The following is a 56,137-nucleotide window of genomic DNA, read 5'->3' as shown; positions in this document are numbered from 1 at the left end:
AGCATGTTTACTTATATTGTGCCCATTTTCGAAAATACTTTATTATTCCACATTTCTTAAATCAACTAAAATTTTTTGTTCGTTTTGCAATGCTTAGCGTGAGACGGAAAAGGCTGGCACTGTCATAAATCTGATGCTTCAGGCGACCGAGCAAAGACGGCTCACTTTTTTGTGAATTTGCCGGAGCTTATTCCGGTTTACTTCTTTAAAATTTTGGCTTTCCCCTACAAGCTGAAGACAGGTGCTTAATTATTTCGCTGAGGAGGTTTCTCCAGCTGCTAATTAATAAACTGTTGCTAAAACTGGCACTAATTTTTAACAACACTGGACGGAGTATGGTGGCCCATAGCTATCACTCGAAATTTGCCAAAGATTTTACAAAAAAACCTTCTAAAATGAACAGATATTTTAACGAAAACGTAAAGCAAAACTGAGATAAGTAATACTTAGATCAAACGTTTATTCACTGAAAATCAAAAATAAAATAAAAATAAAATGATAAAAAAGTAAACTTAAATTGAAAATCGAAAATAAAATAAAAATAACATTAAAAAATAAACTGAATGTGTGTCCATTACATACAGTTTTTAGGCTGCTTCGCAATTCGTAACCACGTACAGCCCATGCAAGGGAATCCAAGACAGTCTTGGATTCTGGATTCCACGTCGTGGATTCCGGATTTCCAGGTGGTGGATTTCAGTATTTGTCGGTGGAACTTGGATCTAGATTGCAATTGTCGGTGGGATTCCGGATTCCTTGATCTGTATTCCGGATTCCAAAGCCCAGGATATGGGATTCCACAAGAAAATTTTCCCAGATTCTAGATCCCAAAAACAAAACTTTCTTGGATTCCGGAATCCGGATTCCGTTACATCAGACGACCTCTAGCCTGTTCCTGGCGTTCACATCATGTGGAGTGTGGCCCGAGATCAGAGAGCGGGAAATAATAGCTAAAGAGGAGAAACTAAGGGAGAGGGAGAGCTCTCACTCCCTTCCCCATCCTCCCGCTGTTTTTCCTGCTCACATATCTTTTGGTTCCGTCTTAAATCTAAACGCCAGTAAAACAGTCTATGACTCCTTTGTGAAAACATTTGCGCGCACTGACGATCCCGCTGGGCCAGCTATGCAGGCTACCCCAGCAAGAACAACCAGTCTTTCACAACCGCCAAAAACAACAACAAAAAAACACTTCGACCCGAATTTGTCCCTTGAGATAAAAAAAAAAAAAGAACTAATTGCCATGAATGCCTTGAAAATATATAATCAAATGAAAATATTCAAGAGAGGGTAATGAAAGGAAATCAATCAAGTCATTCAAATTATTGGTAAAGCGGTCAAGTGATTCAGCTTGCAGTAAATTACTGTATAAGGAAAGCTGCAGGGACCTTAAGATACACCATTTCCGTCTCTACAGGCACCGGTAAGCGAACTTGTTTGTCACACAGTAGGCAATCATGATTATCAAGGAGTGCCGATAACACCGTTCTACGCAGTAGCCTCTCCGTTTCGCCCGTTAAGAAACAATCAGCCAGTTTTCTTTGCTGCGGGTACGGGTAAGCTACCCGTACCGTACCCGTACACGAAAAAAGTGTACTTTACATGATCAAATAGACGCCCATGGCGTTTAAGTAATTTTAGGGGTCCAGAAGAGGGCTTTCAAGAGATAGGAAGCGTTAAAAGAGAGAGGCGTTTATTTTCATTTTTGGAACTCCAAAACTAATGATGAGCGTTAATTTTGTAAACAGTGGAATATTCGCTACGTCACGGGAGCTCGAGCCGAGTACAAAGACGCGTTTGCTGCAGCCAAACTCGATGACACAAACAAGAAGAAGGTTTCTAATCTCTCCGTTAGAAAAACCAGTTTTGGACCGGACTTCTCGAAGCAGACGTTCAGCCAAACTTCGTTGCACAGCTAAGCGGTCACAAAAATTTGAAAAGCCTCGACAGCTACCATTCAGCATCTCTAAAGCGACAGCGAGAAATGTCTGCTATCCTGAATCGTGAGCCAGGTACACCAGCTCAGTCTGAAGAAAACCAAGTCAGTACCTCCACTACAACACAGCAAAATGTCTTCATAGTCCAACAAATCCAGCCCCAGGCAATTTTTGCCGGAGCGCATATTGGCAAGTTCGAAGGCTGCACATTTTAACATCAACGTTTTCTGTGGTGAGCTGTCGAAGATCGCAAGGCTGAATGATAACTGATCGCTCAGCGATCGAGGCACAAACCGGCATTACTTACATTGCACTTGCACTTTTGGTCGCTTTTCATAAATTGTTGCTACAATCACAAGCTTTTTCATTGAGCCCGTATGAAAAATTTTGTCTTCATTCATTGACTAAGTTTGTACAAAGCTGGACTTTGAACAGTTATTTTTGTCCTGTCTGGACTAGAGACCAGTGACAGAAGAAAGCCAGCTAAATGCATGAGCCCGCGCAGGGAAGCAAATAAAATTATTTATGTTTTATTCCTTTGCTTTCTTGTTTGGCCATATAATAAACATCTTATTAACCGAGCTAGGTCGGTCTGTATGGGAGAATCTTGACCTCAGTCGCTGGTACAGACCTCACTGCGTTCGGTCTGTACTAGAGACCTCGGTCATGATTCTCCGATACAGACCTCCCGCTCGGTTAATAAGAGCTAAATACAGGTAATTTATCCAGGGAAAAATGCGCGTCTTAACTAAGACGTGAACTGAATAGTGTCTTACATAAGACGCGAACAGCTCGTATAAGTGTTTCGCGTCTGGTTCAAGCCTTATTTCTTGGCACGCACACATTTCTGTGTGAATGCTGCCAATCCAAAAAGGTGAGTGTTAAAATAACGCCAGCCTACCACACAATCGCGTCTTATATGACACACGATTAGGAGGTAATCGGCTCCTACAGTGGAGATAATTTATAGCAGATTTTGTTTAATTATCTAAGCAAAGGTTGTACGAGCCGTTTGTTTCAATAAAATAAATCAATAATAATGATAATAATGGCGTTCGAGGTACGAGAACGCAACCCCTAATTTGTGTTGGGCGTTCTGTGCATTATTGGGTGTCCTGTACAATTAATAAGGGAGGTGTTTTCGAGATTGCATTCATCGTCGTCGTCGACACACATTTGAGGCGCTTGCTTAAGTTTTTTCAACTAAGGCCATAAAAAGAAAAAGAAAATCAGTCGGCGTCACTTACCATTCACCATTTTGTTTTTTTCTCACGAACTCGCGGTTGCGTAAATTAATTTTTATTTTTATTTTTATTTTCATTAATTTTAATGATACACTAGTGAGCAGTACACATACACTTCCAGTGAACATTTTCAACTTGAAAGGAGGAGAAACCATGCTCGCCCGGGACAACGAAAATTTTCCTACCCCGGGCGAGAATCGAACTCGCGACCCTCCGAATACTATAAAGATCGGACGTTCTAACCACTGCACCAGGGAGGATAAAGGATAACCTTTATCCGCCCTGCACTGCACCGGCGGGTCGTGCGGAATGCACAAAACGCAATTTGATCACCAGCGTTTCAACCTTCTACCCCTCATAGTCTGATCACGCGTGTTTTGACCATCTGTCACGTGAAACTTACGCAAAGCACAGCGTTGGAGCAAAAGCGTTTTGACCTCCGATCGTTGCCGCCCGCACTCCCTAACCTTTGCTTATTACTAGTAATAATAATAAACGCCTTTGCTAATAAGTAACGTCTAATTTCAGACAACGTGTGTCACTTTATAACGGAAGTGCGCGTCTTATGTAAGCGACGCATTTTATCCGAGACGTGTCGTATAAATGGCCTTCAGTGTTTCACTACTGTACAATGATCAATTAAGATACAGGTTATAAACAATTGTGGAACTACGTACTATTTGGTTGCTTAACACTTAAGACTAGCCTGGGCGCAACAAACGTTATTTGGGTGATCCAGGTGGGTTTTGGGTTGCGAGCACCAGAGCCCTTCTGAGCGCCCTCAATAACGCTTGTTGCATGTTTAGGCTACATAAAACTATCAGCGGGGTCTTAAATGTGACGACTAGTGTTATCGTGGTGACCTCTTTAAAACGGAAGTCTCCATAGTAGTTGCTTTGTCCCTTCAATGTCTGTATACATGGCTCAACTGTACGGATTAGGCTTCTACTGGTTTGGTTTTCATTTCAGCGCGTTTGGCGGAGTAATGAAAGCCTTTCCAGTGGTACCAGTTTACACCGTTGGCATAAGAGGAGTGATTCCCATTAAGATAGCGACCATTTAAGTTGGAGTAATGACATTTATTGTACCACCAGGCTCCCTCAAATGCAATGGCACAGCTCCTGCCAGAATCTTGGTCATTGTCTTGATCTTTGGTGGAGAATGACATATTATGATGCCATGCAAGAGAGTCACCAGCAGTTCCTAAAAAGATAAACAAGAGCCTCATTTCTTACCATAAATTCTTATTAATGGTCCAAAATAACCTTTCTTTAGACGTTTCGGCGGGAAAGTGAGAGAGTAGCAGCACTCCAAATAAGTAAAACGGGCATTTTTACCGTTACAAATAGGGCATTAAACCTCAACTATGTTACATTCTACTTATCACACTCTTTAATCTTTAGTTATTTTATCTGAACTTTGACTTGGCATACTTTTTCCTTGTAAATAAACGTAAACGGGTGATACTTTCTAGTCTACACATTTGCTCCGGATACTACCTGAATAAAATGCAAAATTAGGTGTCTCTCGATTTCTTCAGCAGAGTCCCAGCCAAGTTACTGACTGGAGAGTTTTTTACTACAGTTCCATTAGTTATCATCAATTCTATCATAATAGTTACACTTTAGACGGCTCACATATACAGCGTTTCACAGGACGAAATGACGAGTTTCCGTATTTTGTAAACTCGACGGAAACGGGACTTTTTGCTTTTTGCCCTGTCCGTTTTAAAAAGAGATTAATTCCATTTAGCAAAGTTTTATTCACACAAAAAGAAATGTCAGTAAGATTGGGTGATCGATTCAGAATAAATGGGGTTTGCACTAGCTAGCTTTTTCTCAGTCGTCGCCTTGGTAGCACCAGTTGACCAAGTGAACTCTTTTCAGCCACATGACCTCTAGTTGTATACCTCACCATCTCACTTAATTCTCTTACTGATGTTTCGATTATATTCGGTTGAGTTACCCAATGACATAATTGTAAGCAGTTTACCAGCTCACTGCGGATGGAGTAAGCTGGGACAGCTATTCAAAAAAGGTGCCTGCAAAAGGCGAGACTTTTTGAGAATTTTAAGTAGCAAAACGAGATCAGATTGAGTTCTCTTTGGGCGAAGATAAAGGCTACTGGCCAGCCGAACAACGAGCTAAGAAACTATATTATTTTAAAGAGCCAGGATCGACTACTCTTTCGCCTTGTAAGCCTTTGTAAGTTTGGTTAAGATGTTTGCACACTTTCTCCCTAGCATAATAAGAACAGGCTTCGTTATTTGCCGTCTTAATTCTCCGGACACTTGCCACTTGATATTAGCGTTGATCAGAGGCTTGGAATCGGGAGCTGCTAAAGGCTTGCAAGAGACCATGTATTGTCTGTTGAGCATGGTCAGCAGAAAAATACAAGTTACATCCGAATAACAAATGCTGTGATAACAGGGTTTTGTCCATTGAAAAACTTTGTCTTTCACTGTCGAAAGAGCATGAATAAAATCATTGTTTGGGGTGCAGAAGAAAATCATTGGCAAAAGATAACGTCCATTGTATGAATTTTTTCTTATTAAGTCCTTATTTGGCAGTCAAAAAACCCAGACCAATTCGATATTTCAGAGAATGTAAGGTATAGTTACAAAAAATGAGTCAAAACAAAATGAGTCAATTGCTAGGCAACTCCCAACCGAGAGTCAGCGGTGTACTAAAAAAGTCGTATTGCGTACACTTAAGTATAGGAACAAATTGTTACGCCAAAAATACAACTGAGTTCTTAAACGAGAGCAGGTCCTTCCCCTTAAAGCATTTTTTTGTCGGAAAACTGTTCCTGATCACCTCACAGCATTACTGATCCCGATCCCACAACTAAGGATCCCAGATCCCGGGCCTGTGATCCCTGATCCCACCCCATTTTTTGCCTTTTATCCCTGATCCCATATAACTCGTTACGACCCTGAAGTTTGCCTATATCTGTCAAACAAAGCGAGTTGGAATAATCACGCGTGCTTATAGCAAACTACCATGAACAAACTTTTCTTACAACACTCTCGAAGAATCGCGTTAAAACAATGCAATCGCTGAAACATAGTAGATCGGTGAAAACAAGAAACGTCTGAGTTAAAGATCGGGTACAGGAATACCGAACAACAGCTGCCAGTTTTCCAAATTAATTCTAAGTTTTTTAAATCCTTTCAAATAGCAACTAAACGAGTAGTCTACTATGTTGTGAGATAAGCCCCGTTGGTGGATAGCTAAGGATAATTTAGGGATAGTCGCTTTAGGGATAGTCTTTGACGTTACCCATTGTTTTTAACCGAGGGAAAAATTACGTTCCTCCATACTAATTAAGTGCCTAGTCAGTGTCTTCCTGCATACTAATTCGGTATAGGTTTACTAATGAGCCTCTCTCTACTACAATGGGCACAATACGCTTGCCTCGGCTTGCCCGTTAAGTAACTTGTGCCCGGTTTTCGGACCGTCTATTAAAAGGAAAATAGGTGGAATGAGAGAAGCGATCACCTAGCAACGCGAGAAACGGCTTCCTATATCTTATTTAGCGCTAAAACTCAGATACCAAAGAAACCAAGAGAGAATGGAACAAAGAGGGAAAACACCCATTCTCGCCCTTGGAATATGCGAATTTCACTAAATTATTCTTACACCAATTAAACGCTTCAAATTTATCGGAAGTTGGTTTCTGGAGAGGTCCGCAACCTTATATTCAGTGTTGTCAGATAGAATAGGGGGTTATTATGCTCTCTTGACTCTGTCCACACTAATGCGTTTTTGTTGTCAGCGAAAACACAGCGATCGATTCGCGTCCAAAGCTACCGTTTTGATGCGTTTTGATGCCACACATGCCACGTCCACACTAAAACGTTCAAAAACGGTAAAATTGCACGTTGTGGCGTAAGTTGAACCCTACGCGCATGCTACAAATACACTCCCCTGCGATATTTTACGACCCACGTGGTACATATGACGTCATCGTTTTCATTTTGATGCGTTTTCGACCATCCACGCTATGCGTTACTTTCAAAAGCGTTTTCCAATCGATGCGTTTTGGATGAAAACGCTCAGCGTATAGGTGTGGAAGGCAGGCCTTAACTCAGCGAAATAAATACATTTTCAAACGAAAACAAATTGGACGAGGCGTTAATCGTGGTGGACTTGGTGGTGACGTTTCAAAGAATTGATTTAAATGTGCGAACGTTCCAGGAAATAAATTTTCGTTTAATCCAGCCTCTAAATATAACTGAAGTGAAAATCACATATCTCGGCTAGCGCGCTAAGATTGCCTCTAGTTCAGCGACCGATTATTCTCTCTTGTTGGAACATTATTCGAGAAATAATACTCGCATCCAATTTCTTTTTATAGAATGGTTTGCCCGATAAATTGCAGCGTGTTTGTTGGCTTACAGATCGCGCCCATAAATCGTATAAACTTTAATTTAAAATTACTGCACTGGCCTTACGACGGCGTGGAACTTCATTATTATTTCTTTTTTAACTATGGTGTTGTGTCTTACCAGCGTATTGTCCAAGACTTTCCAGCTTGTACTTGCTCTGTTCATCACCAACACCAAATGAGTCGTATTCAGCGTAAGCTGTTTGGTTGTCGAAGTCTTCCAGATCAACCCGAAGCTTGTTGCTTCCTTTTGTCAGGCGGTGTATCTTGTCTAATCCGAGCCAAAACTCACCATTTAGATTTCCGAAACCGTGTTCGTAGTCGTCCCAGCCGCGATAGAAATCTACCGAGCCGTCCATTCTCTTTTGGAACACAGTCCACCCCCCATCGGCTGTTGTTTGGTCACAGTATACTTTAAAGGTTCCAGCATTGTCAGGGTCGATAGCATAAACACCGCTGTTTCGAACACCAGCTTCATACAGCTCAGCACAGTTTTTGTACACTGAAAAACATTGAATTTCGAAGCGTTTTCATCACCATGTGTTTGCCCCTTATAGAGCGTTTTCACATGACGTCACGGTGGCCATGTTGACGTTTCAAACAAATCCTGAGGGAGTTGAACTCTTTCTTAACAATTTCTTTTGTTTTCATAAATTTGAAAATATGCTGACCACGTGAGCGAAAACGCTCTATAAGTACGCCCTCCCCCCCCCCCCCCGAAAAAAAAATAATGGTAATAGGACTGAGTGGAGTACAATTCAGGGAGAAATCGTGCAAGTAATCTCAAGTCGGCGTGCGCGTAGCACCCCTGAATTTTACGACACGACGTTCTATTACCAATTAATTGTGTCAATAACAAAATGCGAGAATCTCAGCCTTGGAATATTTATTAATGTAAGAGAAGGATTCCACTGTCAAAGTCACTGGACCAGTTAGTTTCATCCATTTTTCTTTTTTGGTCACTATTTTTGTCATTGATTTTGATTGGTATGTCTCTGTAGTTAAATTTTATTGGCTTAAGAGCGGCTCCGCGTAAATATCAACTAGATGTGGAAATAGTCAAAAAATGACATGGCCTCAAACTCAGCCAGAATAAAGCCCTATGGGCCCTAGTTACAAAATGGTTGGTTTAAGTACTATCGAGTGAATATATATTTTTTTTAACGAATTTTTTTCTTCCTGAGTCCTTAAATGGGCAAAAATCATGCAAAATTAAAGTCATATTCAGTAACTCGTACATTTTAAAATAAAGTTGGCTACTAAAATATATTGACACCTCATATTTTTACTATCTTTCCTCTATAGTTTTAACTGATTAGTTCGCGATTTGGTCAAGAAGAGATTTTTTAAGAAATTTTCAAAGTTGTTGACTCAATTTAATCGCTTAATCAAACGTCAAAATTTAGCACTTTTTCACGAACTAAAAAAGCGGATTGGTACATGGCTTTGAACACCAAGGCTTGTTTAGTCTGAAAGAGCATTCTTTTTTCTTCAAATAAGCGAAATAAAATTTTTGGGTAAATGAAATCACGAGCGCTGACAAAACGAAGCAAATGTAAATGTTACACTAAAAACGGACGAAAAAACGTGACCTCTGACAGAAGCACAACCAAATGCGAATTACACTAGGCGCCACCGCGCCAAACCTTTAATTATTCGGTAACTTCTCGAAACAATATTGGTCCGAAATGTGTATAGATTTTTTAAAATAAAGCTGAGCTAAAGTATTAAGTGTCAAAAAGTCCACAAAGCGGTAAAAAATACAGCAAAAGTCACGAGTATTAGATCTGTTCCGTTTTCTGAATTTTATGCAGCGATTTATGCGATTTAACGAATTGACAATTTTTAATCCAACGATACCCACCGGAGACTGTGTTAGTTAAATAGTCCACAAAACTTCTCACAAGATTTCTCAGAAAGACCTCCAGAAGGAAATGAATGAAGAATTTGAACTTATAACTGTTACAATTTCACTTGCCGCGACGGCAAAACGAAAACAACTGCGAACTGCCACAGGAAACCAGGTTTCACTGTAGTCATGCAAAGCATGTCACGTCACTTAATTCTGCCCCGCGCATTTGGGAAGGAGGACAGAAATTCTTCCATGCTGTGCGCTAAAACATTTATGAAATAAAACTAGCTTTGGACTGTATCTTTTGTAACTGGTTACCGAAAAGAATAACTTTTCCCCACACTTCACTTTTATTTTATCTGTTGTTTATAATTATTGTGTTTCAAGTTCAGAACGTGCATCTATAGTTAGCAGTTGGTGTGTTCGAATTACCGAATGCTGTAGAAAGGATATCAAAGGGCACCAAAGCAGTGGCGGATCCAGGAGGATGGTCCGGGGGGGTCCGGACCACCCCCCCCCCCCCCCCCCCAATCAGACCTGATACTTGTTTGATACTAAAATCCTAATGACGATAGGATTGTATAGCACTGTTTAACTGGCTGGATTTTTTAATGAAACGCGTGTTGCATTTTGCCACCAAACTAAATTCCAGGGATATTCAAATATGTGATTGTCTTTTGGTACCCTCAGAAATCTGTGTATTTCCCGCGCCAACGAAAACTGGCTTTTACAGATTGAGAAACACCACATGATACCACATGAGGAAAGGTTATGCAATCTCTGCAATTTTAACAGAGTTGAAGATGAAACTCACTTTTTATTAGATTGTCCAAGTTTTTCTTCGATAAGAGATATGTTCTTCTCTAAACTAGAACCTAAAATACCGTTTCTACGACTACAATCACATGAGTCCTTATTATCACATCTGATGAATTCTACTGACTATTTTATTAACATCCAATTAATTTCATTTATATCAACTTGCTTTGAATTGAGAGAAAAACTTATCTCCGGAATAATTAATCCTACTGATGGTTAGAAATAAACAATGATTAATAAGTTTCAAATTATTTTAAATATTTAATTTACAAGGAATCAATGATTAATTTCAAGTAGCTTTTGCATTACTGTAATACTTTGTTATGGTCATGCAAATAGAGCGGTTTTCATTTGAGTGTCGAAAAGTAATTGGCTTTGCACTTTCTACGCGGTGTGGGGAAAGGTAATTTGCCCCAAAAAAGTTCAACAGTCCTTTCTGAACCAAAATTTGGACCTCCCCTCACCCCAATGAGAAATTCCTGGATCTCCTCCTGCAAAGATGTTACTCTGAGTTCGGAGCCATTCAAGGCTTATGCTGGCGCGTGCAAGTAAATCAATTTTTTCAAGTTATATTAGAGGCTCACTTGTAGCACGAAAAACAGTATAAATTTATTTATGTAATATGAAAATTGTGGCTGATCATGTGTATCCTAGAGGAACAAGAAACATAATTGTTGAGAGCCTTTCTAATCATTCGAGCTCATTCGGTTTCCTGTGGTTCGGTGGTTCCTTGTGTTGAAACATCCCGACTAAAAGCCAACAACAGCTTGGAATGAGTTCTTCGCAAGCCAATGAACTAGTGGCCACCTCCGGTTCTCAAAAAAAGATTTGGATAAGTTGAAAGGACAAAATCGAAGGAACTGATCGGCGAAAAGGGAAAAGAAAGCCAGTACAAACAAAATTACGAATATACATGATATCATTTTTTCCGATATTAGTCGGTTTGCAACACAAACCTTTGTCGGGGGCTGATACTGTGGGGTAGTTACCAAATTTAAAACCAAAGTACATAATTAGTATAGGTAATAGCATGATTTGTAGTGATATTTGGCATAAATACCACGAGTGATATTTCAAAATTGTTATACGAAATTTCACGAGTCGCTAGGCGAGTGAAATTTGAGGCAATTTTGAAATATCACAAGTGATATTTATGCCAAATATCACGTACAAATCATGTTTTATTTGTTTATACTACTACCCACAAAAGGTTTGTAATTTTCACATGTAGGTATTTCAAATTAAGCTGAAATACCACTGCTGTGAGCCAATGAAATTGCAGAAATTCTTCATGTAGTAGTATAATAAACATAATTGGTGATTACAAAGGTAGTCTAATAAACCTGAACTAATGCAAGTAAGGAACCAAAAATAAAGACCTGGCCCTGGTTGATCAAACGACCGATCATTTTTCCAAGTACCGTGTGGAACGAGATTTTTGCAGGAGTTTATTTTTACGGATTGGCGAATTTTTTTTTCGGGAACTAATTTTTGCGATAAGAACAGACTAATTTTTCTTGCTGGGGATTAATTTTTGCGATTTCAGAAAGTACCCAGTACCCAGCATTGATAATATTTTCGTTTTTATTGAGTGCGTGCAATAGAAATACATATTTTCAAACAATACTAAGTGTGCGTCAGAATTTGTTTCTCAAAAAAGAGACCAGTTGTAATTGAACAGACACGATTTCTTGGTACTGTATTCTTGTGTAGTGAATTTAAGTTAGAGAATACAGTATTTTACCCTGGTCCCAGAGGTTTTTCTTGATTTTTCTTCTCGAAAGAGATCAAGAGCAAGCCGCGAAGCGGCGACAACGAGTCGCGAAAGCGATGAGGAGAGAAGGAAAAACCCCTGGTTACCTTGGCCTCGAATCTCACTTTCATGCGATCGACAGGGTCAGGACCTGACCCTCGGGCGTTGATTGGATGATATTTTTTCAAACGCGCAAACCAATTTGATTGGCTCGTTTAATTGTAACTACCGAGGGGACGCTGGGGATTTTCACACCTCATTTTGCTTCTCTCTACCAGGGAAGAAAATTGTTTGTATGCTGCACTCGCAATAACATTTGCACGGGACCAAGACACGTAAAGGCACGCCATATTTCGAGATTTTGACATGGATATTGTCTGAAAGAATATTCGAAGAAATTTTGACCTCGGTACTTGATGAGCGCTTTCCTGAGTCTCACTGAGCAACAAAAGAAAGCTTTGTTCGCTGCGTTGAGTCGAAAGGATGTGTTCACCATTTTATCAACCGGACATGGAAAGTATATAATATTTCAGTCGTTACCTGATGTTTGCAGGTACCTTTCCTTAAGAGGCTACTCATACCCTCGCCATGTAATAATTTTGGTTGTCTGTCCTCTCAAGTCTCTTGTGGACTCGCATATATCCGCGAACTGCGAAACCGTGGCGTCTCAGCAACCAGTTTGAGTAATCCAGACGTTGACGACCAGAATCTCGTGTCTCGATGTATTTACCATTTTCTGTTACAATACCGTCATTCCATTAAATAAACTAGCTTGTTTAGGGCAGCAAAATATAAATCTCCGAATACGGAATGAAAGTTTCCTTGTAGGAAAAAAAAAACATACAACTTTGTACAAGTACGTAATCATTTTCGGTACAGCTTACATTTTCCCGCGACGCCCAATATTTATCTTTAAAGATCTAACCAACGTTATTTTTGGCATTGGGTCAACAAAAACCTCTGAAAGTACATTCCGAACCTTAAGGGTTTGTTGTGTTGCATGTCTCTTCCTAGCGCCGTTGTTCCACAAAAAAAGGAAATGGGGCCGCCAAACCAAAATGCGAGCCACATGGCCAGAATACATATTAATATTACTATTTTAGGGGGAATGCCCACGAATCGACGCCAACGGCGCGCCTCGCAGAAGTAAGCAATATAATAAGCGCGATTGATAGACTCTTCCAAACTTTACATCTTCGGCGCTGGCACTTCTGACAGATAATCCCGTTGAGTCATGTACACAGCCGACAGAACAGATGACAATGTTTGTGAAAAATCCTTGTTATAATACCCAAAAACGTTGATTTTAGATCAGCCACTTATTTTTACATAAATTCTGCAAATCCTGCAGCAGTAGTTTGGAACAATGTTGGTTTCTTCATAAAGTGGTTTTCTTATTCCTGGACTCTTGTCGCCCATCGTTAACACATGCTTTAGCTTGACCCCGATTAACAAATCACTCTTTACCACCCTAGTGGAGATGGTTTGTTCATAACATAATTTTCCCAGGTCTACCCCCACTTAGAAAAATAGCGGCTGATAAGCACGTGTTTGCTAAATTGCCATTGGTCACTCTTTTTATTAGCAATTTGACGCGTTTGACAGCTGTCGTCTGCATGAAAGTGAGATTAGGTAACCAGAGGTTTTTCTCTCTCTCCTCATCGCTTTCGCGACTCGTTGTCGCCGCTTCGCGGCTTGCTCTTGATCTCTTTCGCGAAGAAAAATCAAGAAAAACCTCTGGGACCAGGGTAACAGTATTTCCTCTGGATTAAATTTTTGCGGGAAATATTTTTGCGGTAATTTTCATTTGCGGAAACTTATTTTTCAAAGTACTGACAGTCATGAAATCCTATCAATAAAATTCAGCCGTGAGTGAAATAGTGAAAATGACAAGAAGACAGAGGGGAAAAAATAATAACAGATCAGTCCACTGGGTTTAAAATTATTTAGCGTGACATTTTATGTAAGCGAACGGGAATGACATATTTATTTGTTCTGGAGCGATGAATTTTTTTTAAAAGCACGTTTCATTATAGCAAAAATTTGCCAAAACTTTAACTGAGAGCCATTGGTAGATTCTATGATATTCTTTCTTGTTCCTTCTTTTTTTCTAGTTCTGTTTGGTCACATGAACCGTGATGTCAGCTTTTTAAGTTAAGATAACCATCTTTAGGCATGTCTCATATAATCTCAGTCGTGACAAAACCTTTATTACACTTGTACTTGGGTTCAAATGTTATTACGGATGGACCTTTATTACACTTGGGTCCAGTTATTACACTTGTGACTTCCACAAGTTCCACTGACAAGAAATCCAGATCCCTGAAGCGAATTTGGCCAAGAGACAACCAAACATTTAGCCTCCCTTGGTGGCATTTTCAGGGGAGTCATATTTTCCCATATTTCCTCCCTTACCTGAGACCAAGATATGTGTCATTCATACCAGTCTGTAATTTTTGTAAATAAAGCGAAGGGAAAATCAGAAAATTGAGGGTAACGTTGTTGAGATCAAAGGCGAAAAAAAAAATTCACACTTTTCGTTTGTGGGGAGGGAGGAATTACAAATCCCCTAAACTGAACGCCTGCTCATCAAGTCCAAGGCGGAAGAGGCACCTTTGCCCTTAAGAGAGGGCAAAAATGAAACAGTCCAAAGCTAATTTTATTTCATAAATGTTTTAACGCACAGCGTGGAATAATTTCTTCCCTCCTTCTCAAATGCGCGGGGCAGAATTACGTGACGTGACATGCTTTGCACGACTGCACTGAAACCTGGTTTGCCTGTGGCAGTTCGACAGTTGTTTTCGTTCATTGCCGTGGCGGCAAGTGAAATTGTTACAGTTATAAGATCAAATTCTTCATTCATTTCCTTCTGGAGGTCTTTCCGAGGAATCTTCTGAGAAGTTCTATGGACTCTTAAACTAACACAGTCTCAGGTGGGTTCGTTGGATTAGAAATTGATAATTCGTTAAATCGCTGCATAAAATTCAGAAAACGGAACAGATTACTTGTGACTTTTGTTGTATTTTTACCGCTTTGTGGACTATTTGACGCTTAATACTTTAACTCAGCTTTGTTTTAAAAAACCTATACACATTTCAGACCAATTTTGTTTCGAGAAGTTACCGAATAATTAAAAGTTTGGCGCCTACCGTAATTCGCATTTGGTTGTGCATCGGTCAGAGGTCACGTTTTTTCGCCCGTTTTTATGTATCGGTCAAATCGAAGCTTCAACATGCCCCCCCGGGCAACCCCCCGGGCATTTGCCTTTTTTGAAAATTATTGTTCAAATTCCCCCCTACCCAGGCCAAAATGCCGTTCAAATGCCCCACACTATGGTCCATTCAGGTGATCAAATGCCCCCACCCGCGGGGACGTTTTACAGGCACAAAACTGACAGAGGGACGGCGGAAACGCCTTCAGATGTCGAACAAAATCTTTATAAATATAACAAAAACTGAGAAACACTATTAGCGTATTTACTACGAACAAAAGTCTCGTGCAAAGCGGCGGAAATCGCTGCTACATGGTTACTGAATGCTCAAAGCGTTCTATAAAAAAGACCCCATCTATTGAGATTACTACATCCTGACCATTTCACTGATATGCATCATCGCTCACCTTATTAACTAACATACTTGCAGTAGGTCTAAGTAGTTGACCTGAGCTTTTTATTTTATTTTATTTTATTTTGTTGTATTAAATCGCGGGTATAGGTATTGTATTTCATTGTATAAAACACAACAATAAAATACATTCATACATTCAAAGCCTGAATCCAGTATTGAAAATTTTAAAATTTAAATACTTCAAATACAGCACAAAGCTTGTTTAAGCCCTTTCCTCGTAACCAATTGGCCACAAAGGCACGATCTTTTCCACGAAAATCCTCTAACACAGCGTCCCACATGATAGCTCGCCACGCCAAAGATTTTACATGAAATCGAGGGTTCAGTTCAAATTCCCCACCCCTAGAGCATGGGGATCAAATTCCCCACCCCCTGGAGGACTCTGATAATCAAATTCCCTCCTCCCCGGGACGGTATAGGTGTCAAATGCCTGGGGTATGCCCGGGGGGGGGCATGTTGAAGCTTCGATTTGACCGATACATTAGTGTAACATTTACATTTGCTTCGCTTTGTCAGCGCTCGTGATTTCATTTACCCAAAAATTTTATTTCGCTAATTTGAAGAAAAAAGAATGCTCTTTCAGACTAAAAAGCCTTGGTGTTCAAAGCCATGTACCAATCCGCTTTTTTAGCTCGTGGAAAAGTTCTAAATTTTGACGGGGTTGATTAAGCGATTGAGCCAACAACGTACTTTAAAAATGTCTTTAAAAATCTCTTGTTGACCAAATCGCGAACTAATCAGTTAGAATTATAGAAGAAAGATAGTAAAAATATGAAGTGTCATTGTATTTTAGTACCCAACTTTATTTTAAAATACACGAGCCACTGAATATGACTCTAATTTTGCATGATTTTTGCCCATTTTAGGCCTCAGGAAGAAAAAAACTCTTTAAAAAAAATATTATTCACTCGATCGTACTTAAACCAACGATTTTGTAACTAGGGCACATAGGGCTTTATTCTGGCTGAGTTTGAGGCCAGGTAATTTTTTGACTATTTCCACTTCTAGTTGATATTTACGCGGAGCCGCTCTTAAATGGCATCTGCTACTTGATTTTCATTGGTTCTTTACTGTCCAATTTTTTTGTCTGATTACAACCTCCTGGTAATCGGACAGTTCACAGTTTTGACGTTCAATTAGCAAAATTGACCTATAAATATGGGCTGTTATGGACCAATGAGATTCAAGCGTTTTGTTATTGACACACTTATAAATTAATAATAGCAATAATTAATAGAAAAAGCAGAGGTCCAAACTTCACTTACAAAACCATTGGTATTGGAGTGGTATTGGATTAGGAAAATTTAATGACTTCGGAGCATGAATGTCTTGTTGAGGATTCCCAGTTGAAATTTCTTTCCGCTTCTTTAACTTTTACTTCACCTTTGGTGCTCTCAGGAACAATCTGGTAGGATAAGAGCCTCATCTACACTATAATTGACACTGCCGAAGAATAAAAGTTCCTTTTCCGCCCCTATTGTCAAAGCTAAGCTTTTGCCAAGTTGAATATATAATGAGGTGAAAGAAATTTTGCCGATGTTGACCATCATGTTGATGCAGATGATGGCGATAATGATAATGATAATGATAATAAGGATGATGTTAATGATGGTGATAATTATGGCCATGATGATGATGATGATGATGACTGACGATGATAATAACTGATGGCCATCATTTGATGGGCTCCTGCTGATGGTGATGATGATGGCCATGATGACGAGGATGATGGTGATGATGATGATGATGATCACCCTATTTTATCAGAACAAAAATTGAAAAGTATCCATTGAAAAACCGAACTACTGGAGCCATTTACGTACATGGTCATGTGTGTGGATATTTGAACACGTCGACAAACACTTTTGGTCTTCATTTGTCTTTGTCTTTGCGTCTATGATATGTTAAGGTCAGGCCAGTTAATTTTATCAGTGCTTAACTTTTCGTTTTCATTTTTTTAATTGTTAACCATGCACGGTAATGTAAAATGATCCATGATAATCAACTTTATCTTGATGAAGAAGGGGAATGCATGAAAGTAAGAATAGAATAGCCTTTCTCTCAAAAGTTCCATGAATCTGCTCTAAAGTTAACTAATTTGTGGAATACAAGTTTATTGTTTGATTTAAATGATAAATTTATTAATGGGAGCTTCGCTTTTAGCCCTGGCTAAATCTATATATTATATAGTGTAAAAGGAAAAACAGAGAAAGATTAAAAGGTAAGATGCGACGGTGTATTCTTGCACTGAGTACAACCACTGGACTGTAAACACAATGCGATTTCCTTCTCAACAGTAAATTATTTGTTTAAGCCCTTTTCTTATCAGAAACACCGTCTGTCTCGGAACCATTTATATTTACCCCGTTCGTAGCAGGCAAAACTGTCTTTTTCTTCATCAAAAGAACAAGAGCCTCCATTAAGGCATCCACTCATAAGACAGCCCTGAAAAAGTGTGAAAGTATCACCATCAACTTAAAGAATATCTTCCAACTGACGCCTTCAGTCTGATTTGTTTTACTTATTTACTGACTCTTTTTATTCCTTGCTTTTATATTTTACTTAAGGTGATTTGTACTGGAATTTCCGCGTGGGAGTCCATCGTCCTTCCGCATCTCACCTCGTACGCGCAGTTTACGCGCAGTAGTATCAAAACAAGCATGAGGACGCGGCTATTTTTGTGCAAGGTTGCTTTTGCTCTGTTCAGGGGGTGGGGATGATGAAGTCGTCAATAAATGTAGCTCTTATATGAATCGCGTATATTATTAGCTTAAAATTCGTGTCGTCAAGAGCAATAATTTTCCCTGAGGTTTTCATCCGGGGAAAATTGTTTTGATGCTGTTAAGAGAGAAATTCCGAATCACAATAATGCAAAGGCTAACAGAATATCGCAACAACCACGTATCTACTTTATTTTCTAGACCAGCAGTTCTTAAGTTGGACACGTTGCGAACGTAAAGAAATGATGAAACCCTGCGCTTCTTCAGGGAAAGAATCTAAAGAATCCAAACTGGTTGTTCAACACATGAAATCTATAAAACTGTGGGTCCAATCAACTAAGTTATTAAGGCTTGACAATAAGATATTCTTCAATGGGCTGTTTGAGTATCTTTCCTCGCGAAAGGCATATTTCCAAAGGCATATGGCCAAGTGACTTATATATTCGCCTTTCAGTTGATTTCAAAAACCAAATTGTATCGCCTTACATAAGCGTGACTGAAAAGGCTGGACAATAAAGTGTGACTGGTGTGATACATAAAGCAATAAAGCAATGATTCGGGAGCAGAGAGTAAAAATATTAAAAATATTACAGTGAATTGCTTGCCTCAATACCACGAAGACGATGCATAATAATAGACAGAAGCCCAACAAACAAGTGTTGCTTTCCCTTTTCGTTGCCCTTTGTTGCAAAACTCATTTTGAGCCAATACTGTGTTGGTTTTTCGCAGAATACAAAAACAAACAAACAAATCATAATAAACAAAACAAAGCGCACAAACAAACCCAAAAGATATCAAGATAAAAAAAATAAATCCATTTTGAAAATCACCATGGAATCATGTTAATCGACAACGAAGCAATTCACGTGAAGGTTTCCATGGCAGTAGCAGGTGGATAAAAAAAACATGTTGCTAACAGGGTCGATTTCAACATGCCGGTTTCCTTTTTTTCTCATTGTTTTCAAGACTAAAAACCAAAAAGGAATTCTAACGGGAAATGCGACGTCTAATGAATCCACCCTTTGTCAGAATGTTTAAATGAAATAAAAAAAAGTTTCTTACCTTAAGAAGCATTGTGAAAGTGGTACCTGGTTCATCGGTGAGCTTAGTGTCATCGATCGGAGAGAACTTGTGCTTGTTCAGTTCACAATTTCCCTCATTGCTCTTCTTTAGGGAGTTAAAGTTAGTAGAGGTACACCACGAGCGCCTTAAACACGCCTGGCTGCAAGACAACAAACTAGGCGAAACAACTGTTTTGACCGTTTGATCTGTTAAACGCTTGTTCTCTCTAAGTATGGAATTAGCAGAGTTGAAGTTTTCTTCTGTTGCGAAAACTGCAGATACGATGATGCTAAACAAAATCTGAAGTGAGAACATCATTTTCTCCGGCGGGCACTTCTATCTGTAAGCGCGACGCTAGCTGATATCGATCGCGAGGCTAGCTGATATCGATGTTCCTGTGGACTGTTGGAAGGATTTTCTAAATTAAAGCGCTTTTTAAATTGAGGTCCATGAGAAGCAATTAGCATTAAGTAAACTTAACTGACTAAATGATTGGCTCAGTCTATTCTAATCTAGCCTCCCACGCAGGCGTTTTTAGGGGAGCTCGTATTTCTTCCCTCCCCACAAACGTTTGTGGGGAGGGAAGAAATACGAAAATTGGTGGTATAGAATATTATATTTTCTTTGGCAACCCCAAATGTGGCGGTGAGGGCTGTATTAAACAGAGGATGCGATGTACGTCTCGAGGTCTAAAACACCCTTAATTAATTTACACACCGAGTCAAGTCAAGAGAGGATAAAGGGGCTATCCTCTCTTGGTCAAGTCTGGTATGCACTCATGCCAACTTTTATAAACAAAGGGGCTTTTTACAGTTTCTGATGTCGCTAACACCATAAAAGGATCGAAAAAGTCTGGCGAAATTTTAAAAACTGTTTTCAATTTTCTTTTCTTTTTTTTCTTTCTTTTTTTTTTTAATTTCAGACAAACAGGTGGACAAAAAAATAATAAATTAGCTGTTGTTAAAATAAACAAAATTTCAAGCCGGGTGTTTAAATTATACAGAAAGGGGATTGTATCGATTAAAATGGAGATTAAAATGGCTGAGAGGCAATTTTAAGAGTGAGTCCATGGGTGCACTAGGCAGGTGTGCTACATGCCATCTCTCCGATTGGTAAGTACTACATGCTAGCACACCATATAGCTGAAACTTGGTCTACCCCAAAACTCAAAATGACAAACTGGTTCGTAGTTTCGATCTTTATGGTGAGAGATAGCCCACCCAACTAGTTCAATTAGATAATTTTAACCAAAAAAGGGCATTAATAACAGGCAAAAGTAGGAAATTCTCAGGGCAACTGTTTTTAACCTTTGACTATGAGGGTTTGTGTATTTGTTGATAGATCTTTAATAAATGCAAGAATATAAGTTTCAGTCAATTTCGTTTACAGCTTGTCAATCACCGGCCTTGAATATGGGACCACCTTTTAAGCCATTCAATTATTTGCTGACTTTGAGATCGAATATCTCTCCTTGCCAGAAAGCTATGACAATAATTTTGCTATTCCCTTCTTAACAACCCTTTGGTCAAAAATAAACATAAAAAAAATTTCTGGGCTCTGCCTTTTTTTGGCGTCAGATGCCAATTGAAAACTACACCTAGAATAGGCTTATTTCCACTTCATCTTTCTTGTAATTCAGGGATTGACGGCTGCTTAAGTTAATAAACCGACACTTTCTAGCCCGTTATACAAGATTAGTAATTGAGGAGTTCAATCCATGCTTAAAACGATCGAGATTTGTCGAGAAAATGAAAGATTTCACACTGATTAGTAATGCATGTCACCAAAATATCAAAGGCAAAATCTTTGTGAGCTCGTTTTTATTTTCTCGCAAAATCAGAGATTATTCTTCGTACGAGTTAATTAAACTATACATCAGTCCTCTTATTCCAGTGTTTATTGTCTATTGTGTTTACTACGAGAAAACCATGCTGTTTCTAATTTCCTGGGGAGATTTCAAGGTCACATGACGCGCGGTTGTTGACAAACTTTGAGTTACGCCAGTACATGCCAGTCATAAAGGAACGTCAACTCGCACATCTAAAAACAACATAATGATGCGAAATTCTTCCGTCTTGCAATAAAAAAAAAACTTATTTAACTTCTGGTTACCAACTCGGAAAAAGAAGAGTATTAGAAAGACAAATGGTGTTATTTTCGCTTACCGCCGTCGGGTCGCCGTCGATCTACGCCGAACTAATGCATGCTGCGTGACTGATTGGGTACCATTCACTAATTGGGTACTATGGGCCTTTAGTAACACCGCGGCAAAGCGCAATGCCCATGAGCACAAAATTTAATATCCTGTCAGCTTTTTATTTCCGGTCTAGTATATAAACCAATAGCGTAAGCATAACTTTGCCGTCGCGCCAAGTTTAAAAGCAAAAAGGGCGAAACAGACAAAAAAGGGGGCCAAAAAAATCACTTCATTCGAAAGCTTATATATTTTTCTATTCTCAAACTTTTGCACCACATGCTTATCTGTTTGCACCAACCGTGAAAATGATGTTTGAAGTTTGCAGGTCGCGAGCGCTCGACAAGACGAAGTTGTTTTTACTGGCTTTCTTGCATGCTACTGGTTTGGCATAAGTTAATTTGGGAGAAGGCGACAACTAAGAAAAGAATAACAATACTTATGAAAGAAACCAAAATAAAGACGTCATCATTATCATAAAAACACTAAAACCAGGAAATAAAATTTTAGTCCGTTCAATAAATTGTTTTATTATCAGAGAAAACAAGAACTCAAAACAAAAGATGGGCGGGATTTAATAACAACTTTGACTTTGATGACTGCAGTCACCGGGAAACTAAACATGCCTATAAATGACTTTCATTGAAGAAAATGCCTATTTACTGTTCTTTTACATGGTTGTTCTTTTGTTGAAGACTTCAATAATTTCAGACTGTGCGGCTCGGCTGCATCTCATGCAAACACGAAACTTCTAGCTGCTAAATACATGGCATGAAAAGTTCGACTTCTAAAAGCCACTGAACCAGCTTTCGCTCTCTGATTCTGAGAATGAAAAAATAAATAAATAGAGTTGTCAACTTGCTGCCAACCGGCTCAACAGTATAATTAAGCTTATGTTTCATGGCAATCAACCCAGAAGAATTTCGTTTTAAAACACGGTAAAACCCACTGGTAAACAAAACTACAAAGCGATTGTGTGTTGTCGTTTTCCAAATAAAGTTTGAATCGGCTTTAACACATGTAGACTGAGAAACTGAAGAACTGAAAATTAGAACTACAATACACAAGCTTGCAATGATAACGTTTTAATTTTATGTCTTAGTTTCAGCCAGGTTAAGTGAAAAATAATTGTCAAAAACTTTATTTTCGTGAATGAAAATCAGTTTACCTGACGCTCTAGCCAAAATTACACACTGGTTTATTATCGTCTTACCTTTTCTGAATCTAATCGACTAATTGTTTCAGTGATCTGTGCCTGGTTATCCATAAAAGCAATTTCAATAAGTACAAAATAGTCAAAAACACGAGCAGCATAAAGCAGAACAACTGAACCACAAGCTGCACACAGAATGAAGCCGAGAGCGCGCGGGAGACTTTGATCTGACTGGAAAGTGTGACTGAAAAAGAGACCGGAAATGCTCAACCTGGCGCATGCGTAGACGTTTTGCCGCGGTGTTGCCTTTAGTATATACTAAAACAGTGGATAGTGTTTTTCGCACGCTCTGATTGGCTACTCAATCAGTGAATATCCTGCACTATTCACTGATTCACCTCCAGTTCCTCCGAACGAGCGACGCCAAACTCGCGTAAGTTGCGAGCAAAATGGTTTCCCGATCTGCTGCCGTAAACAAACAAAGAAATTTCACAACTAATCAAGCAAGCTGTTTCCGAAATACACGAAGAAGGTGACGAAGTTTGGATTGGAAGTTTTAACAGGTAAAGCTTTGTCTTTTTGACACGAATTTATCGATAAAACCGGTGAAAAAGTTTTTTGTTTACAAATGCAAATTAAGTTTAAGTCTTACGTTACTTTATTTAGTTGAGTTGTTCATAAATAAGCTTAAAACTAAATTTAATAATCTTTTTTTATAGAATGATTTTAAATACAAAAAGAATTCACAACTCCTTTTGAAGAAATTTCCCTGCAAGAGCTAAACAAATGCCTTCAAAAGTTTTAATTGTCGGCAAGAAAAAGCGACGGCCGCGGCCGCCCAGTCATTACGCGCCAAAATTGTAATCGTTTTCAACAGTATTTGAGTTAAAAATCATCATTTTTGTGCTCAATTATCTCACTGTTTTAGTATATACTAAAACAATTATTCACCTCAGTGTCGGTGGCTAGTCGTGGATATTTACCTCACTGCTTCGCAGTTCGGCAAATATCCAAGACTAGCCACCTCCAATTCGGTGAATTATTGTTATTTATTCCAGAGCATCGTTTGCTCGAGTTACCGTGTGGCACAAAATGTTTGCGCTACGTGTTTGTAATCGAATGCCATAGAAAAGTAATTTGTCTTGCTGGTTTTAAATGGGGTATACACACAGTGGAATTGATGACGAATGTTTTTCCATTGCATGTATTCAATAAAAAAGAAAATTTTATCTTTCATTTGCCCGGGACTTTTAAAAAAAATAGCAAGAAAGAAAGAAAACCTGTCCTAATTGCAAACATTAGTTCCCTCAAAACACACAAAAAAATCGCCAATTCGCAAGACTAAACACCCGCAAAACTTTCGTGCCACAAGGTAAGAAGGTAATTGCACTCCTAACAATTTTTAAAAAATTAACGTTCAAGGTCCCTCCTTATCTGCTGCCTTGTCCGGACAGCCTCGGCCTCTAGTTTGGCCAAGCTCCCCAAAGAGCAAAAACCAGCAAGAGCGCTAACATAGCTAAACGACTTGCCATACTGAAGGTCTTGACGGGAAATGAACCGCTCCCGATTGTGATCGGACAGTTATTACTGAAAAGCAGAAATGTAACCCGGGCTTAGTCATTTAATAGTTAAACATCTTGACGTCTTTATTAGATAGTTAATTATTTGTTAGCATACTTTATGTCTTCAAAATTATTCAAATCAGCTGCAACTGTAGGATTCCCTTAGAATAAATATGATAAATCTACAGATAAATGTAAGCTTATCGCTTTTTATTCAATTTATTTATCTTTTTATCGATTTATTAATTACATTTATTATTCATTCAAAAATATATCCCCGATTCTGATTGGCTAAAAACACACGCATAATTCACCATAACCAGCTACTGATGACCAAATTTGGAAGAATTTTGCGTTTAATGAACCGATGACGTCAAAAGTGCAGCCTTCTTTCAGGTTAATTTTTTAGTTGTGAAAACAAAAAATGGCGGACATTTCACTCGTTTCAAGAGTAAGAACTGGGCGAAATTATAGCTAAAAACATGGCAAGAACACAACTCGAAGGGCGACATCTGCTATTTGGAGAAAATTTGCAGACCTGAACAACTCTAAACGTGCACTATAGAAGATGAACTTAACATCGATGGAGGTAAGCATGTTTTAGCTTTGTTTTTAAACTAGGCATTATTTTGATTGAATAATAAAACAATTATTGAATTCGGCCTCCGTATCATATGAAGAATTATAGAGATCTCCGCTCACACAGAAAAAAAGAATGCTTTGCTTGTGGATTGATTGAAAAGGAATTAAGTTATCTTTTCCTTCTCCTTTTCTTAAAATTAGTTGGTTTACTAAAGCGGATAAGGTCGATCGGATGATGAAATAACAGAACATTAATTTTACGGGTAGGGCTTCTCGAACTTTCCTTTTACTGACGGTCTATTAAACTTTGTTTATTCTCTGTAGTTAAGTTAATGAAAAAAGTTGACGTGTAATTTAAAACCGGTATTTCGGTATTTTAACTCTGTTGATTAAAATTTAAGGAAACTGCGAGTTTGCTAAAGCGGCGTTTTAGAAAAAAATAAGCCAACCGTTTTAGCTCGTTTTGGAGATTTATAATTTGTACTAGGAGTGAATACTCTCTCAGTGAAAATTAATGACTAGTTTGAACTCAAACGTAGACACCAGTCATGAGAGAATCTGAGAGAATCCGCCCAAAAGGCTCCATGAACTCATGAACTCGACTGAAACAAGAATGAAATTCCGGTGGAGTTTAATCAGAACGAAAAATTTCGCGTCTGTAATCAAACAGAAACGTTGCCTGCAGTATATTATAATGTGCCCATTTTCAAAAACTCTTTAGTATTCAGCATTCCTTAATTAAACAAACCAGAATTTTTTCTTCGTTTTAAATGCTCAGCTACTGCTTAGCGTAAGACGGAAAAGGCTGGTACACTGTCGTAAATGCGATGCTTCAGGCGATCTAGCAAAGACGGCTCACATTTGAATCAATATGCCGGAGCTTACAGTCAATGTAACCCTCCGCACCCCCACCCCTTCCTTCGGCTGGGACATAGGGGGGGGGGGGGGGGGGGGCATTTGCAGGGATTTTCCATTATTTGACGAGCGAAAGAGACTTCGACGACTTTTAAGCGCCATTCAAGGTCTCAATGGGGTTAATCGATAGGCGTAAAACGGCCAAAAATTTCGCCGATAGCCGTAAAAATTGAAAAATTTTAACGGTTAGCCGTAAATAGGGTAAAAAAGAGTTAACCGTAAAAGAAAGTGTTTCCTAGATTTGCTACTTTTAATGGAAGGTGCTAAACTCACCTATGGTTACGTTTTTTATTTCCCGGCTAGTGTGACTCCGTACGCACGTTAGGCGAAGCGCCTTTTAGAAGGTAACCAAGACCTAGGCTCCATTACCGGCGCTCTCTCGGGGAACTAATTTTTTCCATAGCGAAAGTGTGGCTTCTTGCTGGGAATTAACATTTGCAATTTTCCGGAGGTCCTGCCCTCGAAACACTAGTGAAACAACACGCAGAGATGTCACTCTTTGTAAAACACGTTGCCGATAAACAGCTTTTCCCTGTTTTTCTCTGACGCTACGGTAGACATTGCCATGCCTAGTCCCTGTACGGAGTCTTCCCACGCAATCTCGGCCGTTTTCACACTGTAGCTAGAAATGGATCATCCGTCTGAGCTAGCTTGTGTTCAGTCGCGTCCTCGCCACAGACACCCCTTCTCCGATTTTTTCTGAGGGGAGGGGGCGGCTGTACAAGGGGTTTCTGAAACGGATAATCCCGTCTTCAAAAGTCAGGCGGATTGTTCATTCAAAATTAAAACTATTCCATTTTCAAATTAAGACGTATTACCTATCTGACGCGAACCATCAAACGGATAACCCGTCTCGCACGAATAATCCTCCTCTAGTGTGAAAACGGCCATTTCTGTTATAATGAATTTCGCGCCCCGGCCTTGATTTGGCGTTCTCGTGTCTGCTTTTGCTTTTTCACAAAGATTATTTTTAAATTGACTTTTGACATTTCTTTGGTTAAAATAATATTAGAAGTGGATTGCTTTATAAATAGTATGATCTATCAAGTGTTAAAATTTTTCAAAAGCATAGCTTATTTCATCCTGAGATGATCCGAAGACTTTTATTCCAAAAATTACAGGTTAATTAATATTTAACTTTTTGAAACAAAATAAATTAATTTTTAACCTTTTCGTTAACCGTAACTGAAAAAAATTAACCGATAGCCGTAAAAGAGCCAAAATTTTAGCCGATAACCGTAAAAGCCACCACCCCATTGAGACCCTCATCCAAGTGCAGCGGGGGAGTGGACCGGAGTATTTCCGCCGAAGTGGAATGGGGCAAGAATCCTTGAAAGCGTTCTTTAAACTCATTCGATGAAACAGTGCGTTTGTAAAATTTTTTAAACTGCATTTACTAACCCTCTCCAACTAGAATGTAGAATTTCATTATGTTAACTGTAGACAAAAACACCACAACTATTTTATACAACTTGAAAATCATTGTATGTGGTGACGTGTGTTACGTGACAAATAAAGTTTAAACCCTTACATTAGCCTGCTTCCACCTTTCAACAAGAGCGGGGGATATGGGCGGGGTCATTAGCTTCAATTAGAGGAAGAAGCTGACCTTGGGGTGCGGGGCATTGTCAAATGCTCCGCTATGTCCCGCCCGGGGGGTGCATTGCCTGGTGCATTATCCCGGTTTACTTCATTAAAATTTTGGCTTTCCCCTGCAAACTGAAGACAGGTGCTTAATTATTTCACCGAGGAGGTTTCTCCAGCGTTCTGTTGCATAAATCGATCAATACCGTGGAAGAAACAATATACAGAGAAAACATTTTGTTGTCTAAGCATTATATAAAACAGTCTACATCTTCTCCGTCAAAACTTTGCGCGCACTGAGGATCCCGCAAGCTACGCAGGCTGCGCCACCAAGAACAAGCAGTCCTTTCACAAACTCAAAAACTGCTTTCCATGGATGCCTTGGCTATAGGTAAGCAAACCTGTTTTCCACGCATGCGTAGTAGGTAATCATGATTTCCAAGAAGTTCCGGTGATAATGGTATCACTGTTCTACCCGTACGCGTACACGGAATCAGTGTGTGTCTTAAGGTCTCTTATGCCAGAAGTACTGCACCAATGTTGCACCTAACTATTGTTATTGCAATCTGAGCCGTATTCATTGCTGCGGGTGATGGTACGCTACCTATACCCCCGTACACAGAAACAGTGTGTACCGCAAAACAGATCAACTTTACGCCCTGGGCGTTTATTTAATTTTAGGGGTCCAAGCAGGGGCTTTTAAGGAGGCGTTTAAATTCATTTTGCGTCAATCTCTACCAAACAAATATGGTTCCGGCGAAAACATCAAGAGAGTCTATTAATTATAGTGGAATATCCAGTCAATCAATTATTGATATGTCTACATGGCCTGCCCTCTAAAGAGATATGTAGGGGTAGATCTTACATAAGACAAGAACAGCTCGCATAATTGATTCGCCCCCTGCTGAAGCCTTATTTTTTGGCAAAGAGTCGTTTTCATTCAAATGCTGCCAGTAGCAACGGCACTCCAACATGGCGCGTGCTAAAATAATGCACGCGTAATATACGATTTCGTCTTTTATAAGACGCGAACAGGGGTTGGTAATCGGCTTCTGACACGAACGAGTCATTGATACGAGGTCTTCGTCTTGGCTAAGAAGCGTCTTATCTAAACACAGTTGCTACGAGTTGTTCTTTAGATAAAGCAAGTGAATAAATAAACAAAACGTCTTAGCTAATAAGTCGCGTCTTATTTCAGACATGTGCCAATTTATACAGGATGTCGGTGCGTCTCACGAAAGACGCACCTTTTCTGAGACGCGTTTTATTCTATTTTTGTTTCTTCGAATAAATGGCCTCCAGTGTTTCACTACTGGTTATTAATTAATTTAGATACAGGTTATAGTCAATTGTGGAACTTCTTTTTGGTTACTTAATACTTAAGACTAGCCTGAGAGCAAAAGGCGTTATTTGGGTCGGTCAGGCGGCGTTTGAGGTGCGAGCACCGGAACCCTCCTGATCGCCCTCAATAACGCTTGTTGGGAAGTCTACTTAAAACTATCAGAGGAGTCTTAAATGCGAAGTCATGGTAGTGACGTCCTTAAAACGGATATCTTCATAATATTTGCTTTGTCCCTTCGGTTTCCGTATACAGGGCTCAACTGTACAGATTAGGCTTCTACTGGTTTGATTTTCATTTCAGCCCGTTTGGCGGAGTAGTGATGGCTGTTCCAGGAATGCCAGTTTACACCGTTGGCATAAGAGGAGTGATTCCCATTAAGATAGTGACCATTCAAGTTGGAGCCGTGACAAGCATTGTACCACCAGGCTCCCTCATATAAAAATGGCACAGCTCGTGCCCGAAGCTTGGTCATTGTCTTGATCTTTAGTGGAGAATGACATATTTCGATGCCATGTAAGAGAGTCACCAGCAGTTCCTAAAAATGATTAACACAATTCTCATTTCTTATTGTAATTTTTTTGTAATGGTTCAAAATATCCTTTCTTTAAACGTTTCGGGAGGAAAGTGAAAGAGTACTCTAAATAAGTAAAATGGGCATTCCTACCCTTAAAAATTGCGCATTGTGAACGTGTGCTACAGTCTACTAGTATCCACTCTGTCACACTGTTAGATCTTTAGTTATTTTATTTCAACATTGACTTGGCGTTATTTTTCCTTGTAAGAAACAGTGAACGGGTGAATAATAAACCAAGTCGACCGTGAAAGGACTAGCTCCCTGATTCGGTATAGCACTTGACTGCAACAGCGGAGATTATAGGTTCGAAACCTGGATCGGACAATTTCTCAAGGTGTTGAAATAACTTAGAAATGAAAGTGCAGCCTTTGCTTTGCAAGCGGCTTGACCCTCACGCGGCAGTTCAGTCTCCAGTGGGAGTGTCCTCATTTAGCACTTTTGACCTAAAAAAAATTGACACTTGAATATACTTCGTTTGGAAGATAATTCTCAGCACGATGTCTTGGAACAAAGAGGAGAATGGAACAGAGGGGGAAACACCCATTCTCGCCCTTGGAATACGTGAATTTCACTTAATTATTTTTACACCAATTAAACGCTTGAAATTTATCGGAAGTTGGTTTGTGGAGAGGTCGCAAACTTTTATTCAGTATTGTCAGATAGAGTCGGGGTTATTATGCTCTCTTGGTGTGTGGCAATAAGGCCCTGTCCACACAAACGCGTTTTCAAAATTAGGCGTTTTAGTTGTCAGCGAAAACACATCGATCGATTCGCGTCCAAAACTACCGTTTTGATGTGTTTTTGACTGTCCACACTAAAACGTTCACTAAACGATAGAATTGCACGTTGTGACGTAATTTGAACCCTGTAGGCATGCTGAAAATACACGCTCATGCGATATTTCACGACCCACGTGGTACATATGACGCCATCGTTTTCATTTTGATGCGCCTTTCGACCGTTTTCGACCATCCACCCTATGCGCTTTTGTTTTGATCCACTTTCAATAGCTTTTTCAAATCGATGGATGAAAATGCTCAGCGTATAAGTGTGTACGGGGCCTTAATCCTGGTGGACTTGGTGACGTTTTAAAGAATTGATTTTAATGTGCGAACGTTCCAGGAACTAGATTTCCGTTTAATCACAGCCTCTAAATATAACTTTTGTGAAAATTACATATCTCGCCCAAGATTGCTCCTCTGACCGATTATTCTCTCTTGTTGGAACATTATTCGAGAAATGCTGGCTGTTATTATGCCAATTCACGAGTTAGTGAGCACGGAGCTGAAGCTAGTGCTCCTTAAAATTGGAAAAGTGAGGCATTGAGAAATAAATTTGTTAACTTACAGTTTTATATACAATATACAGTCCATTGAATTTTCCAACGTAAAATATTACATCCTCATAATACTCAGACTCATTTTCATTTGATAGAAAGGTTTGCCCAAAAGATGGTAGCGTGCACGTGGGCTCACAGATCGCGCCCATAAATCGTATAAACATGTAAATTGCTGCACTGACCTTACGACGGCGTGGAACTTCATTATTATTTCTTTAAATTGTTAACTATGCTGTTGTGTCTTACCAGCTCATTGTCCAAGACGTTCCAGCCTGTACTTGCTCTGTTCATCACCAACACCAAATGAGTCGTATTCAGCGTAAGCTGTTTGGTTGTCGAAGTCTTCCAGATCAACCCAAAGCCTGCTGCGTCCTTTAGTTAGTCGATGAATCTTGTCCAGCCCGAGCCAAAACTCACCATTCAGATTTCCAAAGCCTCGTTTGTAGTCGTCCCAGCCGCGATAGAAATCTACCGAGCCGTCCAGTCTCTTTTGGAACACAGTCCATCCGCCACCGGCTGTTTTTTGGTCACAGTACACATCAAAGGCTCCAGCATCTTCAGGGTCGATAGTGTAGACACCACTGGTTCGAAAACCGGCTTCATAGACCTCAGCACAATTTCTGCGAACTTGAATTAACTGAATGAATGAACAGTGTAGCGTTTCCAAGCTTTATCACTTTAACTCAATATGATAGGCGTGATATTAGCAGCCACTATATTTACTACTAACTGTATTTGAATAAAACATCACTTACAAACAAAGCCAACAAACGGATTGGAGTAGATCGCTAATACAATGTGCAGTAGTACCAAGCCCCCATCAAGTCATTTTTAGAGTGTCCACCGCCTCTCCCATCGGCTGTGTTCGGTGACAGTATGTACTTAGCCGGTGTACATACGCCCCCCCCCCCCCCCCCCCCACTCTTAGTAAAAAACCGGGAAAGGGGAATTTTTTTTTACTGAGGGGGCATCTGTACACAGGCTAAGTATATACACCCTCATTGCTGTTTAATCGTTGTCCTACTTGGCAAAATCATCGTAGATCTTGTAAACTGGAAAAAAGGAATAAATACTGCGAACTATGTGTTGATATTTGCCTTATTCTCTTTTGTATGACTTTAAATTTATTAGAAAAAAGAAGATAAAGGAAGAAAACTTGTAAATGGCTTAGCTGACTAGATAGAGGACGACAAAAGAGTAGAGCGCGCCAAAACCATAACTGATAACACCCTACCCCTTCAGGTAGGTTAATGTTCTGATGAAAGTACCTTTTATTTCGCAATTTTCACCTTTGAAGCCAGCTGGGCATGCGCAAATCTACTTCTTTACGGTATATCCCATGTAGCACGTTCCGTTGTTCAGGCAGGGCTCAGTGGCGCAAAGATTCTGTTAAAAGGAAAACAGTTGCAATGAATTATTCATTGGATCAGCTTCAGCAATTATGCATTATGTAAGTTGTTAAATTTGGAATAAATTATAGAATTATAGCACATTGCATATACCGCCAACACCGTTATTTTTTATCATCTTTTTCATCACTAGCTCAGAATCATCATAAATCCACCACTATGATGAAATGGTTAAAAATTCATCTTGGAGGGGATAAATACCTCTGTGCCTCTGTAGGTCCAGTCTTTTCTTGGTTTGAGATCCTCTGGGTGTTGCAAGTGATCTGAGTTACTCAGTTCACAGGCCATCTTGGTGTTTATCATTGGACCAATATTATAAGAAACACATCCCTCGCAAGGGCGCATTGGTCTTGGCAGTCAAGATTTAGTTCCACAGAATGATTTGAAATCACGTGTCCTTCAAGGTAAAACCCTCTGGCTGGTGTCAGAAACGTGATGCGTCGGTTGTTTTGACCGCAGTCACCTAAGATAGAGATTTTCAAAATAAAAACTTGTTTAAACGTAGAAAAGAGTTTGACCGACTACTTATCAGTCAGCACGGCTAGAAGAGTGCATTAATTTTGCAATCCACTCCTTAATTAACTAGCTCTCAGTCCCTCAATATTGGTGAGTACTAAAAATAACTAAGTTCCATGTAGGGGAAATCTGTTCCAGAATCCGGGAAATTGTTGCCCGTTGAGTCCAGAATCCTGGACTTTTGAATCCGGAATACAGCTCAAGGAATCTGGAATCCAACTAACGACTGGAGTCCGGAATACCATTCCACTGACGGAGAATCCGGAATCTAGTACCTCATTATGGAATCCGGAATCTACGGCGTGAGATACAGAATCCAAGAATGTATTGGATTCCCTTACCTATGGGGTGATTCTTATAAACGACTTTGTTTTAAGAACTCTTGAATGACCGAAGAACAGCTTGTATCGACAATAACTGATAATATATAGATTTAGCCAGGGCTAAAAGCGAAGCTCCCGTTAATAAATTCATGATTTAAATCAAACAATAAACTTGTAATCTACAGATCAGGGCACATTCATGTGACTTTTAAAGAAAGGTTACGTGATTTTAGAGAAAAATAATTTGACAGTCCAAGAGTGAAAGAAATTTTACATCGAGTCAATAGTCTTATTTGTACACCAACAAATAGCAATCATGTTCGATCACAGTAGATTAGGCCTCGAAAACAAATAGACCTATTCGTGTATTCCAACATTGCGCCGTTTGAGAGACTATGGATAATTGGACAAGCCCGAAATATAATCTTAAGAAACACACGCGCCACGATAGTCCTTGGTGGCAGCCAATTGACACGTTGCATTTCTATGTCTAAAAGGGAGGCCAAAATAAAAAATCCGGCCTGATTTTTTGTGTTCGACAAGTTTACTTTACAAGTTAATCTCGGCGCAAATATGGTGGCGTGTAATAAACCAGCCTTTTAAACATATTTTTTCTCATCACGTCTCAGGTAAACAGTACTATGAGGCCCTTTTTTATCATACAGACCTCGGAGAGAATTTGTTCTTTTTTGCCCTACTTAAACCTTTAATTCTCTAGTTTTTCACAATTTTGCAAGGCAAATTGCACTCATTCAATATCCAGGACGATCAAAGCAAGCGCTTCCTTTACACAAGAAATTATAGCACTGAACACATTATAAAACGTTTTCATGAAGAGAATTCCATAATGCCAGGACTTTTCAGTTAGAAAAATCTGGTCCTATGTGATATGCAGGGTAATAATTATGGGCTTTTAGTGAAAACGATAAAAAAATTCCCAAAATCACATTTTCGGCCAGCCGGACGGGTTCTCACTTTTGACAGGCACCAAATTTGCAGTGCGATTAATAGAGTCACCATTTTCGCTTCAACATGATAGAGAATTTGTTATGTTTACGTTTTATTTTCCTTTATTTATAAAACTGTTTATGGTTTTGTTATGTGTAATGTTTAAAAGCGAGTGATATTTACGCGCGGCGTTTTCAGTATTCCTGCATGCGATGTTTATGTTCGACTGGAAACAACCAGTGCAGCGATAAAAATTGCGAGAGGGACTGCTAACAATCAATAAAATAAATATAATTCGGTGAAATATGTACAGTGGCAATAATTTTCATTCACGAAGACAAGTATTGAGAGTAAAGTGTCTCTGAAAATCATGAGTCAGGTAAGCATAAGCTTATTTAGGTTTTATGCGGGCTTCTTGGTTTTTGCTCTTTTTCAAAATGAACTCGAGGCAAGATCGCTCAGAGCTTTCTGTTTACAGCCAAAATCATAAATAAATATTCTTCGGAACCTTTTCTTTGAATTTGCGGTCAAAAATTGTCTAAAGGCTTTTCAAACCTGATACTATTGTAGTTTAGATCATTGCTCGCGTGTATAAAACTTAAGCCGCATAAACCAAACGCTCGACTTCAGGAAACCGAAAAAAAAACACATCAAAGACAATAATTGCTCAGGCTTACCAGTCGAGATGCTGCTTCTGAAGGTCATCAAGTGTTCCAGAATCGCTTGAGACTTTTCAACCCTCTTACGCCTCAAGCAAGGGCAAGTGAGTAAGCTCATTTTTGAAAACAATGCCATCCGAAATCTGATTTCCATTGACTTTGACAAGCGGTGCATTTGTCAACAAAAAACACAATAAACTTAGCCATGAATTACAGAACAATCCTGATAGCAGCTGTATTCCATTTTGTATATCAAGTAAAAAAAGACAGTTTAAAACATCACAAGATGACACAAAACCCTGTCAGCTTCAGCTATCAGTAAGGAAGTTTCAAGACGCTGCATAAATTTTCCGCATGAACTCACCTGTAAAATTTTGACGAATCAGAACATAAAAATTGGACGTAGAGCGTGATCAACGCAAGACAGTGAGAAAAGTCAAAAGCGATTGCCTTCCTGTGTAAAAGCCGGCTGAATTTTCGCATCCGAGGTCAGTTCGAAATCAAAATTTTAAAAGTGCGGCTCATAAACACCACTTATTTCATATGCATTTTAAAAAAATTGAACTTGAGCCTGCGATCATTTAAAAAGTAGCAACTTGTCAGCACTCAGTGCACTGTATGTTGATTCGCCTTTTTTATGGAGCTAACACTTATTTTATCGATAGAAAGTTGCCATTGTGCGTGAGCTACATATACCAAAATTTCCATATGTTGCTTTCCGAGTAGTACGTTTTGCTAAACTATAAGGCAGTGAGAAAAAAGATGTTCCAATTAAGGCCCAGTTTTCATTTAGACCGTTGGGCCTAGGAAACTTCAAGACATTTCGGTGTGATCAGGCGGTCGAGCCCTGCTCAGCCGTTTTTTTCACGTGCACTAAAAAACAGCTTGTCACACTATACCGGAAAGCGTTTGTCGCCGGCACGAAAACCATACCGGATAAGAACGGTGATTTCGGCGCGATTTCTGTGTCGGGGCGAAACTGCGCCTTGCCTACCCACCTCTAAAGTGGAGAGTCACATTTCGGATAACTGTTCATACTATATCGCATAGCTTGTCGTATCGGCAAGAAATGCTATCCGCTACATTGTGAACATAGCCTTACTTATAGCAACTCCTCAGTTACTGGCGTAGCGTGTGTTTTAAACGGGTCCGGAATAAAGACGTCCGTCGAATAAGGTAATTTCAAAGTTTCTCTGGTGATGGAAAAATCTCCGTTGATTGTTAAGTTAATATCTACAGGTCTAACCGAACTTAACCTAAGCCCCACTGAAAAATTCGCATTCGTAACATACTGAAGTTGTATATAACTCCAGGCTCACGGTTCAGGTGGCAGTTGGTGAACGTCGGCTCGACAGACAAAATTGTTCAGTTTTAAGCTTTCATGACAAATTGCGACCCTACAAGATCTTTTTGTGTATATAATAGCTGGAATAATTGCAAAGAAGATCTTCGCGGCAAATGAGAAGGTTAAGTGATGTTAGCGAAGAAAAAGCCTGAAATTGAAAAATAGCTGAATCTGTTTACCTCACCTTCAACGCGAGCAGTTGCAATGCAGTTTAGCCAAGCTCCCCAAACAGCAAAAGCCAGCAAGAGCGCTAACACTGCTAAAAGACTTGCCATACTGAAGGTCTTGGCCGGGAATGAACCGCTCCCGATTGCGATCGGACAGTTATTATATGGAAAAGCAGAAAAAGTCAACTGCGGGCTTAGTCATCAGTTAAACCTCTTGACGTCTTTATTAGATAGTTAATTATTATTATTCAGGGGCACCCAGCGACTGTTTTCTTTAAAATATCGATATCTGTTCCGAGAAGCAAATATTGCCTAGAATATTTTCTCTTACTTGAGGACGGCTAAAAATTTCTAGATCACCGTTCCATTCAGCTACAATTTTCTAAGCTTGTCTAATAAATTTCCTACGATTTTCCGAAGTTTAATTTTCGCATTTTTCTTCCCAAGTAAGGCTATTTTTCATAGAAAAAAGAAAACCTAAAATTTTCGAATTAAAAAATGTGACGGAGAGAGGAATTAGAAAATGTCTCAGTTTCGTAATACGTCAAATTTCATCTAAAATTTTCGGAAAAATGATACTCAAGCTCTTGTAATTTCGATAAGACTCAAGTTCCCCTAAGATGACCGAACAGATACAAATTTTACAGCCCCGCTTAGAATGCATTTCTAGATATCTAAAAGTACTCTGGATAGCCTAAAAAGTGTTTTCAATGCATTTAGGACCAAATCGTCGTTGGGTGCCCCTGATTATTAGCATACTTTATGTCTTTAAAATTGTTCAAGTCAGCTGCAACAGTAGGATAATCCCTTAGAATAAATATGATAAATCTACAGATAAATGTAAGCTTATCGCTTTTTACTCATTTTATCCTTTTGTTTCAATTTAGTAATTTCGCACTTCACCCTTTAAGGTGGAAGATAGGTTCTGAGCTCCCAATCCTTATAAATGAGATGGTGACTGCATGGTTCTCTAGGTTCTTTCTCGTTTACTTCCTAGCTAGAATAACTACCCTTTTGTGCACTGCAGTACACATGGATTTTCGTATTTTCGTAGTATATGGTGAAAATATGATTTTTCAATTTTTCGAAAGACTATTTTATAATTTAATTCAAGAATCACTCGTGGATTTTTAAAAAGGAATTAAATTGTCTTTTCGTCATCCTTTTCTTTAAATTAGTTTGCCAGCGAGAGGGTCAGTCGGATGATGAAGTAACAAAACATTAATTTTACGCGGTAGGGCCTCTCGAACTTCCCAGTTACTCTTGGTTTAAACTTTGTTTATTCTCTGTAATAGTTAATGAAAAAAAGTTGGCCTGTAACTTAAAAAGGATCTTTTAACTGTGTTGATTGGAATTTAAGGTAAAGGTTGCTTTTCCTGAAAAGTTTTTTTTCAGAAAAATACGATTAACCATTTTAGCTTGTTTTGGAAGTTTTGTCAGTAATAGTTGTTCAACTTCTAATCTTCAATTCTTTGTAGAGTGAATCTTCCCTCGGTGAAAATGACTAGTTTGAACTCAAACGTAGATACCAGTCATTTTTCTCCTCACAGGCACCAAATATAATGACTGCAAATGCTAAACCTTGTACATAACAGCGAACAACAATAGCGCTTGGCATGAGTATGACGTCTATTGAAGCATAAAATTAATCTTCGATGAAGTCTAAGGCAAATTGCATTGGTGTTTAAGGTTTATAAGTTTGGTCTTTTAGTGAAAATAGACACAACAATTATATTGTTTGTATTTTCCGAGTACGTGTTAAAACTCATTCTCTGCATGTCTTCTTCATTTATTTTCTTGGCCAATGTTAAACAACCAAAATACGACGACAAAAGCTGAGAGAACCGCTTAAAAAGCTCAATGAACTCGACTAAAACGCGAATGAAATTTTGAGTTGAGTTTACTTATCAGATCAGAACGACATATTTTGTGTTAATTAAACGGACACGTTCCTTACAGCATGTTTACTTATAATCTGCCCATTTTCGAAAATACTTTATTATTTCGCATTTCTTAAATCAACAAGAATTTTTTCTTGGTTTTACAATGCTTAGCGTGAGACGGCAAAGGATGATATTGTCGTAAATCTGATGCTTCAGGCCACCGAGCAAAGACGGCTCTCTTTTGTATCAATTTGCCGGAGCTTATTCCGGTTTACTTCTTTAAAATTTTGGCTTTCCCCTACAAGTTGAAGACAGGTGCTTAATTATTTCGCTGAGGAGGTCTCTTCAGCGTTCTGTTGCTGAACTGGCACTAATTTTTAACAACACTGGCCGGAGTGGAAGAAACAATTAAGAGAAAAGAGTTTTGTTGTTTGAGCAAAAACAAAAACGTCATTATGATATTAAGGACTAAATAAATTGTCTCTGGGCCAAATTTCAGAATTCTTGCGGCTACGAAAGGAAAGTTATTGTAATACTCTAACTGAAGTGGCCGGATACTGGGCAACATAATGTACTTCTTAGCGGGGCTGTGTCAAGAAATTTATCGAAATTCCGTCAGTGGGAACAGTACCACTAAACTGCGACAAAGATAAATATTACAGCTCAAAACATTCAAAGAAGATACAAAAATCACACATGGTGACATATACAAAAGAATGCTCGGATGGACAAACTTGAAGAAGTAGATTAATTCGGATTGAAATTGTGATTTTTGAAAACTTAATCGTAGATACTTTTGTTTTTTGGCCATCTTAGTTTTTAAAAGAAGAAACGTAAAGCAAACTGCGGTGATTAATATGAAGAAATATAAACGCATTTCTGGAAAGAAGAAAGACTTTAATTCGACGTTTCGTATGTTCCAACATACATCTTGAGTAAACCGTTGAATACCCGAGTGAATAACAACAAGAATTTAAATGTAGAAGCGCGTGACCATGCCACGTCAACTGGTCATAACATGAAATGGGACCATTTCGAAACTTTGGCAAGAGGATGGAATCGAGAATCGCGAATCGAGTCGAGAATCGAGACTCGCAAAAGACTTTCAACTTACTTTTAAACGGTACTGTATTAAACACACGGTTCTCTCCCGTCCTATTGCGTAACTTCACTATAGGCAATACTAAGGGTACTTCATGCAACGGTAATCAGATGTTCTCGGACGATTTACACGACGTCCATTAATCTCAGTTTCTCTTTAATCACATGATCGAGTGGTTAACAACGCAAGCTACATGCTTACCCGTAGAGAGCAGCTGTACATCAATCATTCTGTATCCGTTCTGCAGAGCAAACTTCACGGCCTCCTTTCCATCATCACCCAAAGCCTTGAACACTCCAAGACCGAAGAGAGGCATTTTATAGCCATCGTTTAAAGTGACTTTGCTCTGCAAGCCTTCTCCATCTAAGACCATTCTTGTAAGGCCCTTTACTTGTAAAACTGGCAATCCAATTATTAGATGAAACCTTTGTAGCAAAAGCTTTTTCAAAAGGCGTAGATTTGTGGCAGGCATTAAAACGCCTCACTAGTCTTGTAGTACTCCGCTGGTCACCGAGCGCTTTTGTCATACAGGACTGTCTTGGATTCCAGGAACTGGATTGCGGATTCCTTGTCAGTAGAACTTATATTCCGGATTCCAATCATTAGCGGAATTTCGGATTCCTTGAGCTGAATTCCGAATTCTAATATTCCGAATTCCATAAGTAATAATTTCCCGGATCCCAGATTACCTTACGTGGGGCGACTTCTGACATACACAACAATAGAAGCGCACACACACTAGGCTTCTTGCATAAATTCTGCAGGTAGAATTTCTAGCAGAATAAGCGATTTTTGAGGCGAGCATTCTGCCGGCAGAATAAGGGAAATCAGCGGCACTAATGATATGCATAACAGAGGTAAGAAAAATTTAAACCTACAATAAAAAACAAATGGAAAAATAAGCCTTGTGAATCATTTGATTATTTAATAGCTACCACGCACTCACATTAAACTCACATTACGCATAATGATTTATCCAATTAGTTTTTAGAAGTAAGGCCCAGGTACCATTCTACATTTAAGAAAAAAACTGAATACGGCCCGGAGGGCCTAAAATTTTTTCGGATACCGAGCAGAATAAGTGTGTCCGACCAGAATTTTGAGCAGAATAAGAGATTTTTACGAGACTCTACATAGGAATGAGGATATATATGAACTTAAAGGTGTACATACTGCCACCTTTGAACCTCATCTTTTCTCACGTAATGTTGAACATTGTAGTATATCAAATGTTAATAGTTACCAATGTTCCTCCCTTACCAAATCCAACACTATTTTGAATGTATTTTTAAGCTATTTTTGAAAACTGTTTTTAACCTGTTTTGTGAAATAGGTTTTAAATAGGGTGAAAAGTGTATTTTTAATGTATTTTTCGACTGCTTTTAAAGGTGTTTTAACCTGTTTAAAACACTATTAAAAAAGAATTTTTAATGTATTTTTAAATTCGTTTAAAATATATAAAAAATTCCAGGGCTTTTGCAAGGCTCAAAACAGGTCTAAAATAGTTTTTAAATATCTTATAAATCGGAATAAAAACAGGATAAAAACAGTTTCAGAAACATATTTTAATTTGCTATACTATTTTAAAACTATTTTTAATGGCAATTTTAAACGTATTTTGAAAAAAACAGGTTTAAAATAGGTCCAAAAATATATTTTTAATATATTTTTCGACTGACTTTAAAGGTGTTTTAACCTGTTTAAAACGCTATTAAAATGTTATGCTTCAAAATATATTTTAATAGCTTTTTAATGGGTTTCGAAATTTAGTAAAATAATCGTATTTGCAAATACAATAAAAATACTTTGAAAATAGTATTAAAATACCACAGAGGAAGAAAAGCAATAGCACGCGTATATTGTGAAAATACATCAAAAATAGGATGCAAAAATGCAAAAACAGTATAAAATTGTAAGAAAATAGCCTTAGAGTTGTCTGAAAACAGTACAAAAATCGGTCGAAAGAGCATAAAAACAGTACAAAAACAGGATGAAAATACCATTTAAATTCATGAAATAAAATGAATACAAAACCGTCGAAAATTACTCTGAAAAAGCAAGATTTACTTCTGCGAAATTTCTCCACACAGTCCTACGCTAGCATTTCACCGGAATTATCTCTTAGCCGATTACTTTACGCTGATTTCCCTACGAATTCTCCGGAAAATTCTTATGGAATTTTTCAGAAATGCTGAAATCAATCTTTAGCCTGTGTACAAACCCCCTCCCCTCAATAAAAATCGGAGGGGAAGGGGGTCGGTACACAGGCTATCAATCTTCCGCTTCAAAAGAGTATTGCGTTACGTTACCGGTAAATAATAATCTACATACATGTAACTTACATTTTTTATTATATTCACGGCTTTACTCAATTATTATCAGAAGCTTGCAGGCTACGCCTGAACGTTTAATTATTGGCTGATAAAGAACAACATAAGAATAACACAATCAAATTTACACGAGCATGAAAGAGGTCGGTGACGTGACATCAAGTGACTGAGAACAGCGAGGCTGAGCATGGAACCCTAAAATTGCCGTACAGGCGGGAGTATATAAATGTTTACTACCCTTCATTTGTTTCTCATATGGCGTATACTTAAGCGTCTTAGCAACATGTTATGCATATATTGTGTATAATACTCACATAACAGAAGACTCTTGGATTAACACACAAGACAGCACAAGACCGCGTGCTTCGGAGAGAAACTGAACCAGATCCTTTCAAAGTACATAACAGTCGCTGAGGAGTCATACCCATTTTTGATCCGTGATAAATGCAACATCTACGTGTTCAGACAATCCGCAGAGTTGAAATGTATATACTTTTGTAAGATCGTAACAAACAGTAAAATCAAGCGCACCCGCCATCACAGCAACCGCCGGTACAATAATTTGAAATGAGCAAAGGACAAAGGACGGTTTGTTTATCACGTGCATTTGTCACATCACCGCGGCGCGAAGTCGTGATTTCAGTCGCGCGTGACATCTTAGAAATAATATGCCATGCATGTGCGGAATAATCTATGAGAGAAAGATAACCATATGTCGGAGTTTATTCATATCTGAGCTTTGTTTCTTGATGCAATATATATGAGGTGAGATCTTAGCTTGGATAATTCATTTATTATGTAATTTCAAGGGCTTATTTTAGATAAACCTCTGTTGACCGCGTGCATCCGGTTCTCGGCCCGCGGCTTCGGCTGTTTGTGAAAAAATTTCTATATGAAATTAAAATGCGATTTTAAGAAGTTTCTTTTAAAAAACTTATGGAAAGTCCCGTAACTAGATTAATTGAATCACGGCTAAAATCTACGCGGAGATTTTCGCAGAGAGCTTGCAGGTAATGAACAGTGAGGAACGGATAGATCTTTTATCGGAACGCTGTCACAGTTACGTGTTGTCAGTCAAAGCTAAAACCTATTCCTAATTTTCTTCTCTTTTTTTATTTAATTTAGATTAAATTTTTCGCTCAGCTTCGAACTTTGTTGGGAGGAGAATCCGGTCCACAATATGTGATAGCTTGTTTTGAGTCATTTATGAGTTCGTGACACGATGGAGGCTTAAAAATTAACTTTGTGCAATTGTTACTTTTATTTATAGTCTGAGTATAAGTCTCCCAAAAGACATTACAGTATTGCACCCTAGTAATAATAAGTTATAAGTACACTACTTTAAAGTATTTACAATAAGGTAAGCATTTGATGACTTTAAGCAGACTTCAAATAGTTTATGGATAATCTGTTTTTATAGTCAGAGTGCTGTGTGCCCAAAATACAATTCAAATAGACCTCAAAACAGTGTTTAAGTACCCTATTTAAAAGTATTTAAAATGCGGTCAGTTCTTAAGGTTTTAAAACATACTTCAAATAGTCTATTTGAACTCTGTTTGTAACTTTGTCAGTGGATGCGTCTCAAAATACATTTTAGATACAACTCAAAACAGTGTTAAAGTACCCTATTTAAAAGGATTTAAAATACGGTCAGCATTTAGGCTCTTAAAACATATTTCAAATAGTCTATTTGAACTATGTTTATAACTTTGTGAGTGGATGCGTCTCAAAATACATTTTAGATACAACTCAAAAAAGAGTTAAAGTACCCTATTTAAAAGTATCTTAATTACAGTCAGCATAAAAGCCCTTAAAACATATTTTAAATAGTCTATTTGAACTCTGTTTGTAACAGTGTTAGTGGTTCTATGCCCAAAATACATTTTAAATACTCTATTTTAATCATATTTATTAAACAAAATACATTGTAAATTGATGAGACAGGTTTTCCTTTACATGAAATACAATTTAACTACACTCAAGATATATTTCAAACAGGGGCGAAAATTTAAATTTTTTTGTCAAATAGTATTAAAATACAGGAAAATAGTGTTCAAATACTGAAAATACATTTGAAATACTTTAAAATCAAAACGAAAATGTCACTAACACGGGCCTTTTTACAGACTGAAAGTGTTTTTTCCGAGCTTCCCATTTAAAGACGATTTAATTTTTATTTACCAGTACTCTCTGTTATAGATTTTAAAGAAAGTTAGCGTTAACATAATTCAAGAATGATATTTCTCCTCCAATTGTTTATTAAAATTTAATGCAGGGGTTGCTTTTCTAGTAAGGCTTTTTAGAAAAAAGAAAACAAAAAGCTTTGCTTGTTTTGGAAATTTTGTACTAGTTTTATGACTCAAATTTCGATCTCCTTTGCACAGTGGATGTTCTTACGGTGAAAATGCAGTTTAATTACTGCTTAGATAAGTTTCGTGATTACAAAATCTCCGTTGAGTGTTAGTTCAATATCTACAGATTTTACCCAATTTAACCTAAGCTTGACTGAAAAATTAGCGTTCGTGACATATTTAAGTTGTATGTGACTAAGGCTATAGTAACGGTTCAGGTGGCACAGTTCACTTCACAGTTGTCGGCGCGCCGGACAAAATCTTTCAATTTCAAGTCTCCTAGAGTTGCGACCCTACAAGGTGTTTTGTGTATATAACAGCTGAAATAATTGCAAAGATGATCTTCGCAGCTAAAGACGCAAATAAAAAGGTTGTAACTGATGTTGGCGAAGAAAACGCCTGAAAATGAAAAATAGCTAAATCTGTTTACCGGCCCGACCTTCAACGCCAGCAGTTGCAACATAGTTTAGCCAAGCTCCCCAAACAGCAAAAACCAGCAAGAGCACTAACACAGCTAAACGACTTGCCATACTGAAGGTCTTGACGGGGAATGAACCGCTCCCGATTTTGATTAGACAGTTATTATGGAAAAGCAGAAATGTCACCCGGGATTATTTTAGTCATTAGTTAAACATCTTGACGTCTTAATTAGATAGTTAATTATTTGTTGGCATACTTTGTGTCTTCAAAATTGTGCAAGTCAGCTGCAACTGTAGGATTCCCTTAGAATAAATATGGTAAATCTACAGATAAATGTAAGCTTATCGCTTTTTATTCATTTAATTCTTTTTTTTTTTTTTTTTTGATTTATTAATTTCGTATTTCATCCTTTAAGCTTTAAGGTAGATGATACGTTCTGAGCTCCCAATCCTTATAAATAAGATGATAACTGGGTTCTTCATGTTCTTTCTCGTTTCCTTTCAAGTATAACTACCTTTTTTGTGCACTGTGGTATACAAGAATTTTCGTATTTTCGTAGTATCGTGAAAATGTGATGTTGCAATTGTTGAAAAGAGAATTTATAATTAAATTCAAGATCGATTTTCCGCTCTCAATGCCTGATAAGAATGAATTAATATTAAATAATTCCCTAATTCAGTAGCATCTGAGTTCAAACAGAAAAAAAGAATGCTTTGCTCGTGGATTGATTAAAAAGGAATTAAGTTATCTTTTCCTTCTCCTTTTCTTTAAATTAGTTTACCAAGGCGGATAAGGTCGATCAGATGATGAAATAACAGAACATTAATTCTACGAGTAGGGCTTCTCGAACTTCCCTTTTACTAACTTTGTTTATTTTCTGTAATTAGGTTAATGGAAAAAGTTGACGTGTAATTTAAAACCGGTATTTTAACTCTGTTGATTTAAGGATAGGGTTGCCGTAAAGCGTTTTAGAAAAAAATAAGCCAGCTGAATCCTCTCTCAGTGAAAATGACTAGTTTGAACTCAAACGTAGGTACCAGTCATTTGTCCCCTATAGACACCTATACTAATTAGAAATATAATGACTGCAAATGCTAAACATTGTAAAAACAAACAACAATAGCGCTTGGCATCAGTATGACGTCCATTTAAAGCATTAAACAGTCTACAACTCCTCCGTCAAAACCAGGGCGGATAAAGGTTGGGCGGTGAAACGAGCGCTTCCGAGCAAAAAGGTGTGATGCAGTGGACTGGGACTCTGCTTAGAAATGTCGCTTGTTTTCGACTTCGTTCAGGGCTTGCGATGTGGTTTGTACGTCAGACACTGCCGCTGTCACTGAATTATGGCGGCTTGATTTGTTTTCTTGCACTTCTTCCTCGTTCCTTTGTGCTGGTACGCTGTCTCCGAGAGGCAAATGTTGCTATTTTTTGCGGGAGGTTTAGTTGGAGTAGACAAACATCTCTTTCAAAGGGTTTCTTTTATTACTTCCATGACTCTACCACTGAATTATATTTTCGTTCTGCTACTCGCCAATGTCGATGTTATTCCAAAACAAAAACAACTAAGTGCTGTCTAAAACAGGAAGGAAAATCTCATCCATGTCATCCATGGCAAAACTAAGAGACAGCAGATCGTGTATCATAACTAGATGACGTGTATTTTATAAATGCGTGCATCTCAAACGTCTTTCTTTTTCTTCGAAACTTCAAAAGTAGTTTCCCCTCAGTTTTTATTGTTAACCTTGTTCTGTTTTAGAGAGAAAAACGGAGAAAAAACCTTACAGCTAACCTCAATAAATTTTGTTTACATGCAGTTGCCGCATTTACAACGTTAACGCATTGCGCGAATCGCCATGGCGAGTTGCACCCGAGAAGCAAAGTTTGAAGAAGTACAACGCCACTATATCAATATATATCAACCTAATTTTTTGTTATGTTATATAAAATTTATCCCCCTTTAACATATGTAATTGAGGTTAAGAAGTGTTAAGCTTTTGCAAACGAAACGGCGAAAGACGATTAGGTTATATTTAGTGGAAGGAGGAGGTATTCAACACTTTCAAATTAAACTCAAATTTTGGCATTATACGACCAACAAGTTTGACTTATAGACGTACAGACACAAACATATGAAACTGTTTATTGATATTGTTATGGAACGAATTTATCTATTTAACATTGTAGCCTGAAATTACAGAAAGAAAATAGGATTTCCGGTTTGCAAAAAGGAAAATTTCGCCGGCCTTCAAGCGCACCGGAAGCGCGGAAAGAGCGCTCGTGCCAGTCCTACTCCGCATCACACATTAAATGAAGAGCGGAGCGCTCGTTTCACCGCCCAACCTTTATCCGCCCTGGTCAAAACTTTGCGCGAACTGACGATCCCGCTAGCTACGCAGGCTGCCCCACCAAGAACAAGCAGTCTTTCACAAACTCAAAAACTGCTTTTCATGGATGCCTTGTCTATGGGTAGGCGAACCAGTTTGCAACGCATGCGCAGTAGGTAATCTTGATTTCCAAGGAGTTCCGGTGATAATAGTATCACTGTTCTACCCGTAGCCGTACACGGAATCAGTGTGTGTCTTAAGGTGTTTCGATACAGTTTTTCAGAGGCCAGACCGATATTTTTCAATCGCCCTAAAAGTAGTTTTTTCCTCGTCCGATCTCTATAAAATTTTCACCAGTGATTAGCTATGGATTGAAATTTGTGAAAATGTAGTTTGAAGTAAAATCGATATTACTATGACAACAATAAACAAAAAACTTTGAAATTGATAAAAGCCGAATCTTGTGTGATCTAGACCAGCTAGTGAAAATCCAAAACTAGGAACTTAAAGTCTGGTGTTTAGCAAACAATCTCCGAAAGAAGTAAAACATTGGGTATGTTTGAATTCGACTAAAAGGAAAATATATTTCAAACCTTAAATTTTCAATAGCCGTGATAGATTATTACTTTCATTAAGACTGATTCACTGCAACACCTTGAAATTTCAAGACAAACCTATCCTACGAACCTGTCAAAAATCTGCCTTACAATATTAACTGTTTTGACGTGATGCTAATTTTTCCAAAATAATGCGCACTATACATACCTCCATGACTGGTACATTTTAGTGTGAATTTATCGCATCTTTTGAATGTAAATCATCGAAATGTACTAGTCACTGATGTATGTATCGTTAATTTTACACTGGCATGGATTTCGTTGAGAAATCCGAAAACAATTAAATAAATGTGTCTCTACAGTCTAACTTCCCTTTTCAACAGAAAAAAATATATTTAAAAGAAAAAAAAATGTGATTACAGTTCAGCTTCCTTTTCTAATAGAGAAAATCTATGTAAAGAAAAAAGAAACAACAGTATTTTTTTAGTAACAGCTCATTTTGTTCTTTCTATGGTGACATTTGAGGCATATAAAAGGATCCAAGTTAATTAGTCAGTCAGAAGTCAGTCACATTTCGAATTTAGGTATGTTTTGTTTGTTTGTTTGTATGTAGAAGCCCTCTTATCTCTTGTAACCTGAAGATCTATAGCCGCCATCAAGAGCCATGGCTCTTGCCGCCATTGAAGTTTTTAACATCTTTTTGTCATTTTCTCGGAACCCATCAAAGTTGTCAAAATGTGGCTGAGGAGGGGGGGCTCCAACCCCAAATAATTTTCCATTTTCGGCAAAATGGGTGTTTTTTGGTACAACCTTGCAGGGGGAAGGTGGGAGGATTAAGAGATAAACGTAACCCCATTGAAATACTCGTTTTCAGTAATAAATGAAACCTATGTAATAATTACTTGGAAGGGTTTTTCCAGCTGTCTGTAGTTATTCTGGCCCAGCCCATTATTCTTCACGGCCAATTTCTGTAACCACCGTGGGATCGCTACTATCTGGCTGCTCATCGAAGCTGGGTTATATATTTTTTTACTTTACCACGATCCGCTTACAAAACGAATCCTTCCTCTGCAGAAATTTACTCCAAAGTTTGAAGAAGACGTGAAATATATATAGGCCTAAATTAAAGTATGTCAACCTCGCAAATAATACAGATAAGCGACTTAGAATAAAGGGATGTATTTTGCAGATATGCATTTGAATGTTGTTTCACCTGCATACTGGTTGTATTATAACCATTAACGTAAACACAAGAATGTACTCCCCATATAACAAGCGTTAAAACATTTCCCAAAACATCGCCGATCCGAAAAAAATCTAAAACTCCTGTAACAATTGCACTATAACTGAATTAACGGTATATCGGCCTATCAATACCACAGGGTAAGGGCTGAGATGATAGGCAAACACGAGAGAGTTACAGTACCAAATCCCACCCTATGTACCTTAAATTAAGACAATAAAAAAAGATACCTTGTAGTACTAAATGTTTACGGGTTCTCGCCGAAACAAAGTGCAACATTTTTCCGAAAAACGTTTTCTTCACTAACTTAATTTAGTAAATACTAAACAATCGCGCGCTCTAAAAGGCTACTCAATCAGTGAATATCCTGCACTATTCACTGATTCACCTCCAGTTCCTCCAAGCGAGCGACGACCGCGGCCGTTCGGTCATCGCGCGCCAAAATTGTAATCGTTGGCAACAGTAAATGAGTTAAAATCATCATTTTTGTGCTCAATTATCCCACTGTTTTAGTATATACTAAAACAATTATTCACCTCAGTGTCGGTGGCTAGTATACACTTAATATCAGATCCCAAGGGAAACAGTTAGTTTTGTTTTCCCGAGAGTCCTGATGTTTCCCGAGACGAAGTCGAGGGAAACATCAGGACTCTCGGGAAAACAAACCTAACTGATTTCCCGAGGGATCTGACATTAAGTGTTTTGTTATATTTCTAGACTTTCACTTCAACAGCAACAAAAGAATAACCGGAGCGAACGAAAACGAACCAAAACAGTCGACTCGGTACTTACAACAACACAAATTTAATTCTCAAAACTACTGAATGAATGATTTACAAACAAAAGTACTTTCCTTATATCATCTGCATCTTTTTCCTCCACTAGCTGCTGTTTTCTTCTGGGAACTTCTGGGATAACTTTAAAAATTGTTGCTTTTTAGCTTGAGGCTTCGTGATTGTGTTGTTGTGTTCATTCACAAAAAAGAAAACCGACAGGACCTGGCGGTGTTTTTCCCGCCTTCTGTCACGCAACTTTCCACCATGCTTTGATCACGTGCTGCAATGTATCCCGAGCGGGATACATTGTTTAATGTATCACGATCGGGATACATTTGATTTTAGTCAAGGCAACGTGACCAAGAATCAACCAATGGCAGTCCCTGTTTAGTTGAGTGAAATTCTAGGAATATAACAATAGTGGATATTTACCTCGCCGCTTCGCGGCCTCGGTAAATATGCAATACTAGCCACCACCACTTTGGTGAATAATTGTTATATACCGTTATAAAATGAAGACTTTAAAGTGTCGCACTCATCCACGTTAAGGTACTTCCCTTGAAAATGATGTACTATCCAGATTTTTTTCAAACTTGCATTGGCACAAATGTCAGAAACATATGGGACATTCAAAAACTGCAATAAAGAGATGGGATCACCTTACGCGTGCTTGTTTTCGCCTTGCGTTCCCGTAATTCTGAGTGTTTTTTCCTTGTTGCGCGCGGAATGTTCGAAACTTAAACAACCGTCAAAAATTCTTATTTTATAGCAAAAACTATGAATGTTACTAAAACCTTAAGTCCCTTACGGGAATTACATTAAAGCAAGGCGTTTTTATTCGTAATTGAATAAATTACGGGTTTGGCATATGTGCATGTTAATTTACCTGTCATGATACCAGAATGTCCATTGCATACAGTTTCTAGGCAGCTTCGCAACTCGTAACCACCTACGCCCTATGTAAGGGAATCCAAGACAATCTTGGTTTCTGGATTCCCCTTTCGTGGATTCCGGATTTCCAGGTGGTGGATTTCAGTCTTTGTCGGGGGAACTGTACTTGGATTCTAGATTGCAATTGTCGGTGGGATTCCGGATTCCTTGAGCTGTATTCCGGATTCCAAGCCCAGGATATGGGAGTTCCACAAGAAATTTTCCCAGATTCTAGATCCCAAAAGCAAAACTTTCTTGGATCCCGGAATCCGGATTCCGTTACATCAGGCGACCTCTAGCCTGTTCCCGGAGTTCAGATCATGTGGAGTGTGGCCCGAGATCAGAGAGCGGGAAACAATAACTAAAAAGGAGGAACTAAGGGAGAGGGAGAGCTCCCAACCCTTACCCCATCCTCTCGCTGTTTTTCCTGCTCACATCTCTTTGATTCCGTCTTAAATCTGAACGCCAGTAAAACAGTCTACGACTCCTCTGTGAAAAAAATTTGCGTGCACTAACGATCTTACTGGGCCAGCTATGCAGGCTACCAACGCAAGAACAACCAGTCTTTCACAATCGCCAAAAACAACAACAATAAAAAAAAAAGGCACTCCGACCCGAATTTGTCCCTTGAGAAAAAAAACTAATTTCCATGAATGCCTTGAAAATACATAATGAAATGAAAATATTCAAGAGAGAGTGATGAAAGGAAATCAATCAAGTGGTTCAAATCAGTAAAATCGCTCAGGTTATTCAGCTTGCAGTAAATTACTGTATAAGGAAAGCTGTAGGGACCTTAAGATACACTGTTTCAGTCTCTACAGGCGCCGGTATGTGAACCTGTTTGTCACGCAGTAGGCATTTATGATTATCAAGGAGTGCCGATAATAATGCTGAGCGTTTCGACCATCTGTCACGTGAAATTTACACAAAGCACAGCGATGGAGCAAAAGCGTTTTGACCTCCGATCGTTGTAGCCCGCACTCCCTAACCTTTGGTTATTACTAGTAATAATTGCCCCCGCAGGGATTTCGCCCAGAAGGCGAAATCCCGAGGAGGCACTCTAGTAACTCGCGCGTATATTAAGGAAAGTACTTACAGTTGAAATATACAGTCATACAGTCAATATAGAAAAAATCTCGATTTCCTTGAACAGGGGCCGCGAGGAATCGGTAGGTAATGATGACGTTTCTATTGTTTGCTCACGCAAGTACGAAATGGTTAGGATGACGTAAAGACAGAACATCCCCAAGGGACCACTTAGGTAGATTTTGTGATATTTATTGTGTTATCAGTTACATTCTGTGGAGCAGTTGTTTCAGTGAAATTTATGGACCAAAATTTTAATGACACTCGTTAAGCACAGAAGAAGTTATAAGGTGCGTATAACTGCGTATGTATAAACACTTGGAGAGTTTGCCAGACACGAGTTCACAAATCTTTGATTGGAAACCTTGCCAGACACTCTTTCTCTCTCTTTGACCGGAATAAGACTCAGCCCCAAACAAGCAAGACGAGTGAACAACGGCCAGCTTCTCACTAGCAGAACAATGGACGATTACAGAAATTCGCCGACAATCAAATTCTGTGCTGACTTATTCCCTGCTCACAGATGTCCTTCCGCTCTAAAGTTTAAAATAAGACTAGAATGCGCGAGTGTGAATTGATCAAACGTCGTTTTAAATTCTAAGGCTTCCTTTCCGGCAAATAAAATGAACTGAATGTAAAAAGTGAAAGAGAAATAGCGAAAAACACAACTTCTAATTAAATCTTTTCTTATGGTTTAGAATAAAATATTCTCGAAACTGAGAATGTTTAGATCAGAGCTGTGCAAATCGACCTAAAACTGTGCATAGAACCTTGCGTTTCCAGTATTTATCTCACCTATTGTATGGAATATGTGTGAAAATCTTCCTTATGAATCGGTATATTTCAAAGAGCTACACAACGAGCAAGAATGCATTTGACCGACAATATACAGAGCGGGGGCAGCTGTAGTGTCAACTATTACTAGTAATAAACGCCTTAGCTAATAAGTAACGTCCAATTTCAGACAACATGTGTCACTTTATACCGGCAATGTGCGTCTTATGTAAGCGATGCATCTTATCCGTAACGCGTCTTATAAATGGCCTTCAGTGTTTCACTACTGTACAATAATCAATTAAGATACAGGTTATAAACAATTGTGGAACTACGTACTATTTGGTTGCTTAACACTAAGACTAACATGGGCGCAACAGACGTTATTTGGGTAATGCAGGCGGGTTTTGGGTTGCGAGCACCAGAGCCCTTCTGAACGCCCTCAATAACGCTTGTTGCATGTTCAGGCTACACAAAACTATCAGCGGAGTCTTAAATGTGACGACTGGTGTTATCGTGGTGACATCTTTAAAACGGAAATCTCCATAGTAGTTGCTTTGTCCCTTCAGTGTCTGTATACAGGGCTCAACTGTACGGATTAGGCTTCTACTGGTTTGATTTTCATTTCAGCGCGTTTGGCGGAGTAATAATGGCCTTTCCAGTGCAACCAGTTTACACCGTTGGCAGTAGAGGAGTGTTTCCCATTAAGATAGCGACCATTTAAGTTGGATTCATGACATTTATTGTACCACCAGGCTCCCTTATATGAAATGGCACAGCTCTTGCCAGGATCTTGGTCATTGTCTTGATCTTTGGTGGAGAATGGCATATTATGATGCTTTGTAGTAAGAGAGTCACCAGCAGTTCCTAAAAAGAAAAACAAAAACCTCATTTCTTACCTTAAATTTTTATTAATGGTCCTAAATAACCTTTCTTTAGACGTTTCGGCGGGAAAGTGAGAGAGTAGCGGCAGTCCAAATAAGTAAAACGGGCATTTTTACCGTTAAAAAAGGGCATTTAACCTTAACTATGTCACAGTCTACTTATCACACTCTTTAATCTTTAATTATTTTATCTGAACATTGACTTGGCGTAATTTTTCCTTTTAAGTAAGGAAAACGGGTGAAACTTTCTAGTCTACACAGTTGCTCCGGATATAACCGAATAAAATGCAAAACTGAAAGTGTCTCTCGATTTCTTCAGCAGAGTCCTAGCCAAGTTAATGACTAGAGAGTGTTTTACTCCAGCCAGTTCCATTAATTATCATCATTTCTATCATAATAGTTACACTTTAGACGGCTCACATATAAAGCGTTTCACAGGACGAAATAATGTGTTAACGTATTTTGTAAACTCGACGGAAATACGGGAAGTTTCTTATCTCCGTCACGTTTCCATAACAAACCAAGCACTTTTTTTTTTGCCCTGTTCCTTTTAAAACGAGATCAATTCCATTTAGCAAAATTTTATTCACACAAAAAGAAATGTCAGTAAGATTGGCTGATCAACTCAGAATAAATGGGGTTTGCACTATTAGTTTGTTTTTTGTCAGTTGTCGCCTTGGTAGCACCAGTTGCCGGACCAACTCTTTTCAGCCACATGACCTCTAGTTGTATACCTCACCAAACTCATTTAATCCTCTTACTGATGTAGATTTCGATTATATTCGGTTGAGTTACCTCATGACATAATTGTAAGCAGTTTACCAGCTCACTGTGGATGGAGTAAGCTGGGACAGCTATTTAAAAAAGGTACCTGCAAAAGGCAAGACTTTTTGAGAATTTTGACTAAGTTTTAAGGAGCAAAACGAGATCAGATTGAGTTCTGTTCGGGCAAAGATAAACGCCACTGGCCTGCCGAACAACGAGCTAAGAAACTACATTATTTTACAGAGCCAGCCTCGACTACTACTCTTTCGTTATTTGCCGTCTTCTCCCGACACTTGCCACTTGATATTAGCGTTGATCAGAGGCTTGGAATCAGGAGCTGCTAAACTGGGCTTGCAAGAGACCATGTATTGAGGGTCTCAATGGGGTGGTGGCATTTACGGTTATCGGCTGAACTTTTGGCTCTTTTACGGCTATCGGCTAATTTTTTTCAGTTACGGTTAACAAAAAAGTTAAAAATTAACTTCTTTTGTTTCAAAAAGTTAAATATTAATTGACCTGTATTTTTTGTATCTTTAAAGCAAAATAAAGGTCTTTAGATCATCTCGGGATATGAAATAAGCTATTCTTTTGAAAAAATTTAACATTTGATAGATTATATTTTTTATAAAGTATTCCACTTCTAATTTATTTTACACATAGAAATGTCAATAGTCAATTAAAAAATAATCTTTGTGAAAAAGCAAAGCACACACGCGAACGCCCAAATCAAGGCCGGGGCGCGACATTCATTACAACAGAAATGGCCGTTTTCACACTGCTGAGACGGATTATTCGTGTGAGACGGGTTATCCGTTTGATGATTTGCGTAATTACGTAATTAGGTAATAAGTCTTAATTTGAAAATAGAATAGTCTTAATTTTGAATGAACAATCCGCCTGACTTTATCCTTCAATTTCGACGGACAGTTTGAACACGGGATTATCCGTTCCAGATAGCCTGTGTACAGCCGCCCCGTCCCCTCAGAAAAAAATCGGAGAAGGGGTGTCTGTCGGGAAGGGGGCGACTGTACACAGGCTAGTCTCAGACGGATAATCTGTTTCTGGCTCTAGTGTGAAAACGGCCAATAACAAAATTCCCGCGTCCAGTGTTTTTAATGATAGCGAAAGACTTTACGGAACCACTGTCAGCCGTTGCCTTGTCCGTAGGCCTATTTCGCGCGGCTAATGCGTTTCGGGTCACGTGGTCCGAGCGAGTTCGCCACCGAAATGCCTTGACCGAGATTGCGTGGGAAGACGCCGTACAGGGACCAGGCATGGCAATGTCGACCGTAGCGTCAGAGAAAAACAGGGAAATGTTGTTTATCGGCAAAGTGTTTTACAAACAGTGAGATCTCTGCGTGTTGTTTTACAAGTGTTTCGAGGGCACGACCTCCTGAAAATCGCAAATATTAATCCCCAGCAAGAAGCCACACTTTCGCTATGGAAAAAAAATTAGTTTCCCGAGAGAGCGGCGGAAATGGAACCAGGGTCTTGGTCGACACCTAAGAGGCGCTTTACCTAACATACGTACGGAGTCACACTAACCGGGAAGTAGAAAAACGCAACCATAAGCGAGTTTAGTACCTTCCTTAAAAGTAGCAAATCTAGGGAGCAATTCCTTTTACGGTTAACTCTTTTTACCCTATTTACGGCTAACGGTTAAAATTTTTCCATTTTTACGGCTATCGACTAAATTTTTGGCCGTTTTACGCCTATCGGTTAACCCCATTGATACCCTCTGTATTGTCTCTTGAGCATGGTCAGCAGAAAAATACAAGTTACAGTATGTACCAAGAGCAATAACAAGTGCTGTGATAACAGGGGTTTGTCCATTGAAAAACCTCGTCTTTCATTGTGGAAAGAGCATGTATAAAATCATTGTTCGGGGTGCAGAGGAAATCATTGGCAAAAGGTAATGTCCATTGTATGAATTTTTTCTTATTAAGCCCTTATTTGGCAGTCAAAAAACCCAGACCAATTCGATATTTCAGTGAATGTAAGGTATAGTTACAAAAAATGAGTCAAAACAAAATGAGTCAATAGCTAGGCAACTACCAGCCGATAGTCAGCGGCGTTTTAAAAAAGTCGTATTGCGTACACTTAAGTACCGGAACAAATTGTTACGCCAAAAATACAACTGAGTTTTTAAACGAGAGCAGGTCCTTGCCATTAAAGCATTTTTTTGTCGGAAAACTGTCCCTGATCACCTCACAGCACTACTGATCCCGATCCCACGACTAAGGATCCCTGATCCCTGGTCTGTGATCCCTGATCCCACCCCATTTCTTGCCTTTTATCCTTGATCCCATATAACTCGTTACGACCTTGAAATTCGCCTGTATCTGTCAAACAAGGCAAGTTGGAATAATCACACCTGCTTATAGCAAGCTACTATGAACAAACTATTCTTACAACTCTAAGGATCGCGTTAAAACAATGCAATCGCTGAAACATAGTAGATCGGTGAAACCTAGAAAGGTCTGAGTTAAAGATCGGGTACAGGAATACCGAACAACAGTTGACAGTTTTCTAAATTAATTCTAAGTTTTTAAATTTTGAATAACTGAGACCTCTCAAATAGTAACGTAAACATTACCCCTTTTTATGGTTTTCATCATTAATGTAGTACAGGAGCCAATCATAGGCTCATGTGTGGTATTATGCTTACCAGCGTATTGTCCAAGACGTCCCAGCTTGTACT

The 56,137-nt window shown here is 38.7% G+C and overlaps 2 protein-coding genes and 1 pseudogene across 2 annotated transcripts in view; all 3 read right to left on the bottom strand.

The window, feature by feature from the left end:
- Nucleotides 1-4,115: 4,115 nt before the first annotated feature.
- LOC140925626 (microfibril-associated glycoprotein 4-like) lies at nucleotides 4,116-19,717 on the bottom strand. Its single transcript, XM_073375540.1, has 4 exons — nucleotides 19,400-19,717; nucleotides 17,981-18,062; nucleotides 7,689-8,069; nucleotides 4,116-4,381 (listed from the first exon to the last, which is right to left on the bottom strand). Exons 1-4 carry the CDS (start codon nucleotides 19,715-19,717, stop codon nucleotides 4,116-4,118), a joined length of 1,047 nt encoding a protein of 348 aa, XP_073231641.1.
- An 8,885-nt stretch (nucleotides 19,718-28,602) lies between these two features.
- On the bottom strand, nucleotides 28,603-39,369 carry LOC140925625 (microfibril-associated glycoprotein 4-like; annotated as a pseudogene).
- A 12,869-nt stretch (nucleotides 39,370-52,238) lies between these two features.
- The window catches only part of LOC140927734 (microfibril-associated glycoprotein 4-like), a 14,605-nt gene continuing 10,706 nt past the window's right edge, over nucleotides 52,239-56,137 (bottom strand). The window contains exons 4-5 of the mRNA XM_073377418.1: nucleotides 56,105-56,137; nucleotides 52,239-52,654 (exon numbers count right to left, since the gene is read on the bottom strand). The exon at nucleotides 56,105-56,137 is cut by the window's right edge and continues 348 nt beyond it. Coding sequence (XP_073233519.1) covers nucleotides 52,386-52,654; nucleotides 56,105-56,137 — 302 coding nt within the window. The 3' untranslated portion in view covers nucleotides 52,239-52,385. The remainder of the gene's footprint in view (nucleotides 52,655-56,104) is intronic.

The sequence above is a fragment of the Porites lutea genome, chromosome 2 (assembly GCF_958299795.1).
Source record: "Porites lutea chromosome 2, jaPorLute2.1, whole genome shotgun sequence".
Taxonomy (NCBI): Eukaryota; Metazoa; Cnidaria; class Anthozoa; order Scleractinia; family Poritidae; genus Porites; species Porites lutea.
Note: the sequence above shows the minus strand (reverse complement) of the source record. Positions and strands in the feature narration are given on the sequence as shown.

Coding starts and splice junctions, on each gene's coding strand:
- LOC140925626 (XM_073375540.1), bottom strand. CDS start 19,717: ATGATGTTCTCACTTCAGATTTTGTTTAGCATCATCGTATCTGCAGTT. Junction 18,063..19,399: donor CTTTCACAATGCTTCTTAAG/GTAAGAAACTTT, acceptor ACACTTTTTCAG/GGCTGTCTTATGAGTGGATG. Junction 8,070..17,980: donor TTTTGCCTGCTACGAACGGG/GTAAATATAAAT, acceptor AATGTTTTTCAG/TGTACAAAAACTGTGCTGAG.